At 44.3% G+C, this 71,738-nt stretch overlaps 1 protein-coding gene across 1 annotated transcript; it reads left to right on the forward strand.

Moving 5' to 3' along the window:
* Nucleotides 1-273: 273 nt before the first annotated feature.
* KCNH2 (potassium voltage-gated channel subfamily H member 2) lies at nucleotides 274-53,569 on the forward strand. The gene is made up of 15 exons (XM_074193368.1): nucleotides 274-440; nucleotides 4,625-4,855; nucleotides 27,384-27,548; nucleotides 28,822-29,259; nucleotides 30,226-30,437; nucleotides 37,419-37,841; nucleotides 38,833-39,220; nucleotides 39,813-40,012; nucleotides 42,355-42,607; nucleotides 46,427-46,620; nucleotides 47,695-47,794; nucleotides 48,868-49,143; nucleotides 49,262-49,454; nucleotides 50,276-50,453; nucleotides 52,923-53,569. Exons 1-15 carry the CDS (start codon nucleotides 365-367, stop codon nucleotides 53,070-53,072), a joined length of 3,477 nt encoding a protein of 1,158 aa, XP_074049469.1. The 5' UTR covers nucleotides 274-364; the 3' UTR covers nucleotides 53,073-53,569.
* The last annotated feature ends 18,169 nt before the right edge of the window (nucleotides 53,570-71,738 follow it).

Below are 71,738 nucleotides of genomic sequence, written 5' to 3' on the forward strand. Positions count from 1 at the left end.
GCGAGGCGAGGCCGGGGGAGCCGCGGCGGCGGGCGGAGGGCCCGGGGGGCGCCGCGCGTTAACCCCTCCGCGGCCAGCGCCGGCCCGAGCCGCAGCCTCGAGCCGTCGGCGCCTCAGCGCGGGAGCCGGCCGTCCGCCGAGCCGGCCGGGGCCGGGCCGCCCTCCGCCGCCGGCCGGACGACGCGGGAGCGGCGCGGCGGGCGGACAGGTGTGCGGGGCCCCCCGCGCCGGGCCCGGGCCTCGCCCCGCCCGTCCTCGGCTCGGCCGCAGGGCGCCGGGCCGCCCGCAGCTCGGGGGCCCGTAGCGTGCGGGGGGCCGAGGGGCCGCAGCGCCGGCCCCGCCCGGCCCGCCCCATGGGCTCAGGATGCCGGTCCGGAGGGGCCACGTCGCGCCGCAGAACACCTTCCTGGACACCATCATCCGCAAGTTTGAGGGCCAGAGTGAGTGGGGGGCGGGGCGGGGGCGCCGGAGTGCGCGGGGGGCGGGGGGCGGGGGGCGTGCCCCGGCCAGGTGTGTGCGGGGGGGCCGCAGGCTGGGCCGGCGGGAGGGGGCCCGGAGGGAGGGCGAGAGGATGGGGCTGGGTGTGGGCCAAGTCTGGCGCAAAGCCGCAGCGGGTGGGGGCGGGGCAGGGGCGGTGGGGGTGACCCCAAGGGTGCTGGGGGGCTTAACCGGCCTGACTGATCCCCCGAGAGATCTGGAGTTTGGGGCTCCTGGGGGGGGCGCACACAGAGAGAGAGGGGAGAAAGAATGAGAGAGAGAGGACAGAGCATGAGAAAAAGAATGAAGGGGAAGACAAAAGAGAGAGAATGAGAGACGGACAGAAAAGAGAGGCAGAGGGGAGAGAGCATGAGGGAGGGAGAGAGAAGGCAGAGACAGCTCTGTGTGTGCAGCCCTCAGTATCTGTGCAGAAGGGAACAGAGACGTGTGACTGAGTGTACAAGGAGTAAGGTGTGAGTGAGTAAATGAGAATTACCTGAAGTGCTTAGTGATCTTTCCTGCATTGCATGTGAGTGAGTGTAAGGATCCAAGTCTTGAGGAAAGACATCCAGGGCGGGCAGAGGCTCATGTATGTATGTGGAGAGAATTTGTGTCACGGGTTCAAGGGCCCTTCACAGATTCTGCTAGGCTTATCAGGCTAGACAGATGTCCTAATAGGGATTAGGGTGCTTGCCTTCCAGTTGTCTGGGACTTGGGACAAGATTGGGCTGTGGGGGGATAGGGACAGGTCCTGGTTCTTGGTGGTGTGTGTGTGTGAGAGACAGACACACAGAGAGACAGAGAGTTATACAGTTGACTTCAGAACATAAAAACACCATTCTGTTCTATGAGGTCAAACTGGGGGGTGGGGGGAGAAGAGATGAAAAGCAAAGATATGAGGAGAAATCCTGCTGGCCACAAGACTTCACTCAAATTTCTTTGTGTTTGTGTGGACATACATTTGCTACTAATACCACTGGTTTGAAAACCTGTGACAGGGAGAACAACTGTGAGAAGATGACATTCTTTGCTTCTGACCCTGGAAGGAGGGCGGGACAGGCACACAGAGTGCTTGTGTCAGTGGGGGTGTCTGTCCTTCAGGGATGGGGGCAGGGAGGGGAAAAGAAGTACTGCCCAGAGATAAAGGAACAGGATGATCTCTGGATGGAGGAAAGAGGGATTTGGGTGGAGGGCAGCAATGCGGGGGCAGATTTGGAGGGCTTTCCCTTTTGCAAGAAAAGCAGAGAACGGTACTAGAAGGGAAGTCAGGAGACCTGGGTTTTAGTTCTAGCTCTGCCAGTAAATAACAATATGCCTGTCTCAAATCCTTTTTATTTATTTATTTTTTCCAAGGCAGTTCAAGTTTAATGACTTGCCCAGGGACTCACAACTAGTAAAATGTAAAGTGTCCAAGGCCAGATTTGAACTCAATTTCTCCTGACTTCAGGAACTGTGCTCTACTTTGCTGTCCAGCTGCCCCCTCAAATCCTTTTTTTTTTTTTTAAAAAGGGAATAGGAAAAAATGTTTGAAGTCATTAAAAAATAAATTTCAAATTAAAAAAAAGTTAATGACCAGGACTTCTCACCAGGGGGAAAAAAGGGGGGAGGAGAGTAGTACTCATCATTACAAACAACTCTAAGACTATCTGTGTGACATTGGGAGAGTTGCATCCCTTCACTGAGTATTAGCTTCCTCCACTATAGAATGAAAGAGTTTGGCTAGGGGCTCTCTGAGCAGAGGTAGGAAAAGGGGTGCTAATAATTCCCCCCCTTCTCCAAATTCTGGGGATCCCCTTTTTGGCCTGTGCAGAGGATAAGTGATACTGAGTTCCCATCTCTGTTTTGCTTTTCCTCTGGGCCTTGGATGAGCCACAGATAGGTTTAGGGATCCTAAGATGAGACATTGAGATCTTTGACATGGAGGGGAGAGGAAGAGAGAGGAAGGAAATAAAGACAGCCTTTGGAAACTGACCCAAAGTTAATCCAGGTCTGATAGAAATAGGCTACTTGGAGGTGAGATTCTTAAGGGAAGAAGAATTAATTCCCTGTTATGTTCAGGAACCAGATAGTTCTCCCTTGGGCTGTTCTGGGAACAATTAAAGCCACCTGACCCTTAGGGTTTCTGCCATGTGAGAGGATGGAGCTAGAAGGTAGGACCTTAGGTTTGCTGCTAAGGGAGGCAGGGCCACAGCTAGAAATGGGAGAGGGCAAGGGGACTTCTGCAGGGACAAGAGGGGGTCCAATCAGGGTCTATCCTCACTGCAGCAGGGGCTGCTGGGGAAGGGAGCAGGCAGGGGAAAATTGTGAAAGGCCTTCTGCTGCACACTTAGCATTAAAGATCAGCTTGGCTGGAAACCTCTGTTTATAAAAAAAAAAAACACTTAGCTCTGAGAGAGTCTTCCCTGGCACCTCCAGGGATAGTAGGTTATCCTTTCCTCAGAGCGGTCTGGCTTTTAAGGGGTGGAGGTGGTGTAATGTGTGGGACATGTCCCTAGCTGGAACCAGCCCAAAGGGCCTTCCCTTCCTTAGTGGGAAGCCTAGGTTTTGGAAAATACCCCTAAAGCAATCACTAGAGGAACACCTTGGATATATGTTCCTGCTTCCTGTGGGCCAGCCTGACCTTGACAGAGCCCTTCTCACCATCTTCCTCCCTTCATTTCCATTGCTCTATACTAGCCTCATTATTTGTGCCCTTGTAACTCCTAGAGATACAATCCTGAGGCCCACTTAAACATCTGCCCCCCCCCACCCATGACCTCATAGTTTTTCCCAGGTCTTAATATTCCTTTTAATCTCAACCCTTACCTATTACTAGCCTCAGATTTGGCTCCTTTGGTGTGTTAGCTATTGGGGTGGGGGGTGATTTGCCCTATTCCCCTGTTTGAGGGAAATTTGGCAGCACTGATAATGTGTGGGCTTCAGTAGGAAGGGCCCAGCATATGCAGAGGGAGAGTTGGGGGATCCCCAGTGAGAGATTCCTTGCTATGAGGGAATCCCCAGGGAATGGGATGCCCCCTGGAGCTGCAGTGCTAGTGTTTGAATAGTGAGGGGTGGGTAGTAAGAAGCAGGAACCGTTCAACCCAAAAGTGGGCAGTGGGAGGAAAAGGATTGTTTTGAATTCCCCCCTTCCTCCCCAAGTTGGCAGTCTCAGAAGGGTAGTGGGTGAAGCAAAGCCTCCCAGGGTGGGGGTGGGGGACACTCTTTCATGGCCATTTCCAGCCTGATGTTTATGCCTTTGATGCGGTGGCTGCTGTCACACGTTGCTAACACCGCCCAGGCTGGCTTCAGCCCAGGGCAAGGAGCAGGAGGGGAGTGGAGAGATTGGCCCATTGCCCAGAGAAGCTGTGGTGCCAACCTGTGGGCATGGGCTGTCAGGGTTTAGGGGTCCTGGGGTGGTAAACTCGGACTGGGCCCTATAGAGCCCTATTTCTAAAGGTTGCCTAGAAGGGTCTCTTTATCTAGTACCCATATTTCCCTAGGTGGTGCAGTGGATAGAGCACTGGCTTGGAATCAGGGAGACCTTAAGTTCGAATCCAACCTCAGACACTTGACTCGTAATAGTTGTGTGACCTTGGGCAAGTCACTTAACCCTCACTGCCCCACATCCAGGGTCATCTCTAGTCTTCCTCATTCCCATCTGGCCAATGGATCCAGATGACTCTGGAGGAGAAAGTGAGGCTGGTGACTTAGCACAGCACCCCCTCACTCAAATCCAATTCATGTGCTTGTCATGGTATCACCTCCCTGATGTTGTGGTCTTCTTCGAAAATGAAGGACAAAAAAAAAATCTTCTCTCCCTACAAAAGAGAATATTGGAGAATTTTACCTCCAAAGGCAGAATATTGAGGAGAATGAATGAATGGGTGGGACCATACAGACTGTTTCTGATCATCCCTTATTTTTACAGACAGGAATCTTGAGGTCTCAGTAGAGAAGGTGACCTGCCCAGGGTCACCCAGGTGATGAGTGAGATGGCTCAGGTCTTTTGATCCCAAATTGATCCTTTGCTCTTTTTCCTTCCCCTATGACCTTGGTTTCTGTTGTATGAGTGCTTCTTGGGAACGGGGCAAGAATTTACCCAAGGAATGAGCCCCCCTCTCTCTCCACTCCTCCCTCCATTCTTTCACATCCTTCTTTTTCAACTCAGGTCGAAAGTTCATCATTGCTAATGCACGGGTGGAAAACTGTGCTGTTATTTACTGCAATGACGGGTTTTGTGAACTGTGTGGCTATTCTCGGGCTGAGGTGATGCAGCGACCCTGCACCTGCGACTTCCTGCATGGCCCTCGGACCCAGCGCCGGGCTGCCGCCCAGATCGCTCAGGCTCTGCTGGGGGCTGAGGAGCGCAAGGTGGAGATTGCCTTCTACAGGAAGGATGGTAAGGACGGTATCCAGAATGGGAGGGTGGGGGGGGGAAGTAGGTCCTGGGAGGGTCAGGAAGATGGCTACAGTGAGACTGCATTGAAATGAAAATCACTCATAGAGAAAGCCTGACCTGGGTAGTGGCCTTGTCTCTCTGGGGAGTCTAGGAGAGTAAGCTTGTGTTCCTTTAGCGGGGCTACTTGGGGCTCCTGGTCAAAGGAAGGGGGTGTTTCTGTAGGACTTGATCTCAACTCCCCTACCCACAACTTTCATTTTCATTTGTGGCTTTGGCAGTTATGGATACATTAACATTCAGGCAGAGAGGTTGAGCAGTGACATCTGGCTAGGTCCTAACTGTTCCAGTTCTCTCTACTGAGAACCTCATAGAGGAAGGGGTATAGTATTAGGGGTAAATAGTATTTCTCTATTGTTCCACCCCACCTTCAATCTGCAGCCCCTTCCCTGACAAAGCCCCCAGTTTTCTCCCTCCCAGTGTCCCCCATCTTCATCCTCCCCTACTGCTGGAACTCTGGCCATTCTGGCACCAGGTGTCTCTGCTCACTTACAGTCTCCAGGCTTAGCTGCTCCTAACTTCCCGAGACCAGATAAACAGCATGGGGGTCTGGGTTGGGGAAAAAAAAAGAACGGAAGACTTTCCACCCAGTGGCCTGGCTGAGGTGGTGGCCATTAGCTCTGGATGTAAGACTTCATCTCAGGTGGACCAAGTAGTGTCAGACTTTGAGTGGTGACTCAGAAAGGCAGCTTTGTGGGGCAGGGGCCAGAAGGAGGGCTGTACGCTATCCCTTCCATGCATACACCTAACTTGTAGCCTTTTCCCAACAGTCAAGCAACGAGCACCAAATTCAAGCATATGTGCCTCAAGCCTCTCTTGCATTTAATGTGGCCTTTGTTTATTTTAACCTGCCATCTGTATAGGTACATGAAGGAGATGAGATATTTCAGTCATTTTGATTTTCTCTGGGCTTATACCTATGTTGGTATGGTTTTACCAGTGTGATCCTCTGTATATGTACAAAGCTAGTTGCTGAAGTACAAAGAGAGTGCTAGATGTGGAGTAAGGAAGGCCTGAGTTCCAATTCTGTCTCAGATACTAGCAGAATGACACTGAGCAAATCGCTCAACCTATCTCAGCCTCAGTTTCGTTATCTGTGACATGGAGATAATAATAGCTCCCATCTCTTAGGCTTGTTGCGAGACAAACTGGTATCTGTAAATTACTTTGCCAACCTTAAAGCACTATTATGAAATTTCCCTACTCAAAACCATCTTAATATAGTTAATATATTTGATCTTGTAGGGATTTGTTATGGAAGATCATAGAGTTTAGAAAGCTAGGATCCTAGGACCTTTGTCATCTAGTAGAACTATCTTAATTTATAGATAAGGAGACTGAGTTTCAGAGAGAACTTTATATAGCTAGTAAGTGGAAGACCTTGAACTGAAGTTCTCCTGATTCCAAATCCAATGTTGTTTCCATGGAATTTGATCCCACTGAGAAGCAGAGTTGTCCACAGGGGCAATTGATATCTTGTCAGAATCAATATTGATGATTGCATATTGGTGGAACCCTTTTAGAATCTCGGGGCTTACTGGCCTGGGCTCTATAGTTTGTAGTCTTGTTTTGGCATGTGTTTTGATTTTTATATTACCATATGGTTATGGACAAAACCCATTATATATAATGGAGTTCTCTCTCCAGTCTGTAATGTTATGGAGGAGTGGTTGGAGGACCTCCTTCCTGCTTCAGCCAATTCATCTTTGATTTGGGCTAGAAATTGCCCCAGTCAGATCATTTGTAAATATTCCATGGGGAAGTATTAATGCGAACTTAAAGGAATCTCAGAGGAAGAGAGAGGGGAAAAGCCCATAACCCTGGGGCTCCTGTCTTTGCTATAGTGCTTTTCCATTAGACCAGGTTACTCTTCCACATGGAACTCTGACCCAGATAAACCCCACACCTGCTCTCCCTTTCTGGCCCCTCTCTGTGGCTCTTACCTAGTTTCCCTAAGGATCAGGTGTCTCCTGCTAGTCAACCTTTCCCATATGGCTCACTACCCCTGCTTTCTTTCCCAGACATTTCTATCCTAGTCCTATAGTGATGAAAGATTTTCTCATTTTCCCCCTTTTCCAACCTTTAAAATATCTAATTTCTAATATGCTTATCTTTGGGGTATGTATATACGTAAGCCTGGGGATAAGAAGCAGGGGTGGGGATTTTGAAGTGCTCCTACCATCCTTTCTTAATTCTTTTGAGGGGTTTCATCTGAGGCAGTTAAGGCTTTGCCCTCAAGGCCCTGGGGTGGAGAAGCAGGGGCAAAAGGATTTGGGGAGGAGGAGGGGCCACTAGCTGGCAGGCGCCGCCATCGACAGCTGTGCAGTGTCCGCGTCTCCAGCTTCAGCTCTGCGCAGTATCAGGGCCTTGCGCCAGACAGCCAGCCCCATGAATCAGCTGCCCCCGACTGGGTGTGGGGGGTGGGACTGAGGCTGGGGCCATGGGGGTGGAGTGGAGGGGTGGAGATGAAGGCCGGAAGTATTGGGCTTGGGCACTGGCACCTGGACTTCTAAGTAATTGAAAGGATGAGGTTGAGGAGAATCATGACTGGGGTCAGTCAGTCAACAAATATTTATCAAGTGCCTACTAGGGTGAGGCATTGTAAGCTGGGCCTTTCAGTAGAACCTGTTAAGGAATGATAAGTTGGAATCAGGGACAGAATCAAAAATAGGACCCATTCTGGTTGTAGTTTTCTTGATATCTCCTAAAGTGTAATGGAGAGGGGTGTGTTGCTATTGTTTATATAAGTTTGTGTGTGTGTGTGTGTGTGTGTGTGTGTGTGTGTGTGTGTGTGTGTTTCCTTTGAGGGTATCTACTCAAAAGTCCATGTTCACCAGGTCCAAGGTGTTGCATCTGTAAGTCTCAGTTGATAGACTGAATGTGACTGGTTTGGAAAATAGGGTCTTCAGCACCAACTCTCCTGTAGGGAAGCCTCCATCCAGGTTAGGAGCTTGGAAAAGGGAAGGCCTGGTTCGCTCCTCCAGCAATCTGGAGATTCTCTTTGTTTCTAAGGGCTGTCCCTGGGGTTTTATGCTTGGAGAGGAGCAGGCCCAGCTTGGATGGAAGCTGCCTAGGCAGGCCTGGTCTGCCCTTGAGCTTATGCTTCTGGGGGCAGAGGAAGGTGGAGGTGGCTCATCTCTGGTTGGTGTGCCTGGCCTGTGTCTGACTCACTATTAGAAGTGTGTGTTCACAGTAGGTTGTGTTTTCAAGGTTTTTTGTCTCTCACTTCCAGAGCATGATCTCATCTCACGTTTTTTTCTTATCAGTTTCTCTGTCTCCATGTTTGTCTTTCCGTGACTCTACCCTTCTCTTGTTGACCATTTATCTTTGTTCTCATCTGTGTGGCCTTATCTCTCTGCCTTCCTGTTTCTGGGTCTTGGTCTGTATCCCTGTCCCTTTGCCTCTTCTTGTAGTTCTGTGTCTCTCTGCCTCTCCCTGATCAAAATTTTCTGGATCCTTTTCTTTCTCTCAGTGATTTTGTCTTTGTCCCTTTGCTTCCTGATAACTCCAACTCTGGGTCTTTGTCCCTGTTTCCCCTCTTCTTCCTAACCCTGTGTCTCTGTATCCCTTGCCTTTCTCTATCTTTTCTCCCTTTCAGATTTCCTCTCTCTCTATGCATCCCTTGTCTTACTTTTCCTTCTCTTCTTCTTTCTGGATACCAATGTCTCTACACACATTGTCTTTCTGTTTCTTCTTCCCTTTGCATTCTGGGTCTGTGTCTCCCCTCCCCCTCTGGGTCCCTGTGTCTCTGCATCCCTGGGTCTGGGTCTCCCTTCCTCCTCTGGATCTTTGTACCTCTGTATGCCTATGTCAATCTCCCCCCCCCCCGCCGATTCTTGTACCTCTGCATCCCTGTGATTCCCTTTCCCCCTTTGGGTCCCTGTGTCTCTACATCCCTGGATCGGTGTCTCCCTTCCCCCACTGGATCCTTGTATCTCTACATCCCTGTAACTCCCCTCCCCCTCTGGGTCATCCCTCTCCTTCTGGGTCCCTGTGCCTCTCTATCCCTGGGTCTGTCTCCCCTCCCCCTCTGAGTCCTTGTGTCTCTGCATCCCTGGGTCTCCCTTCCCCCTCTGGGTCCCTGTGTCTCCTGTCAGCACTTTCAGTGCCTTTCTTCACTTTCCTTTGTGTCTGGGATCCTTCTTTTCTTCATCTTTTCTTTTACATCTGTCCATGTTCCTATGCCTCTTGGACCTGCTGCCATCCTTATCCTCAAGTTGCCTTCTTCTTTTGTCTGCCTCTGGCTCCCCGAGTCTCTGTCTGTCTCCGTAGTCTCCCTCTCCCCTTGTCCCCAGGAGCCTGTGCGTGGGTGGAGATGGGGGTGTCTCTGGAGGAGATCCTGTCGGTTTCTCGGCTCCAGCTGCAGGCCCGTTGCCATGGGAACAGGGTCAGAGGGCCCCCACTGCAGCAGCTTCAGCTGCCGGGGTGTGAAGGGGAGGGGCTGAGCTGGGGCTGTTGGAGAGGGTAGGTGACTTAGGGCTCGAACTCCAATCCCCATCTACTTTTCTGCCCCTCTCCCCCATCTCCCTCCCTAGGGCAACTAGTATAGTGGGAGGGATCCTTTCTCCACTCAGTTCTCTGTAGTTCTTCCTGCTTTCCTTCACTGGACTCTCTTCTTTATTACCAGAGCTCCCAGATCCATTTCTCAACTCTTTATTATACCCATTTTACTCCCTCACCCCAATTTTCTCTTTTCCCCTCATTCTTTCTCTTTTTAGCCTCCTTAACCCAGACTTCCCATATTGACATATTGACCTGCAGCCAGTTTCTCCCATACATCCTCCAGAGCTAGTTTATTCCTGGGGTCAGACTCTCTGTTCATGCACCCACACTAAGCATCTTTTGGAATGGTCAATCCTGCCACCCCATATAATCTCACTGGGCCCCAGCTTGGAATAAAGTTGAAGTGGGGGTAGAGAGCCTTTACTATGGAGAAGAATACACTGAGAGAGATACAAGAGAGTAAAGAGTTTTTGTGTCAGGGAAAGGTTACCATTCCCATGATGCTGAGTGTCTAAGATATCCTTTCTATTAATTCTGAGAAGAAAAATGAGTTAAAAAAAATCCTAGGAGAGATTAAGGTTGGACACCAAGCAGAACTATGAGACTGAAGGACCTGGGGTGACTTACTAAGAAAAGTGGATAAATCTCCATGGAGAGCTATGTTCACTGGTTGCCTAATCCATCTTCCATCTCCATCCATGCCTTTGCACTGGCTGACCCTTCATTCCTTGAATGCCCTGCCCCCTCAACTCTGACTCTTAGTTTTCCTTTAAGACAGCTCAAATCTCACCCTCTACTGTTAATGCCTCTCAGATTCTTAGTTTAGTCAGAATTTTTCTTGAATATATTTGGATTGTCTGCCCCATTAGAATGGATGCTCCTTAGGGCAACTGGTTTTTGCCTTTCTTTGCATACCCAGCACTTAATAAACAAATGGTTGTTGACTGATGGACTGACAGATGGACTGATTGACAGACTGGGCTATGATACTCTGTCTCAGGGACAGGGTTTGGAATCTAGTGATTTTCCCCAATTCATTTCAGGAAGTTGCACTCAGCAGGGTGGGTGAGTGATGAAGGTCCTGAGTGTTTTTTAAAAAAAACCAACACATACACAAAAAAATAAAACAGTGCCCAGCAGGCCCTGATTTGGGCTAGGGCACATGAGGACTGCTTCCCTCTGCAGCTCTAGAGAGGTTCCCTCCCCCAATCCAGGCCTGGAAAGCCAAAAGGTTGGAAAGATTTTGGGAATAGTTGACAAGGAAGGCAGGCAGAGAGCTTGTGAGCCTCCCTGCCTTTCTTGGGGCCTCCATGGCTCTTCCCTCTATACCATTTCCCCAGAGGAGATGTGGCAGGCATGACCTGATTTGGGGGGCATCTTCTCCTCCCCTCTCTTTCCTTCCTCTTGTGGGATCTGGAGAGTGTCCGGAGGGAGGCTCCTACATGTTGTGTCTTCCGTATCCCCCAGAGAAAAGCTATGTAAATATTTGTGCAGAATGAAACCCAGGCTATTGATGCAGGAGCCAGAGAGCTGGGAGTCTGACCACGGCCTTGGGATGTACTGGGGAAGAGGATAGGAGTGGAGGAGGGTAAGATAGGAAGCCATTGGTGATGGAGGACAGGGAGTGGGGGCTGGGATGTGGGGGAGGATGCTAGAGCTGGTAGTTGTGATTACTGGAACCTGGATTCTTTTCCTGCTTCCATGTTCTGTTTCAGTCCCTGACTAGGGATGTCTGAAATTCTGCAATTTGAGGTTTATTCTTTGGGCTTAAGTATTGCCTTCTTCCTAGGGTCTTCTTGTAAAGTAGGAGATTTCCTAGAGCTGGAAAGGATCATAGATTTAGAATTGGAAATGACCTTAGAAGACATTTTGTCCAACCCCCCCCCCCCCATTTTACAGATGAGGAAACTGAGGTGGTTAAGACTCAAGACTAGGTAATAAATGATAGAGCCAGGAATTCAAACTTAGGCTACTTTGACTTGAAAGTCAGGGATTGAAATCCAGTACATTTTCCACTATACTACCTTGCCTTAGTGCTTCAGGTCAAGTGAATTACTTACTTATTTAATTACCAACACAGCTAAGTTAATGTTAGAGCCAGTGTCCCAGACTCAGTCTTCAGTTCCACTACACTTTCTTACATGCCATATTGCTTTGGGAAGGAGCTTGTCTGGCTGGTGCTGCCATTCAGAGAGAGAGGAACCTGGGGCAAGAATGGATCTGTTGGGAGCACCTAGTGTAATGGGAGGAGAGAAGAAACTGGCTTCACCACTTTAGTCTGAAAATCTTTTTCTGGTCCCCCCCCCCCCCCCCAAGAGAATTTTTTACTGTTATGGTTTGGTTATATTATACTTAAATGGTTTTGGTTTTCAGCCCTGGCCTCATTGTACTATAAGGAGTTACAGGTCAGAAACAGCATTTTTTCCCCTCCTCTGGATCTCCTCTTGACCTCTTCTCACCTCCTTACTCTAGGGGTTTAATATCCAGAAGGTATCTATTGCACTTTGAAGGAGGCTGTGCTGTATGATGGAAAAAATACTCAAGATGTGAGATGGTGGGTCTAGTTCAAGGAATAGCAATTAGACTGACTTTGTCTGTTTTCAAAGAGGACCAATGGCATCACAGGGTGATAGCTTGACTTGCTTATGAATTGAATTTAAGTGAGGCAGAGTTATACAAAGTCATCAGCATTAGGCCAGTGTAACCAGAATTTAGAGGATGTAAAGGGATGTAGGTGTGAAAAGCCTGGAAGGATAGGGAGGGGGCAAGTTCAAATGCTATCTTCCCCTTTTTGCCATATGACTTTGGTTAAGTCCTCTGTCCCTCAGAATCTTCATATGTTCTAGGATAGAGTGAATCTTTAAAGATTTTTTAGAACCATGAAATTTTAGAACTAGAAGAATATTACTGCTAGCTGGGAAGAATGTCTGAGGTGCATGTGATCTACCCAGGCCACATCCTCACTTAACAGCAGAAAGGAGATTGCCTAAAGATCTCCCACTCTTAGTTGAGTGTTCCTTGCATCAGACCATAAAACCTCTGAGAATCCTGTGTTTCTTCCTAGCTCTAAGATTTTTTATGCTGCTGTAATTCTGTGATCAATAGACAGATATTATCAAGTTTGTGGCAGAACTAGAAATAACAGGTGAGGGGGATGTGGGGAGTGTAGGGGGGTAGAACAGGGTCAAGATGAAGAGAGACAGAAAATTCTGCTTATTCTCTTTGTGATGTTTGAGTTATAACTCAGTGTGAGGCCAGGAAGATGTGGTGATGGAAGGACAGCACAGACTGGGAGGATTGATTTGGGGCTTGTTCAACAACTTGCTCTCCATTGGGGTGAATAGGTTAAAAGGGAAAGCAGCTAGGTGGCACAGTGGATAGAGTACCAGCCCTGGAGTCAGGAGGACCTGAGAGGACCTGAGTTCAAATTTGACCTCAGACACTTAATACTTAAGTAGCTGTGTGACCTTAGGCAAATCACTTAACCCCATTGCCTTGCAACACACCTCCCCCCCCAAAGGGAGAGGGTAGGAGGGGATTCTTCAAGAGTTCTTTTTTAAAATTTATCATTTGTTTTTAACACTTATTTAAAATTTTCTTGAGTTTTGAATTCTCTACCTCCCTTAACCCTTCCCTACAAATATATTATATATGTGAAATCATTCAAAACATATTTTCATATTAGTTATATTGTAAAAAAAGAAAGAAAAATAAAGAAATGAAGGAAAGTATGCTTTGGTCTACAGTTCTTTGAAGATAGATAACATTTTCCATCATAAACATCCTTTCTAATTATCTAGGATCACTGCAGTGATCATTGTAGCTTAAGTCATTCACAGATATCATTACACAATATTGCTGTTACTTTGTACAGTGTTCTAGTTCTGCTCACTTCACTTTGCATCAGTTCACATAAGACTTTCAGGAGTTCTTTGGAGGTCAGATAACATTTGTGTTATTTGACTGGTGTGATAGGCCACTTTACTGGGGAAGAATATATACAGATTAGTTTGGAAATGCTGCTCTTCTTGATTTTTTTTCCTCTTGTTTTGGCTAGGGATACCTTATCCCAATTCTTTCCTGGCTTTGACACTTAGTGACTGTATGATTCTGGACAGATTCACTTAACCTTTTTGTCCCTCAGTCTCCTCATCTGTAAAATGGGGGATTAGACTTGGTGACAAGGCACTTAACTTTCTCAATCTTCCCCCCTTCATCTGAAAAGTGGGAAAATACCTTCATAAGAGGCTTTGAGTACATTAATAGAAGGGTACATGCATTGTAAAAGTAAAAATACCATCTAGATATGTAACACAAAGTTTAGATCAGACATAAGTCCTGTCCTTACTGAACTTGTATAGTCTAGTAGATTACTGAAACCCATTGGTGACTCCATCCACTAATTTGACTTAAACCAAAGGTCAATAAAAAGTTATCAATAGGACATCTCCTTGTTTTTGTTTACCAGTTCAATATAAAACTACAATTTTTGTCATGTGTAAGGAATTATCATGACAGTTATTCACTTGAGACTTGGGGATGAATAGATACAGTAGCAAAAGCCTGCCCATCTTCAAATATTTTATGCTGAAGACCAGATTCCTTGAGACCATACTATTCAGTTGGGTTTGTATTTCTCTTTGTCCATACTTTGCACCCCCTGCCCTCAACTGTTTGATAGCTCACATTCTGCTTGCCCTGCATTTTTTGTTTTTGGAGGCAGTAGGGGTTACATGACTTGCTTAGGGCACACATCTGGTACGTGTCTGAGTGAGATTTGAACTCAGATCCTCTTGACTGCAGAGCTGGTACTTGCCCTTCCTTCCATTCCTTCTCCCCACAAGTCTCTTTATCTAGTTGCCCACAATCTCCATAATTATAATAATTACAGCAATAACAACAGCAATAATAATGCCTTGAGAGAATCTTACACAAAATTGTGGATTAACTATTTGATATTTTTACCCTTTCAAGATGCTTTTTTCATATACATTTGTTGTACACATTTATATTTTTAGCATGATATAGTAGAAAATGTTTTGAACATTGTGTCAGGAGATCTGTGGTTTAAATTTTTTTATTTCATTTAATATTTCACAACGACATGTAAAAATTTTAACATTAAGTTAAAAAATTTTTGAGTTATAAATTCTCTCCCTCCCTCCCAGCCCTCCCTGTCTTTGAGAAGGGAAGCAATTTGATATTGATTGAAGTTATGCAAAACATATTTTCATATTAGCCATGTTACAAAAGAAAATGCAAATAAGAGAAAACAATAAAAATAAAGCTAAAAATAGTGTCACTCTGTATTCAGAGATTTTCAATTTTCTCTCTCTAGCATCTTTCATCATGGGTACTTTGGGATTATCTTAGATCATTAAGTAGCTAAGTTGAAGTAAGGCTTTCACAGTTGATCATGCTTACAATATTGCTGCTACTATGTACAACGTTCTCCTGTTCTTTTCTCTTTTTATGAGTTCATATAAGTCTTCCTAGATTTTTCTGAAATCATCCCTCTCAACATTTTTTTGTTATTTCATCACAATCATATATCACAGTTTGTTCAGTCAATCCCAGTTGATGGACCTTCTCTCAGTTTCCAAATCTTTGCCACCACAAAAAAATGCTATAAATATTTTTATATAAGTAGGTCTGTTTACTTTTTTAAAAATATCTATTTGGATATAGACCTAATATCAGTGCCTCTCCTGAGTTAAAAGATGTGCAGTTTTATAGCCATTTGGACATAATTCCAAGTTGTTCTCCAGAATGGATGGACTAGTTCATAACTCCATTAACAGTACATCAGTTTCCCAATTTTTCCATATCCCCTACAGCATTTGTCATTTTCCTATTATATCATGTTAGCCAACTTGATAGGTATAAGGTAGTATCTCAGAGTTGTTTTAATTTGCATTTCTCTAATCAGCAATTATTTAGAATATTTCTATGTGACTATTGATAGCTTTGATTTCTTCTGCGAACTTCCTGTTCTGTCCTTTGACAATTTATGGATTGGGGTATAGCTCTCATTTTTATAAATTGTCTCAGTTCCCTTTCTATTTGAGAAATGAGGCCTTTAGTAGAGAAGTTTTCTGTACACTTCCCCTTGTAGTTTTGCCTTTTCCTTCTGATTTTGGCTGCAATAGTTTTGTTTGTACAAAAACTTTTAAAAATTCCATTTCAAAATGATCAATTTTGCTTTCCAGATCTGTTTTTAATAACATTTAAAAAGAAATGTTTATTAAAACACCTACTATATGCCAGATACTATGCCAAGTGTTTTATAAGTATTATTACATTTGATCCTTACAATAGACATGGGAGGAGTATGCTGTGTCTACTTTATAGTGGAGGAAATTGAGGCAGACAGGGAGGGAATGACTTGTTCAGGGTCAGACAGCCAGTACACATCTGAGGCTGAATGGAGTTTCCTGACTCCAGTCATTGGTTCAACTCTCAACTCAAAGATGCATTTGCTATGGGACACTGGTCAAGTTCTTTCCAAATGTGTTGTGAGAGCAGGAGCTGTCTTGTCTATTTGTATCCACAGCACTCACTCACTTAATAAATAATTCATTCATTCATTCATTATCTATATAATGAGGATAATACTAGTCATACTAATTTCACAGGGACTGCTGTCTGGATAGTGCTTAAAGCCCTGTGGAAATGTGAGTTGGTGTTATTTATATCCATTGTATCATTTGATCTTACAATTCTATTAGGTCTCAGCCTACAAGGATTTACTTTTCTAAATAAGTTTTTAATTGATATTTTTCTCATCTCTCCCCTCCCCTGCTTAGAAGCCAACCCATATAGCAAAGAGTAATTGTTTAAACAAAAGAAAGAGGTTCAGTGCATCAACAAAGGATTTATTAAGTGCTTATCGGGTATTATGGACTGATAAAAAGAAAGGCAGCAAACAGGGTCTATCCCTTAAGGAACTCACATTTAATGGAAGAGAAAAAGTAAATCTATGTCTACATACAAGATATATACAGAATAGATGAAAGTTATCTGAAGGAGGAAGGCTGCTTATAGAAGGTGGTATTTCAGCTGTCTAGAAGGAACCCAGGGAAACTAAGAGGCAGAAATAAGGAGGAAGGCATTCTAGGAATGAGGGACAATTACTGCAAAGGTGTGGAGATGGAAATAGGCTTGAAACAGATGCTTGTAGAGGATGTATAGGGAAGTAAGGTTGAGAAGCCTGGAGGAGTAGGAAGGGTTCAAATTATGGAGATCTTTAGATGCTAAATAAAAAACTTTATATTTGGTCCTGGAAATAATAGGTAACTGGAGGAGTTGGGGGAAGGGGTGATATGGTCAAATCTACATTTCAGAAAAATCACTTTAGTTAGCAGTTGAGAATTAGGCTATGAGAATGGACAAAGACCTGTGGCAGGAACACCAGTTAAGAAGATTACTACAGTAGTAGAGGTAAGAGATGATGAGGACCTGAGTTAAGTTTGTGGTTGTGTGAATGGAGAGAACAGATTACAGATGAGAGTCAAAGTGAGGATAGAAACAAGATTCAACAGTGTATTGACTACTTGAAGAGAGTGAGGGCAAGGAATGAAGGATGGTACCAATGTTGTGAGCCTAGCTGCTTGGAAGGATGGTAACCTGGAGAATTTTGTGGGGGAAAGGTAATGAGTTCTGCTTTTGAAAAATTGAATTTGGGATGCCTATGGGACATCTAGTTTGACTTATCTAAGAGACTCAAGAGAGGCTAGGGCTGAATATAAGGATCTGGGAATCATCTGCATAGAGATGATAATTGAACCCATGGGGACCAATGAGATTACCAAATAATATAGTATTGACTAGAAAGGGAAAGATGGGAGGGGGCAGACCAGGGCTTTGGAGAGACAGCTAAGATTAGTGGACATAATGGGGAGTAATTGGGCAAATAGGAAAAGAATTGTGAGAGAGCAAAATACTTAGTGAAGACAGAGAATCCAGAAGGAGACAGGGTCAGATGCTGCGGCAGTCAAGGAATGGAGGAAAATCCATTGGATTTTTAAATATGGGGGGGATGGCTAGATAGCAGAGTGGATAGAGTGCAGTGGATAGGTTGTTGGACCTGGGGACAGGAGGGACTGATTTCAAATCTGGTCTCACACACTTAATAGCTTATGTGACCCTGGTCATGTCACTTAGCCTTATTTACCTTAATTTACTTATCTTTAAAATAGAGAAGGAAATGGCAAACCATTCCAGTTTCTTTGCCCAGATTATTGGGGGTCACAAATAGTTGGACATAACTGAAATGACTGAACAACAACAACAAACCAGAGGCAAATGAAGATCAGGGAGAAGAACTGATCCAAGTCATTGAGTTTTTGGTCAGATTGACTAGCATATTCTATTGGGGACTCAGATTGTCTTCTTGAATCAAGCTGTTTTTGTTTTAAACAGGTTATCTTCTCTGAATTAAAAAAAAAAAATTAGGGATATTTGGTCCTTGAGATTCAGTTAGAGGAATGTGTTATTGTACTGATCAAGGACTATGCTGATCGCTGTCAGTAGCAAGTAAATATTGATAATTTACTAAGCATTCCATATTCTTCTAGTCATGAGTTGTGTGGTCCAGATGGGAAACACAAAAGGTGCTCCTAGATAAGAGAGATCAGTAAGAATTGGGGCAGTTAGGGAAGACTTTAAGCAGAAGGTGGGATATAAGCTGGCCTTTGAAGAAGGACAAGGATTTGAGTAGAGCAGAAGGGAGGAAAAAATTTCTTCCACAGAGGTGGAAATGATTATATTGAGTATGGAGATGGAGGAAACTGGTTTGACTGGAGCTGAGGGTGCAACATAGAGAGAAGCAGAGAATAAGGTTTAGTATGTAATACTGTATATATAAGAGTTTTAATCTTTGCACATCTCTTTTCTCACAACTGTCTTATGACCTAGGTAGTATATTTTTAATTCTCATTTTATAGATGAAGAAACTGAGGTGCAGAGAGGTTGGATGACTTGCCCAGGATCATAGTATTAATAAATGTTGGGGCAATATTTAATCTTAGGTCTTCTTGGTTCTATTTCTGTTGTATCACTGTGTTATGGAACTCCCTCTTTAAAAAAGCTAAAAGAAATTTGGGGGGGTCATCAAGTCCTACCCTTTTATTTTATAGTAGACCAAACTGAGGCTGAAAGGTTTGAGTGACTTGACCAGGGTTCACATACCTAGTAAGTATCTGAGGCATGATTTGAATTAATATATTCCTGATTCCAGGCCTAGCAGCCCTCTAACTGTCTTTGGAATAAGTTTTAAATCCAGGACTCCTGACTTCAAGTCCCTATGCATTTTTTTCCATTGAATTATTGAGAGCCTCGAGGAATTTGAACAAGGGGTGGTGGTGTGAAGATAACAGCAATTTTGGAAAGATTGCTTTGGCATCAGTATGCAGAAAGGATTTTTTGGGGAAAGGGAAGGGAGTTGGGGAGATCAGTTGGCAGCTGTTACTGTAATCTAGGTGTGAAGTGATGAAAGGCTATCCTAGAATATTGTGAAAAATGAAAACACAGAAAATGTGTTTGGGTTTTAAGGTTGGATGGAGTGATAAGTCTAGGCAAAAATTCTTCATGAGCTAGTGTGCTGACAGATTCACAGGTATATCACAAATATAAAAGATGTCTGGAAATTGAGGAGTGGGATGCTTATGGCCTCTGGATTGCTATGATCCTCTTGGCTTATCCTTATGCTCTGTCCTCTCTACACCGCTCCCAGTTTCTGAGTTTAAGCGGCAGTAGGGTATTAGCTCTTGACACCATGGAAGGCTATGGATATTCTTCAAGTATTCAAAATACCTTGAGCCTCTCCAACCCCACCCACCCATCCCAACTCCTTGATTCTTGACTTTCCATATTCTTGCTGTTGGTCCATCTAGTCTCTTTGACCTTCCCCTGTTTCTCACCTCCTTCTCCACACTTGCCTCAGCTGTAAGTGGGATGTCAGTAACACTATGGCCTCAGACCAGGAGTTGCTGTTTCTGCTGCCTCTTCCTGTCGCCGCCACCAAGCTAAATATAACCTGACACTACACAGCCAGCCCTGAGCCGGAGACAGCATCTTTTGCTGGGGGCGGACAGGGACCTGGGTTGAGCCCCTGCTCTCTAGTCTCAGCCCAGCTCTGGGATTGGGCCCAGGGTGGAGCTTCCCACCTAGAAGGGACTGGAAAGGGGCAAGGGGCAAGAACAGTGGCCTTCCCTGAGGTCACCTACTACTGCCTTCTATTCCTGTAGAGCTGATATTTTCCCAAATATTTTATTGGCCTTTATCTTCTTAGATCTTCACATTCAACCATTTGGGTAGATAGGGCAGGAATGATCTCTCTCTCTCTTTCCTGCCTTTTACAGACAAGGAAGCTGCAGTCTGGAGAAAGGGCAGATAACTTGTCCAAGATCACATAGCAAGTAGTATCAGAGCTGGGACTTGAACTCAGGTCTCCTGACTCCAAGTTCAGCACTTTTCCCATCATACCCTGGGAGAAATTTAATTCAGCAGACATTGAAGAACCAAATTTCTGCCTTTCTCTCCCTTCCTCTATTTATCATGTTTCTTTGGGTCACCTGCAAACTCTAAAATCATTTTTGACCTTGCCCTCCTCTGGCTGTAAAAGGTCATGGAATACAAATACAGTACAGTGGAGCTTTGCTTACTGGGTTGGGCCCAGGCCCAACCCATGCAGCCGGGCCTGGAGGCGCTGAAAGGGAATCCGGGTTTGGGGAAATGAGCAGCTGCAGGGTGGATGGCTCTGTGTATGTGTTGGCATTAAATGAAAACGACAGATTATGTGCTGATGAATTAACACATAGTATTTGGGAGCCTGCAGCTCAGCCACTTTCTGCAACTGGATTGTGTTTGCTGACTCTTCCTGATTCCTCTTGTGTCTCCCCATTCTTCTTTAACCACCTCTCTTCTCTTTCTTGCCCCCTTCCTCCTCATTCCCCTCCCCACCTCCCTCTCTTCCTTGCTTCTGTTCTTATTCTGATTTCCTTTCCCACTTTTTCTTACCCCATACCCTTAGCCAGGGTTAGGGATTTGTGTGCCTAAGGCAAGATTTGAAAAATTTTAATCTTCCTTGTATTACTGTCCACCAGAGGTTCTAAAGCCTTCACTGAGACACATGAGATTTAAGGTCACAAAATAAATACCTGTGTGTTATGGAGATTGGCATTAAAACATGTGTATTTACAAAATAGAATGTTAAAGAATCATACTTGGTGTTCCCCTACTTCCGCCATAAACCAAAAATAACCCACTTCAAGTCGTGCCAGAAGCAACTGCTTACCTTGCTGCCCTCTGGCCCCAAGTGATCTCTCCAACCCTTTCCCTAAGCCTCATTATTGCCCCCATCTCCATGTCTTTCCCCTATCTTCTTCTCCACCTCTTGGGGAAAGAGCCTTAGACTAGGAATGAGGAGACTGAGGATCAGAGCAAACAGCATAGACTCTAGAGTTGTAAAGGGCTCATCTTGTCCAACTACCTTCTTTTGCAGATGAGGAAATTGAGGTCTGTAGATGGGAGGTGACTTTCCTTGAATCAGCTACTAAATTTTCCTTTGGTCTTGGGTAGATCACTTCTCTGGGTCTCATTTCTTTATTTGTAAAAGTGGGCATCAGTGGGAGTAATAGGTTTGGTGTTCTGTGGTCATTGAGGTTAATGGCCTCAGTGTTCAAAGGGCAGTTCATTATCCACTCCACAGGCTCAGTGTGAGGAAAACCTTTTGTAACCTGTTGAGTGCTATTAAGCGAATTATTTTTGTGAGTTCCTATTAATATTAACCTTTCTTACCATCTCTGCTCCTTTCCTTTTCTTCTTCTTTTTCAAATCTTTATCCCAACTCTGAAGTCTACCTTTGGGGAAACAATGCCTTCAACTAGAAGGGATGTAGTGGGAGGAATAGATGGAAGAGCAGTTGGGCTGAGTACCAGATTTATTGAAGCTGTGAATTTGTAACCAAGAAACTCATGACTAGAGGGTTCCTGGCTGGGATATGTGTGTGGAGGGGACTGAGGAGGGGGAGGTGGTCTGTCTTCTGGGGCTGTTCCCCTTTGTACTTCCTATTGACAGCATATTGGGTTTTCTTATGTTCAAACCCTGCTTGTCCTTTTGATTTTTGGGAGAAAAATTTTCTGATTGCGAGAGGCTCTCATGGAACTTCTTTATAAAGTGTGTCAGCATAATAGCATGGTAGACCTTAGAGCTCCTGAGCCCAAGCCCTTGGATGTCAAGTCTTTTATTTTTTACTTTATCACTTGCCTACCCTGTGGTAGAGAGGATTTTGGCAAGAATGCCTAAGGTCCCCTGCTCTGGCCAGGGACTAGATGGTTTTGGATCCTACAGGTAGCTCTGGGTCTGTGTCCAGTTAGCAACTAAAATGTCCCCTGAGCTAGTTCTCCTCTGATGACTGGAGTTGAGGGTTTTTGGTCTTGGGGTGCAGATGATTCTGACATCATGTTTATTTCAGCCTCTTCCTGGTGTCAAGTCCTGGTCCTTGTCTAGTGTCCATTCCACACCCCTCTGTTCTCCTGAGAAAATCTCAAGATTGTTGGACTGAGGCTGCCATGAAGTGGTTCTCAGTGGTACTACAGCTCTGAGTTCTGGGGAGGTTCCAACGTAGGTGGCAGAGTGCCAGCCCAGGCCTTGCCAGGGCCTGATGCTACTCTCCATTTACTGTGATCCCACACTTGACTGTTTCCTCCAGTTCCCAGGGGAGCCAGGCTGACTGGAGCCATATGGGGTAGGGGATGTGAGGAAGAAAAGGAGTAAGATTGAAGATCCAGGAGAGATGGGATATGGGAGCTGGGGTTTGCGGTGTTGCTATACCTTGCAATATTCAGACACGTATTTAATTCAAATTTTTATTTCTATATCTTTGTTTTCCAATATATTTCATCTCTTTCAGGGATCCATCTCTTGAAATAAAGAATTTTAAAAGGAGAGAAAAAAGCTCCCCCACACTAACCAATACAACAACCAAGTCCAATATTATATTCAATGTTCCATACCCAAAGTTTTCCACCTCTGCAGAGAAGGGAAGAAGTTCCATTCACATTTATGTTCTTTGGGGCAAAATTTGGTTATTATAATTCTATGGCATTCAGCTTTGTGTTATGTTGTTTTGTAATTTACATTATTATAGTCATTGTATATATTGTTTTCTGCCTCTTACTTGCTTCACTTTGTTTCAGTTCATAGAAGTCTTCTCATGCTTTTCTGTGTTTTCATTCTCATAGCACAGTGGTATTCCATTACATTCAAAGGACCATAATTTGTTTAGCTATTCCCTCAATTGATGAACATCTGCTTTGATCTTTGGTTTTTTTTTTTTTTTTTAGGATTTTTGCAAGGCAAATGTGGTTAAGTGGCTTGCCTAAGGCCACACAGCTAGGTAATTATTAAGTGTCTGAGACTGGATTTGAACTCAGGTACTCCTGACTCCAGGGCCGGTACTCTATCCACTATGCCACCTAGCTGCCCCTGCTTTTTTTTTTTTTTTTTTTTTTTGCTCTATGTTACCAAAAAAGTGCTGATATAGATGTTTTTGCTCTTTTTTAATTGCTTTTTTTAATGCTCAACTCGGAGGTCTTTGCTGAGCAATGGCTTGTTTTCATCATTAGTGTATGTTTACTATTTTTCATTTTTGGAATGTATTTCTCTCTTATAAGAGAGAAGGAATCTTAGATTCCTCAACTTCTTTCAAGGCTCAATAGGGCCCCACCTCCTCTAAGAAACCTTCCCTGATCCTCCCAATTGTTAATGTTTGCTCCTTTGTCAATTTTCCATGTATTATATTTAGGTATAATGTGAGAGAAAGGTAGCAGAGTTGGATAGAAAGCCAGTCAGGAAATCTAGTGCTCATGTTCTGCCTCCAACACAATAGCTTTATGACCATGGGAAGCAGGAATTAGGGTTAGCCCTCAAACAACTCTGAGATCCTAAGTTATAGACAAATTACTGACCTGTATCAGCAAAGAGGGTTTCCATGCCAGCAATTCCCTATATTGACTGGAAATTGTAGGGTTATAGATTTGTAATTATTGTAAACAAAAAAAATTTAAAACAATTAGAGCTGTCCCAAAATATAATGGGATGTTTGAGACACTGTGTTTCTCAGCACTAGAAATCTTCAAACTTTTAGGGCTACTATTTCTGGTCAAATTCAGGATGGATTATACCATCTTTAGATCATTTCCAGTGGGAGAGTCTATTCTTACCTAACTGGCTCCTAGACACTAAGCCCATTACCCCCATAGGCACTGAATCCCTTACCTTCACTGAGCTTATTACTCCCACTGTCTTCAGTCCATAATCTTCATTGAATTCTTGTCACTGAGTTCATTACCCTTATTGACCCTCACTTCCACTGACCCTGACATCCTCAGCTCACCACTTCCTCAGTCATTGACATTAGTGGACATCACCCATGCTTTTCACTAGACTTTGGTCTACTGACACTGGGACCCATAGCTCACATCATCCCAACTGACTAGGGGACCCTTAGGTTCTCCCCACAAATGGCATGAAAATGCTGGATATACCTTCAGTGGCCCAAAGACCCTGAGCCCATTACCACCTTTTCCTCTGAGTTCATGATAATATTCAATTTTTATATAATGTTTTAAAGTTTTCAGGGTGCTTTACGGATATTATTTCATTGGATTTTCACAACTCTGTAAAAGCAAATGGTATTACTCTTTCCATTTGACAGATGAGGAGACTGAGAGATTAGGTGACTTGCCCTGGGTCACATAATTAATCAGTGTCTGAATCAGGATTTGAACTTGGGTCTTCTGACTCTAGGCCCAGCACTTTATTTACTATGTGATCTAGTTATACTTTTAGCCATTAACCCTCCCTCACCTTTTGACACTGAATTCATTGTCTTCACTGATCTGATAAATAAATCCATCACTTCCACTGACTCCCAAGACTATCAACCTCTTACCCTTATTGATCTTTGGACTCTCAAGTCATCACTGAGCCCCAGAGGCAATCCATTAGTCACATTGACTCCCAATGAAACCATCACATCCATTGATCCCTGGATACTAACTCCCTCACCCTTAATGACCTCTCAGTCCCTTACAGTTATCATTGCCACCCCCAATCCCTCATCCAGTTCCTGGATCTTCAGCCCACATCCATCATTGACTCTTTTATGTTGAGCCCATCAGGCTCACTGATTCCTAAATCTCTATTGAGTCCTCAGCCCATTATTCCCACCAACTTGCAGCCCCTGAGTCCACCCCAGTGATACTCTTTGAGCCTATAGCTTCCCCCTTCCTCACTGCTCCCAGGCCCAGTCAGTGGGCATAGTTGGAAGTTACATGTGGTGCCCAGATCTTGGCTGTCCCCATGTCCCGCCCTTTCATCTGGCAGGAATCCCTGCTACTGCTCCTACTTCAGTCCCCAGGGGGCCCTCGGCACACCCCTCCCTCTCCTACCTGCCCTAGCTTTAACTCAGAGACCTTGCCTGCAGAATGGTCTGTCTTGTTTGACTTGCAGATGGGAGGGAACTGACTGTAGGCATTGGCACAACCCCAGGTAGGTCCTAACTGACCTGTCTTGGGGGCTGGAGAGTGGGGGGGCATCGTGGAGGGACTGGTCAGAAGATAAAAAAGATAAGAACACCCCTTCTTCCCCTCCCTGTCCCTTTAGAGCAGATTCTTCTTCCTCCTAAGCCCTATCTCCCTCAGCCATCAGGCATTGCTCCAGCCTGCATTTTTGGAATAACCGGGACTTTGGATACATTCAGGAAATATTTTCCTTAATATAATTCAGTCAAACCAAGAGGGCCAGGGAGTCCTGGGGTGTAGGGATAAGAAAGGAGCAAGGCTAGTTAGGGATAGTAGCTCACATTTGGGGTCCTTACTGCTGTGAGGTTGGGGGAAATCTGAGAAGTAAGGACTTTGATCTAGGGGCATCTAGGGGTTTCTCATAGTAGAGTGCCTGTACTGTGTGGGGTTCATAGGATCTGTACCCCTAGAATTAGGATGAGAAGGCAGGATTTTGCAGATAACCTGTCAAAGAGTTCTCAGTTCCAGACTTGAGGAATCTCTTAGACCAGGCTGCTAGGGTAACCAGTAGCTGTGATTTCAAGGGTCTCTAGAACCCTGGGGCTGGAGGTCCCCTAGGTCTCTGGCCATTCTGTTGGGCCACTGTCCAGGGCCAGTCCCCACTCCAGCTTCTGCTGGCCACAGCCATATTTGGGCATAAACTCCAGGCAGACTGTCAGAGTTCCAGGCAGTCTCCTGGCCCAGCCCCCAAAGCCTCTGAACTCCACAGCTGTGCTTTAGGTCTGGTGGGGGGGTAAGAATCCAGGAGTTTGGGACAGGAGAGACAGAAGCAAATAGAAGGAAGGTGTATACTGTTCTGTTACTCCTGGGGTGGCCCTGAAGGCCAAGAATATAGGGTGAGTGAGGTTATTTTTTGGGGGGGATGTTACCCTTAGCCAGCCATTCCTTTGGACCATCCTCCTTATCTGTAGCATCTTTTTTCCTCCTTCAAATCCCAACTTGACTTGGATGAATCTCATTCCATAGGATTAACCCACAGCTGCCAGAAACCCCAATCTGATTAGTGTCCCTATCCCTCCTCCATTTTCAAAGGAACCAGGGTGGAGGAAACACTGTATATTCCTGTCTAGTGCCTTTTTTACTGATTCTGAAGTAAACTCTTCATCCATCATTCTCAAGGGTCCTATGATTAAGGGATAAGCAGAGAATGTTGCTTAGGCCAGGGATCCATTTAAACCAAGGCCTCTTGTAGCCCCTGGACAGTGACCTATTGAAGATGCTCAGCTCTTCCCAATTGATTTCAAAGGATTCTCATCTCCAGTTTCTGAGTTTAGAACCAGACACTAAAGTTAAGGGGTGGGATAAGAGCAGGATGTTGGAGGGGGATCTAATTATGAGAGAAAGGATTATGTACATGGTGGGACCACAGGGTCTGCTGTCATCACTGCTACTGCTGTCACTACAACACTTCCAGTGATCCCTACTGGTAGTTTACCATTAGCATTACAGTTGGAGATATTTCCATCACCTTTGCTTCATCGATATCAAGCTGTTGTCCTAATCTTTGATTTCACTGAGAATTCTTGGGCAAGGAAATTCCCTCCAGTCATGCAGCTCAGTTACTCATTTGCAACTTCAGGGTCTTAGAGCATTACCTGAAGCTCTGCCATGGTTAGTGATTTGCCCAGTGTCACTCAGCTCCTCTGGGGCAGAGGTGGGACTATGAGGCCACTATGCCACAATGCCCTTCCTGGACCTATTATCAATTAAATTGACCTCCAGGGAGCATGATGCTGTACTAGCTACAACAAGGGAGGACCAGAGGGAGATACTAGATGTGGGAATGTGATTGTTCTTGACAAGTCAGATTGACCTAAAGTCAGGATAATGAAATAAGCCATTTGGGGGCATGGAGTATGGAGATAGCCCTGGTTATGGTTGCTAAATGTGAAGGAGTAAGTAATTTCCTCCTTTACTAAGCTTTAGTTTACCTGTTGTAGGGGCTTCAATGACTGAGCAGAACTATTAAGCCTGAGCCTGAATGAATATAGAGATGGAGAGAGTAATCAATAATCATGTATTGAGCACATTCTATGTACTAGTGCTGGGGGGGATACAAAAGAAGCAAAAAGACCCTGTCCTGAAGAAGTTTATAATCTAAAGAGAAATCAGAACAAAGATACAGAAACAAAGTAAGGGAGATATTAGAGGCCAAGAGACAGACTGGACTAGAGAGAGATGGGCAGTAAAACCGACAAACTAATAACTAAGATGGAGGTGGAGAGAAAGAAAGGGTGGATGCTGGCTGGGACCCTTTTGGCTTTGGGGCATTTCTCTTATTCATATTGGTACCTGACTCCTTAGCATAGGTTGCTAGTGGCTACTAGTTAGGAGGGGCTGCTCATCCCTACTCTTCTCAAGGTCCTGGGTCTGCCCCTTAGGCAGCTGCTTCTTGTGCCTGGTGGATGTAGTTCCTGTGAAGAACGAGGATGGGGCTGTCATCATGTTTATCCTCAACTTTGAAGTGGTGATGGAGACAGAGTTGTCGGGGTCCCTGGCCCATGATGCCAACCACCGAGGTCCTGCAACCAGTTGGTTGGCTCCAGGTAGGTGTTCATCTTCTTCACCTATCTTCCTGAGTTGTCCTGAGTATCCACAGTGGGATTGCCTTCAATATTTTCTACCCTGAGGATAACAGTAGGAAGGAGAAGATTCTGGGGAGGAGTGGGGGGATTTGGCATAGAGGTGATAGGAAATCAAAATGTTCCATTTGATTCAGACATTTCCTCAGAAAGAACTCTGAATTGGGAGTCTGAGGACTTGGTTGGAATCTTAGCTCCACCATTTTCTGCTTGGCCTCGGGCAAGTCACATAGCTCATTTTGTTTCAACTTCCTCATCTATAAACTAGAAGGAGTTTGACCAGTTCCTTCCAACTCTAGACCCCTTGAATGCTGGGACAGTTGTCAGATGGGCCTGTTACTGGACTTAGCAGAGTCAGGGTTAGGGAGCTTTGTGGGAGATCTCTTTGTTGATTTGTGATGAACCAGTTAGTGAGCTCTCTTTACTTGAGTTGGTGTCTGTTTTCTTTTCCTGTGATATGCTTTTCCTTGAAGACTCCTAATAGCATCAGACCAAGAGTCAGGAGACCTGGGTTCCAGACCTAACTCTACCGCCAAATGGCTGTAGACCAAGTCACACCTCTCTAACACCATTGTCCCCTTCAAGAACAAAGGACAAACAACAATATTTGACTACTTTGGAGCTCTGCTTTCCCACCCAGGAAATGAGGACCAAATTTGGGGATAATAATGTCTACCCTATCTCCCTCACAGAGGGTGTTGTGATGATTAAATGAACTGCCTAATGGGAAAGTGTTTGGGGAATTACTGTTTATTTTTAGGAGATCATACAGATACTCAAAGGATTTGTGAACTTGGCTTAGGGAACAGTCATCATGTGAAATCTTTCTTTAAAAGTAGATCACAACTGATTTGTGACTTAGATGAATTCTGGGGATTTATCTTAGTTCACGTTATTTGACAGATTAAGTGATCTCTTCAGGGCTATGCAACTATTAAGTGTCAGAAGTAGAATTTGAACCCAGGACATCTTGATTCTAAGTTCAGCAGTATTCCGCAACTCTGACTGCCTCAGCTTCCCCTTTGGTTGGTGGTGGGTTCCCTTGGGAAAGGGTCTGATTAGATTAACTTTTAAGTGCTTTTTAACTCTGAAATTCTGTGATTCTATAAGTGGCTGGAGCACAGCAACTGGGACATTCTCTCTGGCTGGGGCTGCTTCTAGAGGAATGGACAAAACTCCTGGGGGGGGGGGTCATGTGGCTGCTGTGATTCTGACATCTTCCTGTTTCACCCACCAGGCCGTGGTCGGACTTTTCGATTGAAGCTTCCAGCACTTCTAGCCCTGACGGCTCGGGAACCATCCCTCCGGCCTGGTGGCCCAAGGGCTCCAGGGGCAGTTGTGGTGGATGTGGACCTGACTCCAGCACCTCCTAGCAGCGAGTCTCTGGCTCTCGATGAGGTGACATCTTCACTTGATAACCATGTGTCAGGGCCCCCTGGCCTAGCTGAGGAGCGGCGGGCTCTGGTTGGGCCTGGCTCCCCTAGTAGTGTACCTCTTACACACTCCTCACCTCGGACCCGGAACCTCAACCCTGATGCCTCGGGCTCCAGTTGCAGTCTGGCTCGGACCCGCTCTCGTGAGAGCTGTGCCAGCGTCCGACGAGCATCTTCTGCTGATGACATTGAGGCCATGAGGGCAGGCACGATGCCCCCACCCCCCCGCCACGCCAGCACTGGTGAGGGGGCTGGCCGGGGCACCAAAGGCTGGGGTGGGGACCCTATCCCTAGGCTGGGGAAATAGACAAAGAGGAACAGCTCTTATCAGGAAAGGGGCTAGGATAAAGAAAAGGATAATCTGGGGCTCAGTGCTGTTCAGGAGTAGAGAGCAGCAGAAGTCTGGAAGCTCTGTGTGGTTGTGGCCAGATGGGGTTTCTGCCTCCCTTTGTCCAAGCCCCTTCTCCATCTGTTGCCCAGTTCTCTGCATTCCTTCCATTCTTGTTCTCCTGTTTTCTGGATCCCCGCAGTTTCCCCTTCCATGCCATAAGATGAGAAATCCCATTAGGCACTTATTTAATCCCTTTAAGCATCCATTCATTCCATTAAATATCCATCCCATTACATTCTCCAACTCTAAAGATCTTTCCTGACATCTGGATCTCTAGATCTTGAATCTGAGGGACTCAGCAGAGGTAGTTCTCCAGGTCCAGTTGCTGCCTACTTTTCCTTGAGTGTCCTTGCCCTCTTTGCTTTGACCTGAACTTTACACTCCTCTCTGACTTGCTGATCTCCAGCGAGAGCAGGCTATTCTGTGTACCTCTCTAACTTACCATGCATAGAACTCTAAAACTTTTTGGTACTCTTGACTTCTAACCCTTCACTTACCAACTAGTTCCCTGATCCTGGCAATGTCTTGTCTCTGGTTCTGGTCCAATGTTCTATTGATTTAGTCTCTTGATCCCCTAAATTCTCTTACCCCACTCACTGTCCTGACTTACCTCCCAACTTTTTACTGTTACCTACCTGTCCACTGGTATTTTAAGTCAGCTATTGGCCTCATGTGCTTAACCTCCTTATTGTGCCACCATATTGCTATTCCCAGTCCCCCTATTTCAGCCATTTCCCCATGTTCCTGACCAAGCTGTTTCCTGCCCCCTTGCTGCCTGACCCCTTGACCACTCTCTTCCTTCCCCTGCCCAACCCAGGGGCCATGCACCCCCTACGCAGCAGTCTCCTGAACTCCACCTCAGACTCGGACCTCGTCCGTTACCGCACTATCAGCAAGATTCCTCAGATTACCCTGAACTTCGTGGACCTGAAGGGTGATCCTTTCCTGGCCTCACCTGCTAGTGACCGTGAGATCATTGCCCCAAAGATCAAGGAAAGGACCCATAACGTCACTGAGAAAGTCACCCAGGTAAGAGTTCATGTGCTGCTTTTGTCCTGTCTGAGTTCTCCTCCCTTTTCCCTGCTGAAGGGGCCTGGGCTTGTTGCTGAGGCAGGATTTAGAACCTGGGGATGAGTGTGCCCACTGGTGGAGTAGAGTTAGGCTCCAGAGTTGATGTTAGCCCTTCTAGAGAAGTCATGTTGAGAAGTGAATGGAGTTCTCTGGGAGAATGTACTGGAGGAAAGGAAGCAGGGAGTTGGAAGTGGTTGAATGAAATGGATACACTAGGCCACTGGTGGGGCAAAAGGTCAGTCAGAGCAGGGAGAGGAAATGGCTTTTGGGAAATAGTGAGAAAATCCAGTAGATTAGAGAGAATGTGAGGGAGGTTATATATCTAGGGTCTGGCAGAGGTGTGAAATGATACAAGAAGAGGAGATGACCTTGTAGACCTGGTGGCCTGAAGAATGGAGACAGAGATGGTGGGAGGATAGGAACCAACCATGGGAGTCCTGAGGAAGGAAAGCAGAATCCTGGGTAAGGACTGTTGAGGCTGGAGAGGTGGGGGGCCAGAGGAAGAAGCACGATCCAGCCCCATCATGGGGAATGGGAGTGGAGGACCATGAGGAAGCAGATGACTTGGAGATTTCAGTCTAAGGAAACCTGCTCTCATCAAGGTGGGGTATGCTTGACCTTCCAAGGCTAAGGTGAGGTGGCTGTTGTTGGGGGCTTGCCTTGAGGTCAGGGAATGGGGTAGAATGCTTTTTTTGTGCCCCATCCTTGTGGGAATGGAGAAGAGGGAGCCAGAAGCCTATGGATTGAGGAGAAATTAGAGTGGCATGGATCCCCAAAAATATCAGCAGGAAAAGCTAAAAGCAAGGTTCCTTCATGCTCTGTGGGTAGTACTAGAAGTGATTTCCTGGTTGGACTCTGACTTCCTGCCCATCTGTCTGACACCCACTTTCTATACCACTGCCTCATCCCCCTTGCCTCCTACCTCACTACTCCCCAACCATGCCCCGCTGCCTGTAACTCCTTTATATCTCAGCTGGATGGGTCATTTCAGCAGAGGGAAAGAGGCTGGAGGTATGATGAGGACAGGACCAGGAGCATGAGTGTCCAGGTGCCAATCCTCCCTAGGCTGGGATAGGATGAAAAGTCCTGAATATCTTAGTGGGTTCCCCAGATCTGTACCCCCATTCCCTTCTAGCTCTTTGTTCCCCTTCTGGGCCTAGAGGGCATCTGAGGTTGGAACAGCTTTCTTCTCCATTGCTTTGCCAGTCCCAATCTGGGTCCTCCTCCTGACTGGGCCTTTGGGTCTTGGCCAGGGACAGCCCCCTCCCCCCCCAGGTCTTTCCCTCAGCATGGTCTTCCTCCTCCTCTTCCTCCTCCTCCTCCTCCTCCAGTCTCACCTGGCTATTTCCACCCCCACCTCCACTCCCAGCCTTCTTCTCCCAAATTCCGCACTCCCTTTTATGTGTATATCTGCGTACATTATTATTTTTATGGGTGCCTTTATGTCTGTGGGATGCAGGCAGGGGTGTGTGTCCATCTGCGTGTGTCACTGTGGGTGTCTCTGTCTCCTGCTCTGTGCTCAGGCCGGACTGGGGAGGAGGGGGTGTAGGGGAGACCATTAATCTGCGGTGACAGGCCGGGCAGGCAGGCAGCTGGGGGGGAGGGGAGAGGGCTGCAGGAGCATCTGCAGCAAGAGCAGCTCAGCCAGAGAGCTGGGGCCTTGGGGGGGGGGCAGAGGGAAGGGGTGGCTGCCAGGGCCCATGGGGGCGGGAGGGGGCGGGTGTGAGGGGGAACCCAACACAGTAGGGGGGAGGGGGGAGAGACTGAGGGAGGGGAGGAGGAGCTGGAGCAGAGGCTCCATCTGCTGCTGTTGGGCAGGCAGCGGGTGGAGTGCAGAGCCCTGGCAGCTGAGCCGGCACTGGGGGGCTGGGGCTCGGCGGGCACCGGATGGCATGAGCGGGGCTGACCACTGTTGCCTGTGTCTGCTGCCAGGGTGAGCCAGCTGTGGGGGACAAAGCCCAGATCCCCCTTACCCCCCCTGGATCCATGCCAGGGACAGCTCTTGGAGCCAGCCCGCCAGCCTCTGGTGCCCATCCCTTGCTGCCTCTCGCCCCACCTGACCCAGGGGTTCCTGAGGTGCCGTAGGGGAGCAAGCCCAGGCCTTTGGACTGGTGGGCTGGGTGGGGGGAATATAGAGCCCACCATGTCCACAGCCAGGAAGTTGAGTGGGGCAGGGGCAGAGGCCGGGGCTCTACTGCCCAGGCCCAGGAACGCCCGCGTGCGGCGTGCTGTGCGCATCTCCAGCCTTGTGGCCCAGGAGGTAGGTGACCCACACCTCTCCCTTCCCCTCCACTGATGGGCGCTGAGGCAGATCAATAGGGACGCATGGGGTCAAGATGGGTAAGAGAGCAGGAAGACCAATGATGGTCTCAGGGAAAAGAATGATGGTACTGGGGAAACTGGATGATGTGAGAGGCTGGAGAAAACAGGATGGCTTAGAGGAATGAGAGACTGATACTCTTCTCCTTTCTCTCCTTTTGGCTGGGGTTATAGGGTATTCCCAAGAATCTCAATTCAAGGAATTCCCCCATACACAGACCCACCCCTTCCCTTTGTCTACCTTGACAGCCAATCTTCCAAGATGGAAGGGTGTATGACCAGAGGGCCAGAAGAGGGAGAAGGAAAGGATCCTATGTCTGGCACAGGATTACTTCTTTCCACCTAAGGTCCTAGCTGGTAATAGCCTCCAGATATAATGTATGAAGGGCCACTGTTCTCCCAATGAAGCCACCGTCTTCTTACTCCTACCCTGAGTTGTGAATCTCAACAGAGTTTCTGCCTGGGTGACTTTTGACTCTAGAGGTTTAGAAACTACAGAGATGGGGAGATGTAAGGGTCAGAGAGACAGAAAAAGTTGGTTAATAAGAGATGGAGATACTCTCAGTAGCACTTGTTAGGCTTAGATACTGTCCCACCAAGGGAAGAGAGAGGAGCAGCCCAGGATTGGACCTCTGCTTGGCTCTCTATGGGGAAGGCCTAATCTTAGATAGGTCTTTGGATACCTTCTTCACTTTTCCTCAGGAAAATTTGAAAAGTTTTCTGTGCCCGAGTCTCTCTAGGCTTGGATATATATCATTTGGAACACGCTTTGAGAGTAGTAGTAGTAGTAGGAGGAGGTATACATGGGATAGTTTCTTAGGGGAATTGAGTTAGGAAAATGGCTTAGGGAGACTTGGAGAGGTTGGAGGTTGGGGGGGGGCAGGTCAGATGAATAAAAGAATCTTAATGGGAAAGGGTCTTGATGGGAAGTAATAGAGCCTTTAGGTTGATTAGGCTCAAGGTGCCTTCTCTAGTTATAGGAGAAAAGCAATAGCTGCCAGATCACCTTTGACCAGTGCTGGCCCTTGATGACCTGTTGCTTAGACATCTGACCCTTTAAGGATAGCCAGGAAGCATGGGAAGAGCTGCTGCTACATTGTAGCAGCTCTTCTCACACTTCTCAGTCCAAGTAGAGTTGGGATGGGTGGGCTGGAGAGATCCAAGATTTACCTGAAGGCTGGAACCCAATCAATCTTGCATATGCTCTCAGATTGGAGATGCAAAATGCAAGATGCAAGATTTTGAGAGTTGGGGACCTTGGTTTCTTGATCATGCCTTGGCTCCCCCAATCTGTCTTCTTCAGGAATACTGTATTATAGGGGTGGGAGGGGGAGCTTCCTTTCTCCACCTTCCCATCACCTCATGTAGAGTCCTGCACAGGAGTTGAGGTCACTGAAGGAGGGAGGTCTGGTGGGAAGACCCCTGCTCTAGAGGCCAGGTGATCTGGAGTCTATTCTCTGATCTGATGTTACCTAACACCAAGGCCATAAGTTCCTGATCTATAAAAACAAGCAGGTTGGGCTAGATCTGAGGCATGTCTTTTGTCTCATGGATAGCTTTGGCATGTGGGTGAATCCCATGGATTCCTCAGAATCAGGATAAACTAAAATACAGAGTATACTGTGGGAAGTACAATAAAATACATGGGAAACCAATCATATTGAAATGCAATTATCAGAATATCTTGTTTTAAAAAAACAAGATCACTGACCCCCTGGGTTTAGCCCCCAACCCCCTGGGCTAAATGATTTCTTAGGTTCTTTCCAGCTTTTCACAGTTCTGGGGTCAAAGGATGGTAGCAAGATAGGAAGAGTTGGATGACTAGAAGGAGCTGGGATGGGTAATAATTGTAAATAATATGTTGTGTTTTTGTGATAATTTATTGCTTTTCAATACATTTCATTATATTCTCTTTAGGACATTTGTGTGAGGTAGCTGGAGCAGCTGACCCTATTCTAATTTGACAGATGCAGAAAGTCTCAGGAAAATGGAATGAATAGCCATAGGTTACATATGCATAGGGGACTGATCTCAGCCTAAAACCTAGGTCTGGGGATCTTTGCCACACAGCTGGCTGTCTACTGTAGGTCTTGTGTAAGTGTATGTTTACATTATGGCGGCAGGGGTGAGAGTAATGGATGATGATGGCTGTAATGGAGTCATTAAGGGCCATTATGAATGAAGCCAAAGTGGAGAGGTCTTTGTGAGAGCCATGTCGCACTGTATCTATGGGAAAAGATCAGAATAGTCAATCACAGGAATCTCAGACTAGGTGCCTATACTGACCCCTTGCTTTCCTCATTACTTGCCACTGGGGCCTTGGTCAATTCTCCCTTTCACTATAAATTAGTTAGCTTAACCTTTTTGTGACATCTTTGGCATTATGGAAAAAAAGATGAACCCTTCTTGTAGCAATGTTTCTAAATACATAAATTTAAAAAAATAATATTATAAAGAAATTCAAAGGAATAAAGATGTAATTTTTTTTCCCATTCAAGTTCTTAAGTGCCCTGAAATGTATTTGTGGTCTCTTTGGAGGTGTGTGGATCCTAGGTTAAGAATCTTGCCATATTTTTTTTTGTTATCTGATTGCCCTCAGACCCTATTTTACTGAGAACCTTACTCTTTTGTATATCCTAGCCTTGTGACTTTGTGACTTACATCATCTATGGAGAGGACCAGGGTGTCTGAAAGTACGAAGTTGGAGTGAAGTGAGAAAGTCTATAGCCCCAGAGAATGTGTGGGTCTTTGAGGCCTTGCTATATTTCCATGACATTGTCTATCAGTCCCAGGAATTCTGACATCTCTTCTCTCATGTTCTTTCAATTCTTTCTCCCCTTCATGTTTCCCCTTTTCTCCCAACTCCAGCCCAAGGGAGCCTGACTTAGTCTAATAACTACTCTGACAGCTGCTTTCTTTAGGCTGCTGTGAAGGCATATGGAAAAAATGATGTTCTTTAATTAACTGGAGGAGACTGTGGACTTGGGGTGCCAGGATGGACTGAAGCCTGTCTCCCCACTTTCCTCTTTAGGCAATACAGTCAAGAAGGCTTTTGCTTATTGTTATATTAGGGTTCAGAAAAGTAATTGTCCCAGATATATAGGCCATCTTCCTTCTTCTTTAGGTTTGTTACACTGCCCTCACCCCTAATTTGGGGAGGCTTCAGGGAGCCAGTGAGAGTGGGAAGAGCCTAGCCTTCTGAGTCACAGTGCTGCCTTAGCTCTGTAGCTTGGTTGGGCCACACCTTCTTCCCTCCTCCCTCCTTCACCTTCCTGTTGCCTCCTATGAGGAGTGACCAGGAAAACTGAGGAACAAGGGGATGGCAACCAAGATAGAGAACAACTTTGTTGCTAGAGGGTAAACAGGGTACTCTGGCATCAGAATCTTGGAATGATTAAATCTTAGGTGAATCTGATGTTAGGACCATTGCAGTATGTTGGAGAATTAGGGAAGACGTGGAGCTGGGGTGGGGTTTGTGGAACCACCACCTTCGTGGTCTTGCTATGGTTTCCTTCCCCAGGGAAATGAGGAAGAAGGGCAACTTGGTATGTGGCCTCACAGCCACAGTTATGTGGAAGTTTGCTTATGCTTTCTCAGTGACTGTGCCAGACTTCATTCCCATTTCTTACCCTACCCCTTCCCTTACCCTGAACTGTTCTCTGAATCTCCTCTCTGAAGAAATATAAACATATGTGTGTGTGTGTGTGTGTGTGTGTGTGTGTGTGTGTGTGTGTGTCGTTACATCCTGATGGAAGACCTTCAGATGACTGTTTCCTCAGGGATGTGCTCCTATGACAAGGTTTAGGGTCTGTGCCCACCTATTCTTCCTGGGTGTATGTAGGTAGGGACCATGGCTAATGGCTATAACTCTACCTTCACTTTCTCTGGACTGTGGCTAGTCTGGGTTGTGGCTTCACCTTCTTGGATTAAAGGAGGGGATGGCTAGCTAGGGTGACTGGTGTACTTAGCTTGCTAGTATGAAGGGGATCTAGTAGATAGCAGCATTTTCAGACATGGCCCTATATTTTGAACCCTACAAGATGGAATCAGATAGGATCTAGGCTTGGATTTGGGTCTAGAGTTATATTATTTTTGCCATCCAATCTAATGGAACTTAAGTATTTCGATGCACACATTGAGAATGTAGTCTCTGGGGTTACCCTGTAGCTAGAGCCATCTTGGTATAGTGCAAAGAACATTGGATTTTGTAGTCTGAGTGGATGCAAATCCTAATTTGGTCTCTGACCATCATTTGTGCCCTTAACCTAACTACTTCCACTTTCTGAGCCTTAGTTTTCTCAACTGTAAAATGACACATTTATACTTGATCTCTTTTGTATCTACATCATATGAATCTGTGACTTTGTGATCTGTAAACTTTGTGTGATTCCAAGCTGCCTTGAATGATAGAAGCTATAGTTCTCACACCATATGACAGTCAAAGAACTAGTTTAGACTTTCTGACATTCCTGCCCGGCTGGTGCATTCTTGTTTCTACTGAATCCCCTCCCTTGATGCCCATTTCTGGAGGTCTTGCTCCTTGGGTCTCCTCTGGCATTCTTGCCTCTGGGGTCCTGCTCCTTCATACCCACACCCCTCTCTTTGCTGACCTTCTCCCAGGTCCTGTCCCTGGGTGCAGATGTGTTGCCTGAGTATAAGCTGCAGGCCCCGAGGATTCACCGCTGGACTATTTTGCACTACAGTCCTTTCAAGGCTGTGTGGGACTGGCTCATCCTCCTGCTGGTCATCTATACTGCTGTCTTCACGCCATACTCAGCAGCCTTCCTGCTGAGTGAGGAGGCCCCACCAGCTCCTGACTGTGGCTATGCCTGTCAACCCTTGGCAGTGGTGGACCTCATCGTGGACATCATGTTCATTGTGGACATCCTCATCAACTTTCGAACCACCTATGTCAACGCCAATGAGGAAGTGGTCAGCCACCCTGGCCGAATTGCTGTTCACTACTTCAAGGGCTGGTTCCTCATCGACATGGTGGCAGCCATCCCCTTTGACCTACTCATCTTTGGCTCCGGCTCTGAGGAGGTGGGGACAGGGAGAGTGGGAGGGAGGATGGAAGGGAGGGAGGGGAGGGAGGGAGGGAGGGAGGGAGGGAGAGGAATAGAAGGCTAGAAGGAGAAAAGGGTGAGAGAAGTGGAATGTAAGGAGAGAGGCATACATTGAAAGAAGAGAGGGAGAAGTGAGGATAGAGGGGAAGGAGAGAAGGATAAAGACAAATGAGAGAGATGAATGTAAGGACAAACAGAATGTTGAAGAAAGGGATAGAAGGAGGGAGAAGAAGAGGGAAGGCATGCTTGGAGAGAAATGGAGAAGGAGAGAGGAAGAAAGGGATGAAGGACAAAGTGAAAAAGAGAAAGATGAGGATTAAGAGAAACAGAAAACTATGAAGAGCGGAAAGGAGAAAGGAGTGGAAAGAGGAAGGGAAATTTGAAGGGAGGAATGGAAAGAGAGGAAGAGATGGAAAGGAGAGAACAGAGAGAAGATTGAAAAAGTAGAGGGAGAAAGGAATGGAGGAAAAAGGAAAGATCCAAAGGGGGGAGGGAGGGGGGAGGGGAGAGAGAGAGTGAGAGAGAGAGAGAGAGAGAGAGAGAGAGAGAGAGAGAGAGAGAGAGAGAGAGAGAGAGAGAGATGGAGAAAGTAGGAGAGGAATGGAGAAGTAGGAAAGATGGGTCATGGATGGAGGAAAAGAGGTGGGGATAGAGGCCTAAGAGAGAAGAGAGGGGGTAGAGAGAGAAGAGCCAGAAGGAGGAGGATGGGAACAAGAGGAATGAAATCAACAGGTTCAGGGGGTTTATATTCGGAATGCTCATTCACCCTTCTAGCATGCTTTCCCCTTAGGACCCTAGCGCCCTTATATGTCCATAGCGCCCTGGCTCTTTTAGCTAAGCCCAGTTTTGCCCAATTCCAGGGTGTCTCATTCCCCCTCTACCCCGAGGCCTCATCCTTATCATATTGCCCCTTCCTCCTGGGCCTCTGGAGCTAACCCTCCCCTTCCCCCTGGCCCCGTGCCTCGCAGCTGATCGGGCTGCTGAAGACAGCACGGCTGCTACGCCTGGTGCGGGTGGCAAGGAAGCTGGACCGCTATTCAGAGTATGGGGCTGCTGTGCTCTTCCTGCTCATGTGCACCTTCGCCCTCATCGCACACTGGCTGGCCTGCATCTGGTACGCCATCGGCAACATGGAGCAGCCTCTCATGGACTCCCGCATCGGCTGGTTGCACAACCTGGGTGACCAGATTGGCAAGCCCTATAATGGCAGTGGCTCAGGGGGCCCTTCCATCAAGGACAAGTATGTCACTGCCCTCTACTTCACCTTCAGCAGTCTAACCAGTGTGGGTTTTGGCAATGTCTCCCCCAACACCAATTCTGAGAAGATCTTCTCCATATGCGTCATGCTAATTGGCTGTGAGTGCCAGCCTTGGGGGTGGGAAAAGAGGGGTCAATGGGAGGAAGGAGGCTTGAGGGGTCTAGAAATGGGCAGTGGGGTTGGGGTGTAGAAGTGGAGAGATGGGAGGGAATTGTTCAGAGATGAGGGACAGGCGATTGGAGGCTTTTTCTGAGGATGGGCTTTGAAGGAAGAGAGGAGGTTTAGGAATAGCCAGGAAATTGTAGAGAGCTAGAGGACCAATTGAACTTTGGGTAGAGTTTATACAGAGTTTAGAAATGAGAGGGCTTGGCTCTGTTTGAGCAGAGGATCAAAGGGAATGGACAATGATGTGGGAGGACAGAAAAACTGGTCTGTTTGGTAAGGGATGAGGGCAGAGCCTGGAGGGGCCTTTGTGTTCAGGACCAGGTGGTTGTGAGGGAAGAATAAGAAGGGGGGGGGGAGAGAGAGAGAGAGAGAGAGAGAGAGAGAGAGAGAGAGAGAGAGAGAGAGAGAGAGAGAGAGAGAGAGAGAGAGAGAGAGAGAGAGATGAGACAGAGAAAACACTACGTGGAAGGTTCTTGCTAACAAAGTTTCTTTGTTGACTGATGCTCTTGCTCCTGTATCACCCAGCTTTGATGTATGCCAGCATCTTTGGCAATGTGTCTGCCATCATACAGCGACTCTACTCGGGCACGGCCCGATACCACACTCAGATGCTTCGAGTCCGTGAGTTCATCCGCTTTCACCAGATCCCTAATCCCCTACGACAGCGCCTGGAGGAGTACTTCCAACATGCATGGTCCTATACCAATGGCATTGATATGAATGCGGTGAGGACAGGGTTGATACCATGGCTCATGGGAATGGGGCTCTAGATATATCAAAAATGAGAAGGATGTGGGTCAGAATCAACAACTGTCTTGTAGAGATCAGAAGTAGAGAAGCAGGAGAAGTGTTTAGAGGGATCATAGAACAGAAAGGTAGGAATTAGAAGAGACACAAGAGGAAGGAAGGCTGGGGAGGCCAAGATTTGGATGACCTTGTGGCTTGATATCTTCATTCTAGTGCATCATGACTCTGACTAGGGAGGAAGAGTGATGGAGGCCAGAGAGAGATAAACATTTGCCTAGCCTTTATTAAGTGCCTTCCCTAGGTCAGGCACCAATCTCATCAATTATTATACAAAAATGAAAATAAAACTGCCTTCAAGAAGTTTAAAATCCACTGGGATTCTACTTTGTTTCTACTGAGAAGCAAAGTTGTGGGACAGAAACTCTTAGTGTAAGCTTTAATTCTTTATCTTATCATTTAGAAGCTTTTCCCAACCCCAAGTCTTGGACAAGACCCTTGGATGGCAGCCCTTATCAACCCTGAAGAACATGACTAAGCCAGAGGACCTATATTCTCTTCTCATCTCTTCATGTCAACTCATAGGACAGAAGTGTGGCCCTTCCTCCTTGCCCTAATTCCTTCAATAGCTCCCCCTAAGATGATCCATCTTTTCCTCTTACCTCTTTATCTATATTCTGACCTTTGATCTCTGTCTATTGTTCCTTTCCAGTGTCCCTCAGAGATCTTTGTCTTTTTCTTCTTGCCTTATTCCCCATTTCTAGCCCCATAGGATGTCACTTAAGAGCCAGTGAAATTTTAACCTTGTATTATCCTAATTTTGACTTGGTCAGCTTGGTGGGAATTCCACGGTCCTTGGGTTTTAGTCTATGTTTAGAACTTTTCTATTCCAAGGGAGTTTTCCCTTCACAGATGGAAGTCTAGGGGACCAATGACTTAAATTCATGGGATCCAGTAGTGCAGAATCTTGGAAGGGGAGGACAGTGATAGGACATAATTGGGGCAGATTTTTTGGTAGAGGGTAAGTGGTTATTTTAGCTGTCATCCTGGGGAAGGTGTCTACATTTTGGGCACTTTTCTGGGCTGTACCATGGGTTGGGGAAAGAGCAGCTATGATGACTCTGGGATGGCCTTTTTGCCTAGCCTGCCATGGGAATGTACTCAGCTTACGTTTCAGGGGTTGATTAATTCAAAGAGGGAGGGGTAGGAGAGTGACAAGAGAGGAAGGGAACATGCAGACCATCACATTACACCATAAACTACAATCAGCTCAGAATAGATATGTGGCCTAAATATAAAAGGTCACACCATTAAAAAATTAGAAGGGAACAAGATGAGGTCCTTTCACAATTATGACTGGAGGGAAAATTCTTAACTGAACAAGAGTTAGAGGAGGATCACCAAAGATAAAATAGATTGTTCCTATTAAATGAATTGGAAATGTTTTTCAAGAATAAAATCAATGCAACTAGGATAAGAATAGAAGGTGTTGATTGGGAAAAAATCTTTACATTAAGAGTGTTATATATAAATATACATAAAAGTATAGTTATATAAATATTTAAAAATATGTATAATATGTTATAAGGAATTAACTCAAATAGATAAGATTAAGAGAAAGTGGCTATAAATAGGAAAGTGGAACTGAATGGGACATCCTATCTGTTCCTAAGTATTTGAAAAGTTGGTACTTGGTAGGTTTGTTCTGCTTGGCCCCAGAGAAGAAATATAAAAATAGTGAGCAAAAGGTGCAGAGAAGCAGATTTGGACTCAGTGTAAGGAAGAACTTAAAGATGAAGGCAATTCAAAAGCCTCTGACATTCCTTATGGCTTTAGCTTGGTGTACAGTAAAATGGTAATGTAGGCTACCTTAGGAGAGAATGGGTATCCTAGCCCTGAAGTCTTCAAGGAGTGCCTCGAGAATCACTTTTTACAATCTACAACATGGAAACAAAGTAAGACTGACAGATTGCTTTCCGTGGGGTGGGGGGTGGGGGGGAGGGAAGTAAGATTGGGGGGAAAAATTGTAAAACTCAAATAAAATTTTTAATAAAAGAGAATCACTTTTCAGAGATGAGTAGGAGAAATTCCTATTCAGGAACGGGCAGAAGTAGATGTCTTGGTTCTAGTTCTGAAGGCTTGTGATTCTGTGAAAGGGATGTAGGATTAGAAGGAGAGGAGGTAGGGAGTCTGAAATGGGCTGGGTGAGAGCTATGAAGGGAGGGCTAACCCAGGGAGTGGGGAAAGACCCCCTGGAGGGCAGTACCCTGGTTGAGTTACCTGTCTGGCACTGTCTCTGTCCTCTCCCCCATCCTGGCTCCAGGTCCTAAAGGGCTTTCCTGAGTGTCTTCAAGCTGACATCTGCTTGCACCTGAATCGTTCCCTGCTGCAGCACTGCAAACCCTTCCGAGGGGCCACAAAGGGCTGCCTGCGGGCCCTGGCTATGAAGTTCAAAACCACTCATGCACCCCCTGGGGACACTCTTGTACATGCTGGGGACCTGCTAACCGCTCTCTACTTCATTTCTCGAGGCTCCATTGAGATCCTACGTGGTGATGTGGTTGTGGCCATCCTGGGTATGTATGGGGTGGGGCTCCATGGGGCAAGGTTTGGGGAAAGAAGATGATGGGAGGGTGGAGAAGGGAAGGAATCTTTAGCAGTACTGGGGGAGGGTAGAGAATGGGTTTGGGAAGCAGGGAAGTAGATTTGGAACTGGAATGGCAGTTTGGATTTTTGGGACCTTGGTCCATTATGAAGAAGATGCCCATCAGTGAGCTCTAGCATTGTGCCAGCACCAGGCCACTCTGTCCCTGCCTGAACATCTTGCTCTGGTTCTCCTCCTTGACTAGTGTTTTGCCCACTGAGTGGTGAGGAGAGGTTAGAAGCATCTCAAGGGCACAGACTGTCCAGGACTTTATACTTTTTGGGAACTGGGCTGCAGAGGTCACTTCAAGAAGACAACTATCTGACAAGATCTGAAATCCACACATATCACCCCATCTTCCCTCTAACTATCGAGACCTGAATTCCAGTTTCATTTTCCAGTGCCAGCTCAGATACCTTACTAGATCTATGATCTTGGACAATTATAATCACCATTCACTTTTGCATAGGATCATAGATTATAGATGGTCATCTTAGGTCATCGAGTCTAACCCCCCCTTCCTAATACAGATTAAGGAAACTAAGGCCAAGAATAGTTAAATGGTTTGATCAGTGTTACACAGTTAATTGAACTTGGATTTTCTTGACTCTCAGTCTACCATTCTACTATACCATGTGAATTCTTATACTTTAGGGCTTACAAAACACTTTTTCTTATAAACAGCATATTGTGGGAATCTGGTTTTTAAATCCATTTTGTTACCTGACTCATTTTGACCTTATCTTGCTTTAGGGTGTGAGCTATATCTGCCATAACACTTTTCATTTTTCCCAGCAGTTCTTGTCAAATAGTGAGTTCTTATCCCAGAAATTGGAGTCTGGATTTATCAAATAGTAAATCATGATGGTCATTTTTTACAAAACACTTTCTTCACAATCCCATGGGGTAAAAGCCAGTTACATCATCCCTATTTTGCTAATGAGGAAACTGGTACTCTAAAAGATTAAATGATTTGTTTGAAGGTGACATAGCTAGTATGGATTAGAGCTAGGACATGGATTGAAATCATTTTATTCTAGGACTAGTGCTTCTTTTACCATATTATGCTCACTAATTTGGACCTGTTTCTTCTAGGAAAAATGACAGGACTAGACTGGAAAAGTTCCTTCCAGTTCTAATCTTGTGTGCTTACTTTTTCTTTAAACTTGTTTTCACTTTTAGAGGGAAATATAATTTCCTACTCTCCCAGAAATGGTCTTGACAAAAGTGGAAAGGACAGTAAGGCACAGGTTGTTGTGATATGGGAAGTGTCAGTCTGGTTGGTTCGGTGGGAGTGTAGAGGAGTCAAAAGTGATTGGCTCCTTCTATATATGGAAGACTGTTTCAGTGACTGTAGCCTGTTTGCTTCTTGACCCTGGGACTGAGAATGAGATATGAATAGATCAGCCTATCCAGATGGCTAGAGGGACAACTTGTAACATAGGCAATAACATAAACAATCATATACACATTTCCATATACATATACACACATATCCATATACGTATATATGTGTATATATATATATATGTATATATGGATGTGTGTATGGATGTGTTATGTAGAATTGGACACAACTAAAACCACTGAATAACTCAACAAAAATATAATAGTTATACAAAAAGGTGAGAATGAGATAATTATTAAAGTACATGATAGTCAGAAGCCTACAAACTTTTAGAATAAGCAGATTATAAGCAATAATAAAGTCTGATGATAGGTCCACTACCATTGGATTTGTTGAATATATGAAAAGTGATTTACCTCTTGATGGGACTCATGAAATGACCAGGTTTCAAGAGCAGAATCAAAAGACCTCTCATAAGTAATATCCACATGAACTCAGCAACACTACATTGCCAAAGAAGCATCAAACAAATGGCTTAGTTGTGTGGATTTGTTTGTAGAAATAAGAGAGATTTATTGTAGTGATTCAGAACCAAGTCTTTGCTTACCAGACATGACAGCAGGTTTGTCATTAAGAAGGCTAAGCAGCTAGGTGGTGTAGTGATTAGAGAACTTTGAATCTTTAGACAACCTGCTACCTGTGTGTTATCATTTCAATCATGTCCAATTTTTAGTAACCTTAATTGGGGTTTTCCAGGTAGAGATACTGGAATAGTCTGCCATTTTACAGATTACAGATGAGGAAACTGAGTCAAACAGGGTGAAATGACTTGCCCAGGGTCACACTCCAGGAAGTATCTGAAGACAGATTTGAACTAGAGAGGATGAGTCTTCCTGATTCCAACTTTTGTTGTAGCTCCTTCCCTCTCACCCTCTCTTCCCACCTCCCCTCCCATTCCAAATTGTGTAATCCTGAGCAAATTACTTACTCTCTGTTTTAATCAGTTTCCTCACCTGTAAAATGGATATAATAATAGCTCCTACACTTACAGGGTTGTTGTGAGGGTTAAAAGATAACACGTCAAGCATTTCACAATCCTTAAAATTAATATAAATGTTAGTTATTATTCTTGTTATGAATGGTAGATTTAACAATCAATATAAATTATACAAGGAAATGGTAATGATTAACAATACATCTCTGTATGGCATAAAAGTTAAAAACCTACTGAATTCTTAGCATGACCTTTAGGCCAGAATTCTACAACAGAACAGACTCTTTTGTAGACAGACAGCAATAAAGACCTCAAAATATCTTTCAGAAATCAGTCAACAAACCGTACATTATCACAGATTGAACTATTGTCCACAAATATCAGTGGCTCATAAAAACTCAAGTACAACATTTTAATAGATGTTGCCGCCCCAAATATTTGTAATCTTCACATTACATGTAATGAAAAGCTTTTAAAATATGGAGACCTGGCCAAGGAGATCAAACTAATGTACAAGCAGGATGAGATATAAATTACCCTTCTTATCCTGTTTGCAATTGGAGTTGTACTAAGGATGCTTTTAGCAAGCCAGTAGACAATGAGCTCACATCCTAATGTTCTTAACTCAGCTACAGAAGCAGTTATTTTAGCCACCCATGCAATAGAATATTGAATATAAAGGAATATGGTAGAGTAGTGACTTTTATCAGGACTGTTTCTGTCTGAACATGACTTAAAAAGTTAAGAAAAAATATAGTGATGATGATAAAATTACATTTGACAGGTATTTTTACTTATATTATCTAATTTAATTCTCATAACAACCCTATGAAGGAGGTAGAGTAGGGATTATTAGGAATTATGTGGTATAGTATTTTCTCTAGAGCTCATGACTTGGAGTTGGAAAGATCTGAATTCAAGCTCTGCCTCTGATACTTAAAGCTCCGTGACCCTGGACAAGTCATTTAACCTCTCCATTCCTCAGTTTCCTTATCCTCCCTAAAATGGGAATAATAAGAGAACCTATATCACTGTGTTGTTGTGAGGAACAAATGAGATAATGTCAAACACCTTGCAAACTTTGATGATATATACATTTATAGCTGAGGAAACAGCCTCCAAGTTCAGTATTCATTCTAAAACACACTATACTCTTCTCTGTATGTTGAGATAGAAACTGGGGAGATACTTTTGCTAGGGAAAGGCCAACAGCATAAATATGTGTACATGTATAATGTGTTGATGGGGTTTGAGGTCTAGATTGGTGTTGGGGTGCTGTTAGTTGGATGGCAGGCATTGGCCAGTATATCTGTGGAAGGACCACATTTGCTGCCCCCTGGTGGTCTATGTGGGTAGTGGTTGGAGCGGGCCCATTAATTCTGGACTGACAATGTTCTCCCATCTCCTAGGGAAGAATGACATCTTTGGCGAACCTCTGAACCTGTATGCACGGCCAGGCAAGTCCAATGGAGATGTCCGGGCTCTTACTTACTGTGACCTTCACAAGATCCAGCGGGATGACCTTCTTGAGGTACTGGACATGTATCCTGAGTTCTCTGATCACTTCTGGTCCAGTTTGGAGATCACCTTCAACCTGCGTGATGTGAGTGACCTGCATCCAGAGCCACATCCTGAACTGACCATCTGACCTTGCTTCATGACTTCCCCCAAGTCTTGACCTCAGTCCCCTAAAACACATGAGAATAATTGTGCCACCTTTAATTTGTGCAGTTCCTTAGAGTTCCCACAATAATTCCTTCTGCTTCTATGAGGCAGGTATGGTATGTGTTATCTGACCCCCTTTTAAAGTTGAGGAAACTGAGGCCTGAGAGTGACTTTCCCAAAGTCATAGTGTTAATAAGGGGTGGAGCTGGAATTCAGGTTGATTCCTTCTTGAGTGTCCAGCCCCTCATACATCTCATACACCTTTGTCCTTGGTCACTGAGTCACTGGTTAATATTGGCCTTTGTTTCCTTTCAAATAGAGTTAATAATTGTATCCCTTCACCTGTCTCAGAGGGTTATTATTTAGGATCAGATGAGAAAATGGATATGAAAGGCTTTGGAGAATTATAAAGGGTCATATGAACATTAGATCCTCTTAACTGTTACTGCAACTAAGATTTTGACTTTAGTATCCACACTGGTTTAGAGGTCACTTCTTATAATAACAATAACAATAGTAACAACAATAATAGTAATAGCTAGTAATTATATACTATCATTGAACATGTTATCTCTGTGAATCCTTATAACAACTCTGTGAGGCAGGTGTAATTATTATCCCCATTTTGCAGATAAAGAAACTGAGGCAAAGAGAGGTTAAGTAATTTGCTTGGGGTCAGATAGCTGACCCCAAATCTTGAGGCAAAATTTGAACTCCTAAGCCAGGCACTTGTCCCCACTACATCACTTCACTACTTTCTAACTCAGAAACTCGAAGAACTTCCCCCACAGGGCTCTCTCAGCCTTGTCCCAAGGTCCTCAGGATGAACCCTTAGACCCTCCTCTGTGATTTCTCCCTTGACCCAGAGAGACCTGAGTGTGTGTGATGTGAGCATGACTTCTGGCCCTTCCTATTTTCCTCCTATTCCCTCATTTCCCTCCAGAAAGACCAGTTTCTGGAGATAAGGTGGGAGGGTTCGGAGAGAAGGGCTTGACTTGGCTCTTCATTCCAGACCAATATGATCCCTGGTTCCCCGGGCAGCACTGAACTGGATGGTGGCTTCAACCGGCTGCGCAGACGCAAGTTGTCCTTCCGCCGCCGAACAGACAAGGGTGAGTGATGGGTGAGAGGGTGGGGAACTGGAAGGGATTAATAAGGAAGGAGGGGTCCCTGCATTAGGGGCGAGTGCAGAGAGCTTGGCTTTGGGAGACCAGGGTAAGGTCAGGCTTTGGACAAGACTAGCTAGGCTGGCCCATGTACATGTCACATGCATAACTGTTTTTTTCACTTTTATTCATGTTCTCCTTGCTTGGAGTAGCCCCCTCTGCTCATCCAAAGTCTGTCATCCTCTAAGGTCTATCTAGTGCACAGCATCACCTCTACCATGAAGTCTCGCTAGCTGTTCTAGCCCAGAGTCCTCTCTCCTTATCTCTGACTCCTACAGCTCTCATAGTCTGTATAGCATAATTAACATTTAAGTCTCCACTGTCTGATATTGTTCCCTATGGTTTTTCTGTGTGTGGGTCCTGTTTTCCCAGCTAGACTGTAAGGTCCCTGAGGGTAGGGACCCTGTCTTGTGCTCCTTCTGTAACTCCCATCCCAAAGGGCTGGAGGCACAGTAGCTGCTTTAGTAGCTTAGACAGTCTCAAGGCAGGTTGGTGGGAGGAGGTTGAGGGAGCCAGAGCACAGGATATGAGGCTGAGGAGCAGATGAGGGGCGCTAGGCTTTGGAGGGTCAAATCAAGTTAACTAGTCTTTATTGAGCGCCTGCTGTGTGCCCAGCCCTGTGGTAGGCTATGCTGTGGGGGATACATGAGGAGAAGCCATGGGTCCTGCCTTCCAGGAGCTTACACTCTAGTTGGGAACACGACTCCCACACAGGGAACAACAGTGAATGACTGCAAGACAATGTGTGGTCAAGTGCTAGATTGTGTGACAAGCAGACTGTAAGTGCTGTAGGCAGGAGGGTGGGGGGTATGGGACAAGGGTGGGAGAGAGATTGGGAGTGGGAAGGTTGAGGGGCCCAGGGATCTTGTCCCTACTTTTGCCATGGTTTCTTGCCAGACTCCAAGCCTTTGCTTTTTAACTCCTTCCTCCATGCCCTCTGGTTTTACCCTCCTGCCCCAGAATGCACAGGCCTTGGCCTTCTCTTCTGTTGAAATGTCTCTGTTCTCTATTTGCCACAGATGCAGAACAGTCAGGAGAGGGGTCAGTGGTAGGTGTGGGCCGAGAAGGTGTGGGAGCTGGCAGCCGAGCACGGTCAGGGGGACCGTGGGACGAGAGCCCTTCCAGTGGCCCCTCTAGTCCAGAGAGCAGTGAGGAAGAAGAGGAACCAGGCCCTGGTTCCAGTCCACTTCGTCTGGTGCCCTTTCCCAGCCCTCAGCCTCCCAGGGACCTGCTGGGTGGAGAGCCTATGACTGAGGAGACTGAGAAGGGCAGTGACACCTGTAATCCCTTGTCAGGTATGGGGTGGGAAGGGACTCGAGGGGAGGGGGGTCACTTACTTGGTTCTTGTCTTCATCAGGTAGATCTGGGCTTCTACCCTACTCTTTGTCCTTCATCCTGTCCTTCTGGCTCCAGGTGCCTTCTCAGGGGTATCCAACATCTTTAGTTTCTGGGGGGACAGTCGGAGCCGCCAGTATCAGGAACTGCCAAGATGTCCAACCCCAACCCCTACTACTGGGCTTCTCAACATACCATTAGCCAGCCCTAGCCGCCGACCACGAGGCGATGTAGACAGCAGGCTTGATGCCCTCCAAAGACAGCTAAACAGGTATTGTCAGCCCCCTCCTCAGGAGCACCCTCTGCTTCCATTCCCATCTCCTCCATCCCCTGCAGCTCCTCTCAAACTGCACTGCACCTCCTCCTGACACAGGTAGGTCATAGAGTTGCACTTTGAGTCTGCCTGTATTTGTCTGGGTTTGTAAGTGTAGGAGGCTAAATAGGACTCTGTGGGGGCTTCTGAAGAACTCTGTGTTGTGAGAACCACTCACACTTAAAGATGGATGAAACTCTTTCCTCATGATAATTTCCTAGTAGGTCAGTACATCCTTTATTCATGCTTTTTATTTCATTATGGGTTTCTGTGTTGTATGAAATGTGGTATGTATAATGTACATTTTAGTATTTGTGTGTTTGTATGGGTAGGGGTTTGACCTGTTCAGGGACAGGAATGTTAGTAAGGAGAAAGGGGAGGTGGGTTTATATTGGTGTATGTATATCAACCTTTGTTTGGGGGGGGGGAGAGACAGACACAGAGAGTGACTCTGTGTGTGTGTGTGTCCACTCATCCATGAGTAATACTCCCTGTAAACAGGATGTAGATTCTGGGAGGGGGGTTGTAGGGTTGAAGTGGGATGACTCTCCAGGCTGATGAGCCCAGGTGTTCTCCTCCCCTCGTTGAGTTCAAATCTACTTCCAGGGGAACTTGATCTTCAGTCAGTTTGATTAGCCAGCCCATCTTTAGGGATTGGGTGCCCTATCTCTCTGAAACAATGGTCCCTGCCCCTACTAGCTCCCCCCTCACTCCAGCCTCTTAATGCTTCAGGATGGCCCCCTCCTTTCACAATACCCATTTTCCTACTTTCCCCATAGACTGGAGACACGCCTCAGCACTGACATGGCAGCTGTTCTCCAGCTGCTCCAGAGACAGATGACGCTGGTGCCGCCGGCCTACAGCACCGTGACTCCCCCTGCACCTGGTCTCTCTTCTGACTCCCCTTTGTTGCCTGTCAGTCCCATCCCCACTCTCACCCTTGACTCGCTTTCTCAGGTAAGTTGAGGCAGGTAGTCTCCACTTTGATTCTGCCTAAACTGTCTCCCCAAACCCATAGCTGCCCTCCGTCTTTTAGTTCAATGGTTCCTTTCCATTTCATTATCAGTTTTTGGTTCCCAACATCCAAAATTTTGAATACCAAGAGTATCCTCTCCCTTCTTCCCACCCCCCACCACTCTTAAAAAATTTTTTTTTGAGACTGCATGTCCCAGCAGGAAAAAGATGAATTTGGATTTGAAACCCCAGGGGTTGAATCTCAGCTCTGCTCCTTCTTGCCTCTGGAACCCGAGACTCATTTTCTTTATCTGTAAAGTGAAGGGGATGGATGAGAAGTCTCTAAGGTCTCTTCCAGCTCTAAATCTATAATACTATGATCTTATACTCCCCCCCCCATTGTCCCTCAACTAAGCCTGTCCCTAATGGATGCATTGACCCCAAGGCTTACCAACCCCACTAACCAACCTCATTAGCAGCGTGAGTGCCAGCTGTGGGAGCTCTTAGCCACAGAGGACAGAGATAGGAGGAATCAGAAGAAAGGAAGACAGGGGGAAGGAGTGGAGGAGTAGGAGGGGAGAAAAGGAACCTCTAGGGTGTGTGGGGGGAGACAGAGTTGGTTGAAATTCAGAAAACCTGTCCTACCTGAGCAAATCACTTGACTAACTTTTTTTTTTAATCACTGAGCTAAACTGATCATTTCAGATTTTTTTTTGATACTTCATGTATTCATCCATTCATCTGTCCATCTATTCATCCATCCCTTTCTTTCTGTTCTTTCTTTATTTTTCTTCCTTCTATTCCTTCCTTCTTTCTATTCTTTTTTCCCTTCCTTCCCTCCCTTCCTCCATTCCTTCCTTCCTTCCTTCCTCACTCATTCACTCATTCATGCTGGTTTTTGTCTTGGCAGTGTGAAGGGCTGACCAAAGAAAAGAAATAGGTGTGTGTAGTGGGAATGGATAGAGAGGAGGCAGTTATCTCTAGGCCAGGGTTGCCCTGACCTAACTCCTCAACCCCCAACATTGGCCAGTATATCACATGTCACTTATCTCTCTCCCTTTGACCAACCAACTGGGGAGGAGGTTAAATTAATCTAATAGAAAATTGTTTTTTACAAAACCATGCTGTTTTTTTTCTCCAGACTATGATCCCCTTTGAGCCATTTGATACATTGTAGGTCTACTATGATTTGTTCTGTCAAGGGCTAACCTTTTCAAGGTCATTATCTTCCCTTCTCCCATTGAATGATGGTGCTCTAAATTCTCCTGGCCTCAGGTGCCCCAGCACCACTCTGGGAGTCCTTCTAGAGGCTAGGTTGCCCCAGGCCAGTCACTGTGAGTCCCTTTGACCTGTCAGCCTGAGGCAGCCTTTGCCCATTTCCTTGCCTTCTTCCATCCTGGCTGGCACCCACTTCCTCCCCTTCCATATGCTGCCTGCTCCTGTTTGTTGACACCAGAGCCCACATCAGCAAATGTGACAGTCTCCTCTCTTGGCCTCACCCGCAGAGATCATCTAACCAACAAACCTGTCAGCATACACAAAATGCTTCCCCTCCTCCCCCTGGTTCTCCTCAGGCCCTTTGATCTCCCAGTAGACTGGAATTGGGAGGTGGGATTCTTTTCTGGACCCTCTGCTTTGTCTCTTGTTCAGAGAAAGGAGTGTAGGAGTGTGTGTGTCCTCATCTCAGTGCTTGGCCCTTGGAGTTTGGGGTTGTGTCTCCTCACCTTAGACCAGGATCAGCTGTAGCCACAACCTGATTGCTCCATTCTCAGAGACCTCCTCTCAAGCACCCTGTCTTCCAGACTTGGAGAAGGTCATGTTTTTAGTCTCCAGAGGCCTATGGACCATCATTTTATTTTCAGCCATTTCCCTTTGATGGGCACCTACATTTTGTTCCCAGTTATTTGCAACAACCAAGAATACTTTGAATATTTTTTGTATACATAAACCCTTTCCCTCTGTCTTTGACCTTTTGGACTTTTGGCCTGGGGGGGATATTTCTGTGCAATTTAGTGACTTTTTGCCCCAAGGCCCATGGTTCTTAAGCTTTCCTTTTTTTCTCTTGAGTCCTCCAACTTAAAGGAAAAACTCCTTAGGACACCCCATATTGTCCAGGCTTTTCCTCAGAACCATCTCATTCCTTCGGGATCATCTTAAGATTGTCATTCATCTTGCCTCTACTTATCCACTGCATCCCTCTAATAGTTCCTTATGCTCTGACCTGATCCCCTTTTGGCCTGGCCTCTCCCTTCTGTTTCTCAACCTTCTGTCTTCTCCTGGATTTGGTTTTCTCAACTTCCCTTTTATCCACCGCCCTCATTCTCCTTTCTTCCAGCCTCTCCCTTTCCCCACCCTCCTCTCTCTTTATGACTGTTCTCTGACATTTCTCTTTGTTCCTTTTAAATCTTCTCTGGCATCTATGTCCCTCTGACTTCTGTTTCTATCTCCCATCCCTCTCTTTGTTCTTTACAGGTTTCCCAGTTCCTGGCGTGTGAGGAGCACCCTCCAGGGGCTTCAGAGCTCCCCTACGATGGCCCTGCCCGACGCCTCTCCCTGCCCGGGCAGCTGGGGGCCCTGACTTCCCAGCCCCTGCACAGACACGGCTCAGACCCGGGCAGTTAGTGGGGCAGCAAGGTGGACATATGGCTCAGCCAGGCCCCTGCGGCGGCCCTGCACAACCCTGGGCCCTCTCCCCTATACAGTCTTCACCCCACTGGGGAGGAGACTGGGGAATGGTCACGATGGGGGGAGTTAAGGGGAGCAGTGGGGTAACTTTCCTTTCCCACAATGCTTGGGATATTTTCCTCCCACCAGGTTCCTCTTGCCCAACCTCCCACCTCCCCTGCCCCCAGGGAGAAGGTTGGGGTGCCAAGCTGTGGCACCTCTTGGGGGCATTGGACTGAGGGTCTCTGGTCCTTCCCCACCCTCCCCCCGGCTGCCCTGGGGGCATTAGCTGGTCTAACTGCCCGGGAGGGACATGACCCTGGGGCCTCAGGCACCTCAAGGACTCTACTGCTATTTACTGCTCTTATTGTTAAGGATAATAATTAAGGATCATTATGAATCATTAATGAAGATGCTGATGAATATGAATAATAAATAATTATCCTGAGGAGAAACCAGTGATTTGCAGGCCATTAGGTCTATATGGCTGTATATCCAGCTGGATGGACTCGAAGGAGTTAACAAACTGGGGATGTCACCTTGAGATTATGTCTTGTCTTCCTTCTGGGGCAACATCTTGCCTGTGGCTCCAGTAGGGATGAGGCAAGACTTGGTTTCCTTGAAGTGTCCATGTCCTGGAAGACACTTGTGATCCCTAGCAGGGTCCCTTGCTTTTCCCATTGAAGATTTTCATGTAATCTCAACAACTAGGTGATTTAGAGAAGGGTGTAATGATACTACCATCTCATTGTTTAGTTGGCTTTAATCCACCACCAATGACTCCTAACCCCAGCCACTGGTTCTTTGCTGGCCTGGCCTAAGCCCCAGTCAGGGACTGATTCTACCTCTTCATGTGCCGATTCTGTAATCCTGTCTACTCTCCACCTTATCTGTTGCTTGATTCCCTACTTGTGCAGCAAATCACTCCTACCTCTAGCCAGTGACTAACTCTGACCATTGAGTGACTCTTCATTTCTATTGTGCATTCATTCCTAATTCCAACCAAAGATTTACCTCCTAACCCAAACACTAACTCACTAATCCTCCCTCCCTAATGGCTGATTCCGAATAGTTGTCTTGATTTACCTTTATTCCCTGCTTTGTATTAACCCTTAAACCTGACCACAGACTGAGCCCGTAACCCTCCCCAAAGAGTGACCTAATTCTGCCAATAGACACAGATTAAACCCTTGACCCTGTCTATTCATGGGTCAGAAAATGATTCCCAAGTTCTAGACACTTGAATGATCCCATCCAACTGCCTCACAAATTCTTTCCCTTGGCCATTAAAAGGGAGTGAGGATGGTTCAGTGTTGTTCATTTGAACTATTAAACAACTCATAGGATCATTCATTTAATTTAGAGTTAGAAGGAGCCTTAGTGATTACTGAGTCCAATTCCAACCTCATCTCCCCTCCTTTCACAGAGAAGGAAATAGGACTTTAGGGGATTCCAAGGGGGTCTGCAGGTAGTAAGTGATAGAGTCGGAATTTGAAACCAGGCCCTTTGACTGTAGACCCAACACTCTACTACAACATTTAAATGAAAGGTTTTGCTGAGGGTGTTGCTGAAATCCTGCTCTTTGGGGATGTGAACTAATGTCATTGGTGGTAAAGGAGCTCCTGCCCAGTTTACTAGCTGTACCCTCTGCTGGAGCTAGCCCATTGCACTCTCAATCAATCAAACAGTTATTAAACCCCCTAATTATGTCCCTAATTGGCACTAAGGGCTGGGGATACAAAAAGAGAGAAAAGACAGTCCCTACCTTCAAGGAGTTTACAATCTTGGTGGGGAGGGGGACAGCATGTAAACAAATATAACAAAATAAACTGTGGGATAAAAAAAGAAATAACAGGGAAGGCATTAGAATGGAGAGGTTAGAAAAATATTTCTTGCAAAAAAAATGGGATTTTAATTGGGACTTCAAGGAGGTCAGGAAAGTTATTGAGTGGAGTTGAGACATGGCAGTAGTGTTGACTCTGAGGTCAGAGAGCCTGGGTTCTTCTCATCTGTGACATGAACAAGGCTAGGTGACCTTGGGTTTGCTGCCTCATGTCTTTTCCTGTAAAATGTCCTCCAAGGACCCCTCCAACTCCATATATGTGGTCCTTCAGCCTCTCAGTCCATGGGAATCAATGTGAAAGTTCCTTCCTTGGTACAGGGGTAGGATTTTAGGTGAGGCTGACCTGAATTGGTTGATTGTCATTGGTTAAGGTCTCTAACTTCCCCTATGGTCCTTCCTGATGGAGGGGTTCAATAATTAGGAAAATGGAACTGGTAACATCCTTTCAGGACCTAGAACCTGGGAAGAGATTTGGCTCTATTTTCTGGCTGACCTGAGGGTATTGGAGAGAAAATTCACAGATTCTTAGAATGTTAGCATTTGAAGGGGAACTTTAGAATTTTTCTAAATTGGCCCATTTTACAGGTGAGGAAACTGAGAATTAAGGAGGACAAATGAATTAGGATGTGATGTATACTATATGAATGACAAGGTGAAGATTAGAACATACATTATCTGATTCCCAGGCTGGTGTTCTTTCCATGAGGACACAGATTTTCTTATAGCTGCTACATTGTCCAGACAGCATTTTCACAAGGAAGAGTCAGAAGTGTGGACAGAGTTGCCAGGCTTCTGGACATAGAAGCTAGTTTCCCAAATAGAGATAATGACAAAGAGACAAGGCAGAGCAAGACAGCCATGAAGACTGTGTTTGTGTGTATGGTATCCTCTCCTATGTAATGTTCTTTCACCTTACTGAGGAAGGCTTTGTTCTACAGGCACACATAGGGCAGGAGCATATATTTAGAACTGAAAGGAACCCAAGAGGACATCTAATCCATTTTATTGATGAGTAAATTGAGGTCCAAGAGAGGTAAACTGACTGCCATATAGCCATTTGAAGTCTATCATATTTGAATTCACATAAATGTCTGAATTCTGTCATAGCATCATCCAGGAACCAACCTCATATCCCTTTGACCACTTCTAGTTCACTCTCTTTGACTAGTCACTAGTCCTCTTTCTGTGTCCAGAATATTTATGCTACAAATAAAATTTAGAAAATTTGAGTATATGGGGGTGGTGGTTCAAGATTGTTAATCAATATTTGTTAAACACTTATTATGTGCCAGCCTGCACTGAGTCTGTGTATGTATGTATGTGTCCTGCTCTTAAGGAGCTTACAGTCCAGTTGGGAAAGACAATATACCACAGAAAGGTTTAGGGTGGAGAAGGGACTTAGGTTGAGAAACTGAAGTTCCAAAGCCAGGTCTCCTTCAATGGAGGTTTTTTTCCAATTGAGGTTATGGAGTTCATGGCTCCACTCTCCAGTTGGGAGGACTGGTGGTGATGTGGAATGCCAAGACTGATGAGATCTTGCAGGATGAGGATGTTTTCCCAGTAATGGGCTTCCTGGGGCATGGATAAAAAGTCAGAGAAATCTCAGAGTAGTCCAGCTAAGTGAGGAATGAATACAACATGTCAAATCAATTCTAAGTCTTTTTTTTTTCCATAAAATTTAATTAAGCAAAATGTTTAAAGTTTCTGATAGGTTCAAGACTCTGGGATAGGTGCTAAGGACACAAAGATAAAATAAAACATAGTCCCACCCTGGGAGAATTTACAGTCTAAGAAGAGTTTTGGATTGGTTCATCTCTAAGATTTTTTCTCACATCAACAGTCACTGAGATGCAAGCTGGTATAGTGACTGGCAGAGCTCAAACTGTGTTTGACTCCTGTTTCTGTCACTAGCTGACCTAACCACCTCTTATTTACCTGGTGGTTTTCAGAATCCGGAAGAATTTCAGAATCCTTTATAACTCACCAACCTGTAGGATAATTTCATCCAAACCTCTCAATTTAACTACCTGGATCAGTGATAATTGACTGATCTGCCTCCAAAGCAGCATGGATGAACAGTGTTGTACAAAGCCCTCTGTCCTCCTGCCCTAATCCTCTAAGCTCTTGGACTAATGATGACCCAACTCTGCAGGGAGGGCACAGAAAAAAATCACTCATGCTGTAAGGAGGAGCCAGATGCTAAGGCAAGGAGAGCTTCTTACAACTGTTATGCAAATCAATTTGAAGCTTAATGTAGGTATTTGACAGATAATTGTAGGGGGGAAAAGAGAAAGCACCATCTGAATTCTAATCTCTGCCATATCAATCACTACTTGTGCTCTTGGGCAAGTTGTTTTTATCTGTGTCTCAGTTTCCTGATTTGTAAAAGGAGGGAGGTGGGGGGGGCTAAATGGTTTCTAAGATTTCTTCCAACTAGGAACTCTTGTGATCTGGCATAGCAGGGGTGCCAAGGGACAGGAGTGTGTAAGGGCGGGGAGTGGGGTGGTAGATTCTAGCATCAGAAATACATGTCACTATATATGAAGGACTTTGAGTCTTCCAGCTAATTGACAGGCAAGGCCCCAGTAACAGGCATATAGATCCTGATACCAACCTTGAGCAAATCTCTCAGCTTCTCTGGAGAATAGCTTCTCTGTCAAATGGAAAAAATGATTCCCATATTTGTGACGGGCAAATCACAACTTTTTTGAGCAAGGTCTGTGTGTGTGTGTGTGTGTGTGTGTGTGTGTGTGTGTGTGTGTGTGTGTATGTATATATATGTATACACCTCCCTCATAGCACCTTCTGAGCCAGGGTTTCCTAATTTTCTTTGGTGTCAGGACCTCTTTGGTTACCTAGTGAAACCCATTGGATCCTTTCTCAGAAAAATGTTTTTTTTTTTTAAATTATATTTATTTTTCTCTAATTACATGTAAAAACAATTTTCAACATTTGTATTTAAAATTGAGTTCCAAATTCTCTCCCTTCTCCCACTCCCTTCATTGAGAAGGCAAGCAATTTGATATAGGTTATACATTGTAGTCATGCAAAACATAAAGGAAATAAAATACATAGGATTACAAAGGAAATAAATTTTATTGAAATGCAAGTATCAGAGTATTTAAAAAAAATGTTCACAGACCCCAGGTTAAAAATCCCTTTACATAATTGCTTAGTAACTGGAAAAACTATAGAAATGGGAATTCCAAATGATAATATATCCTTGCTCTTATTCCTCCTCTAAAGACCTCAGTCTTAAAGGTGACCTAAGATTCCTGAAGGTTATATCGGGGAGCACAAGCCCTGGAAAATCTTGGGATGGCTCAAAGTTTGATCCCAATGATGTCTGGCAACTGAGGACAGGCAGGAATTCAATTTGAAGAGACTGGTCTCCAGAGGGTCAGCCAAGCAGGCAGAGCATTTTGTGGCCACAGAAAGTCATTAAGCTGATGACAACAGCCTGGAAGCTCTGTGGCCGTCACTCCTGGGAAGAGTGCCCAAGCCCTGGGGAAGCACTGAAATCAGTTTTATTATTTCCTCATGGAGGTGTTGAGAGGACCAAATGAGGAGTTAGATTTTGCCTCCCAGGATCCCTTTCTGTCTTTAGGTCCAGGTTTTGGGTTTCGCTGAATACTTTGTTCCTTTTTGAGGGAAGATGAATGGAGCAGATAGCATGTTGCTTTGGAAAAGGCCTTTGAAGTAAGAGGACCAGGGTTCTAATCTTGGCTCTTCCATTTAATAGTGACCCTGGGTCAATCACTTTCTGGGTCTCAGTTTCCTCATTGATAAAACGAGAGAAATAGATTCAATGACATCTAAGGCCTTTTCTAGCTCATAATCTATGTATTTTTTTTTTATTCTTGTTCAGTCTTTTCAGTTGTGTCTGTCTCTGTGACCCCATTTGGGGTTTTCCTGGCAAAGATAATGAAATGATCTGCCATTTCCTTCTCCAACTTGTTTTGTAGATGAGGAAACTGGCCAAACAGGTTATGTGACTTGCCCAGGGTAAGCTAGTGAGTCAGGTCTTCCTGATTCCAAATCAATGTACTATCCACTGTACCTTAGAATATGAACATAGAATTCCTCAATAAATGTTTTTGACATTTATTGAAACCATAGCTCCAGTTATGTAGCCCCATCCTATGACCAACCAAGGGCAGTCACTCTTATTCCTTAGTCCAATTTCCCAGTTGCCAGGTGAGGGAGAGAGTCCTTCAGCATGGTAAGAGTGTGAGTAGAGGTTTTCCAGAACAGACATTCCACAATATTTTTCTTTTGCTTGGAGTCCTAGTAAGGGATCTAAGTTCCAAAACTAGACTGCCCTGGCTCCATTCTACCATGCACATACCTGTTTTCAAGACAGGGCTTGCCTGGGGTCTGATAGAGTAAAAAAAAATTGAAATAATTCTTGTTCTTTTATTGTTTGGGAAAAAAAAAAAACTTGTACACAGATAATTAGATATAAAATAATGTTTGACCTTAATTTTTGAAGAGCTCAATATCAGGGAAGTATTGCCATCACAAGAACATGAATTGGTTTTAAGTGGGGGGGGGGATACTGTGCTAAGTCACCAACCTCTCCTCCAGAATCATCTGGATTCAGTGATCAGATATGAATCAGAATGACTGGAGATGGTCCTGGATGTGAGGCAGTCAGGGTTAAGTGACCTGCCCAAAGTCACACAGCTAGTAAGTGGCAAGTGTCTGAGGCAGCAAAGAACATTAAAGATTGGGAGCTTGGAGAGATTAAAGACCCAGTTAGGATCACCATTGTAGTTCTTACCCTCTGTAGCTTCTGGTACTTCATCACATCCTCCACTATAGTCTCCTCAATACTACCTTTGACTATTGATAACCACCCCCAAATGACAGATGTTACTACCTACTGTGGGTCTCAGCTCAAGCCCTGCCTTAGAGAAGGGTGGCACTCTGTAGAGGTTGTAATCACTCTATGGCTCCTCATGTCGGTGGTTTCTAAGGTTGGTTTCCAAAGTGGTGGAAGTTTGGAGGTATAAATTCCAAACCAACTTGTCTCTACATTCTGACACAAAAAAAGCCCTCTTGGGAATTAACGGAAAGCTAATGCTGCAGCTGCCAAGAGGATGTCTGGTTCTTATCAATTACAAGATTCAGTGAAGGATCACAGTTCTTAAGAGGTGGAGTTGGCTGGGACCTAGTGTTCATTTAGTCCCACAAATGAGGAAACTAAGGCCAGGTGCTACACACTGATAGCATCTGTGGTAGAAATGATAAGAGTAATTCAGAATTTCTATAGTGTTTTAGCATTTACAAAGGGCATTTTAATATCTTTCATTCAGCATTTGCTTTTTAAATTAAATTTTTTTTGAAATTATCAAGCAAATAATTTCTTTCCCTGAAGAGAAAAGAAAAAATGAAGCAAAATTCTTGGAATAAATAGGCATAGTCAAGCAGAACAAATTCCTACATTGGTCATTCCCTTAAATTTGTGTTTCATTTGATGATTTCTCTATCAGGAGGTGGGTAAGTAGCATTATTCATATCTATGCTTTTGGAATCACAGATGACCATTATGTTAACAAGAGTTTTTGAGTCTTTCCAAATTGTCTTTGCAATGCTGTTTTAGTATAAATTGTTCTCTTTGTTCTGTTCACTTCTCTCTGCATCAGTTCCTACAAGTGTTCCCAGGATTTTCTCTGAAATTGTTCCTTCATAATTTCTAATAGTGCAATAATATTTCTTTACATTCAAAAGTCATAATTTATTCAACCACTCCTCAAAGGATGGGCACTGTCTACAACAATGACATAACCACATAACCACCCTGTGAGACTGGTACTTCCTCTAGGTCTTCCATAAATTTATTGTTGGGGGTATTCCTTCCATCCCTAACTTAGAAGATGGTCTTTGAGAGCGGCTGTGGGCAAGAATATCATCATACATATATCAGTCCAATGATGAATCTACTAAAACTTAATTAAGATTGGCCTTTGAAAAACACAAGTCGTCACTGGATTCAGTCCTCAAAACCTTTTGAGCTTGGTAGAGCTCACTAGAAATTGGGCTTTGCACAATGAGAGGTAATCTGGCCATGGGCACATACATTAAACACAAGGGGAAAGTACTTCTTAGAGAAATTAGGTAATTTATCCCGGATCAAACAGGGTTATCACACAAGTCATGGCTATATTATGAAACCATCTAACCCTGATCTCTGCCTTCTCCCAACTATAGAATTTGTTTGCTTCACACAATTTGGTTCAATTCAATCTAGCTCAATAAATATTTATTAAGGACTGACTAGGTCCAAAAAAAACCTTGGGCTAGATTGGGATATAAAGATGAAAATGAAACAATCTTTACCCTCAAGGAACTTCATTTTATTTGCAGCAGGTGCACAAGTAAGTGATTACATAATAACACAAAATAATCTCAATAAAGGGATACTCTTATTGTTGCTTTTCTTGAAATAAGGTAATGACCTCCTTAAGGGCAATTCGGTTCAATTCAACCAACATTTGTTAAATGCTTGCTGTGTGCAGGATTCTGTGCTGAAAAATGAGAAGATAAAACTAGGTAAGACACAGTCCCTCATCTCAGGGAGTTTATATTCAGGTGTTTTAGAAGTTAGAATTTGGTTTAATGCATAGGAGAGGGGCAGCTAGGTGGCACAGTGCCCTGGAGTCAGGAAGACCTGAGTTCAAATTCAACCTCAGACACTTAATAATTACCTAGCTGTGTGTCTTTGGGCAAGTCACTTAACCTGATTGCCTTGCAAAAAATGAAACAAACAAACAAAAACAACCCAAAAACAAAATAAAAAATGCATAGGAGAGGTTAAAAAACATGGAATGAGAGATTCCAGAAGGCAGGGGTCACTTTTAGCTGGTGGCAGAAGACTTCACAGATGCAATGGCAACTGAGTCAATCTTTCCTTCAAAGGAAGGAAAGGTGTTCTGCAGATAAAGATATGGTAGGGACAGGCATCTGTTCCAAGGACAATGTGTACAAATATATGGAATCAGGAGAGAGAGAAGGATGAGATTGGGGAACAGCATGTAATCTAGTTTGGCTGCAGCAGGGACTAGGTTTTGGAATTAGAATGGAAAAAGAGACTGTTTGAGATGGAACTGAGCCATGGGCAATGGAGGGAGGTGTCTCAGCAATTCCGGCTCAAAACCTCCACTCTTTCTCCCTGAATGTGGAAAATAGAAACCCTGTGTTCTTGTTTTGTCCTTAATTCAACCTTCAGAATAAACCTCCCCCAGGGCAGAAGATGTTGTTGGCAGACTCTTCTACATTTTATTCTTCTCCCTTGCCTAGACATGAGGTTCTGTGTACAGTAGGCTACTAGAGACTGAAGATATTAGGGAAGGGATAATGGGAGGCACAGAATGGGTAATGTGGGTAGGAAGCAGTTGAGGATGGGCTAGGAAGGTGCTCAGCCATTAGAAAAGTTGCAGTCAGAGGGTTAGCTCTGCCTGGGCAAATTCAGTTGAGTGGTAGGGGCAGTGGTGGGTGTGGAGAAGTGAAGGAAGGAAAGTACTCTATATTGAGGAAGGTTTGACCAAAGGTGAAGTCATAGTGGGAGATGGGGGCAGCCCTTATCTGAAGGGGATCATGGAAGAATGGATGTTTAAAGAGAAAGGGTACCCCAGTAGCAGGACCCTGAGATGGTGGCTTGGGAAACCTTAGCATCATGCCAAGTGTAAGGTGTGGGGACAGCTATTGCTCTTCCGAACCCCATGTGGTGGTCTGGAGTTATGATCCCTTTACCCATAGTATTTGTGACTCTGATTGTGGCATAGGAGTTTGAAACATGGAATTTGAGAATTTATGTTTGAATCCCAGCTCTGCCCCTTGCTATACATGGGACTTTGGGCAGGTGCCTTAACCTTTCTCAACTTCAGATCCCTCATTTGTAAAAATGACTGTAATGCATGAGAAAGCCCTTTGTAAGCCTACCTAAATGCCAGCTATTATTAGAACTCATAGAGTAGAACAAGAGAGGTGGGAAGAAGGCCAAGATGGATTTGCCAACAGGGTCTGAGTGAGTCTGAGCTGTCCTTAGGTACAAATAATGTTAGGAGGATAGCACACCATTTGAATGTTCTTTCCTGTCTTGAGGATGGATGGTCTCAATAAAGCATCCCAAGGGAGCTTTGTCCTTTGTACCCTCCCAAACCCACAGTCTTTTACCAGCTGTGTCCACAGTGCACTCATGAAAGGCTCCCTGAGTGAGCAAATAAAACCTTACATATGAATGAAGGCACTTTTCTTTTTATGTGAAGACCATAGCTGACTAACCCTTCCTATGTGCCCATCACTAAGGGCAATTAGGTGGCTCAGTGAATAGAGCACTGGCTTTGGATTCAGAAGGATGGGAGTTGTAATCCAGTCTCAGATATTTGCTACTTACTAGTAGAGTGACCTTGGGCAAGTCAATTCTCTCTGGTTGCCCCACATCCAGGGCTATCTCCAGTCGTTCTGATTCAAATCTGACCATTGGATCCAGATGGCTCTGGAGAAGAAAGTAGGCTAGTGACTTAGCACAGCACCCCCTCACTCAAATCCAACCCCCCTGCTTGTCATAGTATCACCTCCCTTGTGTCAGGGTCTTCTTTGAAAGTGAAGGACAAAACATTAAAATATTATTATTATTAGCTGGTCACTTATGCTAAGTTCACACTCCATCCTTTTTCTAATCCACCTTCCAATTTTCTCTAATTACCCTGGTGCTGATTTCTACTCAACTTTCTGGTCACTAGATGCCAGTTGGGTCTGCTTACAGGGCTCTCCTTAGAATGTAAGCTTCTTGAGAATAGATATTGCTTTGCTTTTGTGTTTGTAAACCCCAGCAGTTAATGCTGAGGATGGTATATAATTGGTGATTAATAAATGCTGAATGATTGGTTGGATCATTTGGTTAGATCAGAAAATCACATTTTTGGGAGGTATTGGGCAAAATCATCTTGCCCTTCCTACCACCAGGCAGGAATATCCATTTTTCACACCCATTCTTTAAGATGTCCAGGGAAGAGCAAGAAATCTATAGTTTCCCTCAAACATTCACTGATCACAATGATTGGAACTCACTAGTGGGAAGTTCTTTTTTATAACTAACTTAATTTCTTTCTGTTGGAGGTTATTTTTGTCCAGAGTGGGGCTGGAGAGAATCTATTCTTTAATTTCTATAGGAATAATGAGTTAGTCCTTCCTTGGGCTTCTTCATGTTAAATAATTAAAATTCCCAAGTTTCTCCCTTTTTGTCTTATTAAAAATTATTGATTCATTTTGTTTTGATGCAATCAACACCTCTCTATAAACTAATCCCTTTCCAAAGCAATTTCTCCAAAACAATTAATCAAAATTAATATTGTCCTTGAGACTCTGTGTGTGCATCTTCCTCTCCCCCCACTTCTGAATTTATACACACACACACACACACACACACACACACACACACACATGAACATGGGGTGGCTAGGTAGTACAGTGGATGGAGCATCGGCCCCAGGAGTCAGGAGGACCTGAGTTCAAATTCGGCCTCAGACACTTGATAATTAGCTAGCTGTAAGGCCTTGGGCAAGCCACTTAACCCCATTTGCCTTGCAAATAAAAAAAAAATACCTAAAAAATAGCACTTGTCTTGGGTAGATGTGGGTCCCCCTTTCCTTGTATCTATACAGAAAAGTACTTGGTCAGAAGTGTGATGAGCTGAGAGCCTCCAGGGGACATTCCCCATATGTGAAGGGCACTGACCTCATGGCACCGATCTTTTTTATGTCCTTTGGTGACCAGTTTTTAGCTTCCTGAACCATTCAAACTTTTAGTGACAACTTCCTTACTTTTAACCCACATGGCAGCAGACCTTAATAAAAATTTCTTCTTCCATACAGCCTTTCAAATGCAAAGACAGCCCTTGAAATACTTGAAGATTTAAGGAAAGCAGAAAAAGTCTGGAATGGATGTGGGGAGTGTGCCAAGGAAGCTTTTTCCTTCTTCCAGATGTCCTTAGCATTCTCCAGTCCTAGATCATTTCCATTGGGTATCTAGATTTCTAAATCTTTTCTCCAAGCTAAACATTGTTAAGTTCTTCATCTGATTCTCACAGGATGTCAGATGAAGACTGCTCACTATTCTGGTTTTTTTCTTCTAGACACATTTAGTTGTTAAGCTTATCAACAATCACGCTAGATGTGCTTTGATCAGGGTAGAATACAATCTATCAATAAACTTTTATTAACCTCTTACTATGTGCCAGGTCTACTGTGCTAAGTGGTGGGGAAACAAAGAGACAAAAGACAATTCTTGCCCTCAAGGAGCTTACAGTTTTGTAGGGGAGATGACATATAGTCTAATATATACAAAGCAAACTTCATATAGAAGTGGAGAAATAGTTCCCAAAGGGGAGATACTAGAATTAAGAGAGGTTGGGAAGACTTCCAGAAAAGATGAGATTTTGGTTGGAGCATATAGAGACAGTGGGTGGAGTTGAGCAGGAAGAACTAAGCCTCTTTCATACAGGATTGTCATTACCTTATTCTTGTTTTCTATGCTCACCTAACATGCATTATTAGCTGACATATAATTCTTTTGAATCATGTTGAACATGTAGTCCACTAAAATTCAGATTTTTTTAGAGGAACTGTTGTCAAGCTATGTAATTGATTTTTTTAATTAAAATTTTTCCCCCAATTTCATGTAAAGATAATTTTCAATATAAATTTTCTGTAAGATTTTGAATTCTACATTTTTCTGCCTCTCTCCCTTCCTTCCCCCTCCCCTTGACAGTGAGTTACATGATATAGGTTTTATATATATATATATATATATATATATATATACATATATATATATAATCATATTTAGCATGTTTCCATGTTAATCATGCTGTGGGAGAAGAATCAGACAAAAGTGAAAAAACCATGAGAAGGAAAAAAATCATGAAATCAATTTGAAAAAGTGAAAATAGTATGCTTTGCTCTGCATTCAGACTCCATATTTTTTTCCTCTGGATGTAGATGTCTTTGATCACTGTAGTGCTGAGAAAAACTAAGTCTTTCTTCGTTGTCGTCATCGTCTTCTTCTTCTTCTTTAAATTTAAAGCAGTGGGGTTAAGTGACTTGTCCAAGGAAACAGCTAGGCAATTATTAAGTGTCTGAAGCCATATCTGAGTTCAGGTCCTCTTGACTCCAGGGCCAGTACTCTATCCACTGAGCCACCTAGCTGCACCCCCTGCTCATGATTTCTTATAGAACAGTAGTACTCCATCATCTTCATATGCCACAATTTGTTCAGTCATTCCCCAACTGATGGGTATCCCCTCAATTTTCAATTCTTTGTCACTCCAAAAGGATATGCAATTGATGAAAAAAGTCTACAAATCCATGTAAACTTACTCACCCCTATTAAATTTCATATTTTTGAGATATATCCCAATGTTCTAGCCTTTAGAATTCTTTTTCGAATCCCCAACTCTGTCACTCAATGTGATAGCCTTTCCTCCTCAACTTTGTCATGTTTGATGAACTTGCCATTGATGCTTGAAACTGAGTTACTGATAAAAAATATTTAATAGCATGGGGTCAAGCACAAATTCATAGGACATGTCACCAAGGATGTCTTTTGAAGTTGCTTTCAGATTATCAATAATTTACTCTTTGGGGTTCATCTTTCAACCAGTTTTGAGTTCACTTAATCGTGATATCTTCTAGTCCACACCTTTCCAACTTTTCAGAGTTTTCAGAATAATTTTGGCAACTGCCTTACTTAAAAGTCTAGGTAAATAATGTCTGAGCTAGAAATTACTAAGACCTCATAATTTGTTTATAAAAGAAAATTTTGGCATGTTTCTTTTTATGAAGATATACTTTTTTTTGTATCACAGCTTCTTTTGGTATGTTTTCATTAGTCACCTTTAATAGTCTGCTATATACGGCATAATGATGGGTGATTCAGAACCTGCAAGATTTTGTCTTGTCTCTGACCCACACTGGCTGTCACTGTGATAAGTCACTTAGCTTTCCAGTGTTAAGAAATTCTCTAAGACTACACACACACAAACATACATATACACTCACACACATACACACACACACACACACACACAAATTCAGAAACTTTTGAAGATGGCTAGAACCTTAGCTATAATTCAAGGAAAGAAAAATAAAAAAATGAAATCATCCTTTCCCTCAAGATACTTATATGAATATAGATGGATAAATAAAAATATTTGTGAAATAAATTCAAATAAATTTATAGTGGTGCCTGGAAGATTCAGGAAAGACCTAGTGGAGGAGATAATACTTTAACTGAGCCTTGAAGAAGGCTAAAGATTCCATGAGGCAAAGAAGGGCATTGTAACCTTAAAAAGACTTGGAGATAGGAAATGAAATCTCATGTAAGAGAAACCGCAAATAAGTCAGTTTGGCTGGAATGTGGGGTGTGTGAAGAGAATATGAATAAGCTGGGAAAGATAGTTGGGACCCACATTATGGAAGGCTTTAATGACAAATAGAGGAGTTGTATTTTGTCTTTTAGAGAAACACTTTAAATTTGGGGGGCAAGAAGTATCATGGCTAGATTGGTAAGTAAGACTGTAATATTAAAAAGGGTACCATCCAACATTGGTAAAGGGAGTTTACCAATCCTCATCCAGGATTTTATTATAGCAATCAAGGCACAGAACCAATCTCTTTTCCTCTCTCATTTAATAATATACTATATATTCTTATCAAGAATTGTAGTCAAGTTTGTGGGCAGATTCTTTCTTTCTTTCTTTCTTTCTTTCTTTCTTTCTTTCTTTCTTTCTTTCTTTCTTTCTTTCTTTCTTTCTTTCTTTCTTTCTTTCTTTCTTTCTTTCTTTCTTTCTTTCTTTCTTTCTTTCTTTCTTTCTTTCTTAGTAATATACATGCCCTACTCCAGTCTTATGTGGTATCTTTGGTCCATGATCTTTCAAAGATCATTGACCATGGCTCAGCAACCCTATAGGTAACTGATATCAGTTGTGAAGGATGTAGTTTATCTAGGCTTGGTGACCCAAACTTATCCAGGGCAGCAAGGGGCTCTTTTACTATTTTCCAGCTTATCATGGATATCAATATCCTATTAGTCCTTTTTTGTTCTGCCTTTTCCAAAACAAGGGTCATTCTTCTTGGCAGAGAAAACTGAAGGAAAACAAGTAAGCAGCATTGCCTTTTCTCAGTTGTTTATCATTTCGCCATCTACTCAGTGCAGCAATCCTATCCCTTTTATTGATCCTTTCTTCTCCAATGTCCTCAATCACCTTGATTATCCTCTTCTGGGCTTTCTTGAATATCTCTAGAATTTTCTGTTTAAACTCTTCATCTCCCTACTCTTAACAGAGTGATCTTGGTATTCTCCCAGAGGTCCTTTCTTCAAAAAAAAAGTTATAGTATTTTTCTTTATTATTTATTTTCCCAATTATATGTACAAGTAGTTTTTAACATTCATTTTTGTAAAATTTTCTCCCTCCTGCCCTTTCTTCGCCCCCTCCTTAAGATAGCAAGCAATCTGATATAGGTTATACATGCACAATCATGCTATACATATTTCCATATTAGTCATGCTGTGAAAGGAAAATCAGAATAAAAGAGGAAAACCACAAGAAAGAAAAAACACATTTAAAAAAGTAAAAACAATATGCTTTACTCTGGATTCAGATTCCATAGTTCTTTCTCTGGATGTGAATAGAATTTTCCATCATAAGTCTTTTAGAAATGTCTTTTTTGATTACTGTATTTCTGAGAAGAGCTAAGTTTATCATAGTTGCTGTTATTGTGTACAAGCTATGGTATTTTTCAGGACCAGGGGAAACCATGAAGATATAGCCTAACTTGATACTATGGTGATTATAATTGTGAATTTTACTGCACTTTTCTCATCTAAGAGACTTTATCAGGGTTGTGATCAGAGTTAAAGAAATAGTTAATCCATCTCACCTCTCCAAAGTCCTTCTCAACTAGGAATACCTGTATGGGATCCCTTCAGTGATATTTTCCCAACTTTCACTCAGACTTATAGATTGGCTCCCCCATATAGCAGTTTTCACCCTTTAATACTATGGAGGTTCCCCGAGGGTACTACTTCCCAAACAATATCTCTTGAGCCCCAATCAGTGTTCCCCAAAAATAGACATCAGAGCAAAGGCATACTAAAATAGAACAGAAAGAATGAGAAATACAATGATAATCCTTAGTACTTAGCAGACAGTGGTAGTGGGGCACAGATGTAGGGAATATATGTAGCCAAGGTGACTCACATCTTTGGAATTAAAAGGTCTCCATGTCCTTTTTCCTCTTGCAGAGTTCTCATGAAGATGGATTAAGCATCTCTGCTAGGGAGGCAATTTAATTGGGCTCCCAGAGTCCATTCCTCTCCATAGCCTGAATCTCTATTGTCAGGGTTAGTAACCTGTTCTCTTTTTGGAAATCAGAAGTCCCACTGGGTCCTCACTGCCTTTCTGTATTCATTTTTATTTGGAGAGTATATCTCTTATTTATTTAACTGTACCTCAAAAACTTTTTTAAATTTTTTTTTCAAATTGTCTCAAATACTCTTAAAAAATTTTTTTTTTCAAATACTCTTGAACAGTTTTTCCAACTCCTGTATAAAGTGGAAAGAGCACTGGCCTTGGAGTTAAAAGGATGAGAGTTCTAATCCAGCCTCAGATACTTACCACTTAACAGCTGTGTGACCTTGGGCAAGTCACTTAACCCTGATTGCCTGGAATCCCGGGTCATCTCCAGTCATCCTGATTCATATCTGGTCCCTGGACCCAGATGACTTTAGAGGAGAAAGTGAGGTTGGTGACTTGGCATAGCATTCCCTCACTCAAATCTAATTCATGCGCTTATCATGGCATCACCTTCCAGATGTTATGGTCTTTTACAAAAATGAAGGACAGACATTATTATTATTATTATTATTATGATTATGAACTTATGGTTCATAATAGCACTACTATTAGATGCAATAGACGATGGGGAGATGGGAGAGAAACTCCCTTTTCCCCATGTCGGTTCTGTGTACAAGGGTCACATTCCATGATTTCTTCATACTGCCTCCAATTTCCAAACAGCCTAGCACGCTATTTCCAAGGTTTAACTGTTTAAAGTCACTGTGGATATGAGTAATTATTTTTGCATGTCCAATAGCTCAGCATCCTTTAATTTTTTATTTTTTTACACTTTATTTTATTTTCAGTTACATCCTTTAGTTCTATCAGAGAAAAGTTTTCATATTTTGGAAAAAAGATTATTGGGTGTTAACTCTTTGTTACTATGTAAACACCTGGCAATAGGTGATTATATCCCATGACCATGTCGACTGAGATGGGTAGGGGTAATCTAATCTCCTTCACTTTATATCCTACAATTAGTTTCTTCTGATTACTTCCCATTCCTTCAAGTTACTTCTTCCCTCAATTCCTTCTACTTCTCCTCCCAAGCAATCTCTTACTCAGGTTTTCTTTGTCTGCTTTTGTCAACTTTCTATCAACTAGTCTATGTCCTGGTTCCTTCTGTAGGTCAGAGTTCCTTCTTGGCTCATTTCCCTGTTGGATGGATTTTTTCTCTCTGATGTTTTTATGGATTGGGAGAAAGCTGCTTCATTGCTGCATAGCCAGCATTCTTTCTACTGTATCATGATGCTTCCCTTATTGATTGGTTAATTTTTTTTAGTGGTGGGTACAGAGAAGACAGAATAGGGAAAGGAATATAGCCACTGAGGAATCTATACAGAGTAAAAAAAATCCAGAGAGGTTAAAAAGTAATTTTTGGTTAGATTTGGATCATTTAGGTTTAGGATCTTAATGGTTCAGAATGTTGTACTCTGGTAATTTTTGGTTAGAGTTGGATCATTTAGAATAAGAATCTAGATGGTCCAGAATGTAGAAATTTCTTTATTGTGCTCCTGTTGTCTCTGCTTCTCTTCATTTATCTCTTGTAGTTTTTTGTTTTGTTTTGTTTTATTTAGATTTTTTCCAAGGCAATGGGGTTAAGTGACTTGCCTATTAAGTGTCTGAGGCTGGATTTGAACTCAGGCCCTCCTGACTCTGGGATGGGTGTTCTACTCATTGTGCCACCTAGTTCCCCCCTCTCTTGTAATTAAAAAAAAACCCTACTATCATCCTGTTATAATCTGTCTTTGACCCCACCTAGAGGGCCAATGAACTAAAAGCTTAGGGTGGGGGGAAGGGAATTGAATTTAAGCTGGGGGGAGAATTATTCAGAATTCCCAAGGTTCTTGAGACATTGTCCCTTTAGATATGGCCAAAGACTAGTTAATTATGAGCTAAGGGAAATCAGTTTTTAGAGATCATTGAGATGAGAGGTATATGCTGTCCTGATGGGGTGGCCTTGGAGCTTTATCTAGAGAGAGCTGAGGTACTGCGTAGAAAACAAGAGTCTAAGAGGGAGAGTGCTTGAGGGGAAGTTGTTCCTTTTTTGTTGTCTGAAGATTCATACCTAGAAGTTAATACCAGCAAAGTGGATAGAATGGCTAGAATGTTAGCTCTGAAGTTAGGAAGACTCATCTTCCTGGGTTCAAATCTGATCTCTAGTTGTGAGACCCTGGCCAAATCACTTAACCTGTTTCCCTCATTTCCTCATCTGTAAAATGAGCTGGAGAAGAAAATTTCAATGACTCCAGAATCTTTGCCAATAAATCTCCAAATGGTGTCATGAAGATGAACAACTGAAATGATTGAACAGCAATTCTCAGAGTACCCAACTTTTGCATAGGGGTTCCTCCCCCTTCCCAACCAGGTTCTTCTTTGG

This window comes from Macrotis lagotis, chromosome 7 (assembly GCF_037893015.1).
Source record: "Macrotis lagotis isolate mMagLag1 chromosome 7, bilby.v1.9.chrom.fasta, whole genome shotgun sequence".
Lineage (NCBI taxonomy): Eukaryota > Metazoa > Chordata > Mammalia > Peramelemorphia > Peramelidae > Macrotis > Macrotis lagotis.

Bases quoted from the DNA above. Each gene is read 5' to 3' on its own strand.
- KCNH2 (XM_074193368.1), top strand. From the start codon at position 365: ATGCCGGTCCGGAGGGGCCACGTCGCGCCGCAGAACACCTTCCTGGAC. The intron at 49,455-50,275 runs GTATTGTCAGCC...CTTTCCCCATAG, and splicing joins CTCCAAAGACAGCTAAACAG to ACTGGAGACACGCCTCAGCA. The intron at 50,454-52,922 runs GTAAGTTGAGGC...TGTTCTTTACAG, and splicing joins CCCTTGACTCGCTTTCTCAG to GTTTCCCAGTTCCTGGCGTG.